Source organism: Notamacropus eugenii, chromosome 1 (assembly GCF_028372415.1).
Source record: "Notamacropus eugenii isolate mMacEug1 chromosome 1, mMacEug1.pri_v2, whole genome shotgun sequence".
Taxonomy (NCBI): Eukaryota; Metazoa; Chordata; class Mammalia; order Diprotodontia; family Macropodidae; genus Notamacropus; species Notamacropus eugenii.
The window spans coordinates 227,622,127-227,674,139 of NC_092872.1; the positions used below are offsets into that span (position 1 = coordinate 227,622,127).

At 38.2% G+C, this 52,013-nt stretch overlaps 1 protein-coding gene and 1 pseudogene across 1 annotated transcript; one reads left to right on the forward strand and one right to left on the reverse strand.

Moving 5' to 3' along the window:
• Window positions 1–10,945: 10,945 nt before the first annotated feature.
• Window positions 10,946–31,917, reverse strand: LOC140513368 (pulmonary surfactant-associated protein D-like). The gene is made up of 5 exons (XM_072623051.1): window positions 31,719–31,917; window positions 29,047–29,154; window positions 24,223–24,384; window positions 15,787–15,870; window positions 10,946–11,322 (listed from the first exon to the last, which is right to left on the reverse strand). Exons 1-5 carry the CDS (start codon window positions 31,915–31,917, stop codon window positions 10,946–10,948), a joined length of 930 nt encoding a protein of 309 aa, XP_072479152.1.
• LOC140517096 (ADP/ATP translocase 3-like) lies at window positions 24,698–43,239 on the forward strand (annotated as a pseudogene).
• Window positions 43,240–52,013: the final 8,774 nt, after the last annotated feature.

Sequence of the window (52,013 nt, forward strand, 5' to 3'; positions counted from 1 at the left end):
CATAAACTCTAGAAGGAAATGATTTCTTCCCTCCTGTTCCCATTATTTTCACCCCCTGGCAACCGATTACTCCATGTTGGTGAGAATCAAATCAAAAACATGATTTCTCCTTGTTGTCTCCTCTACCTTTAACAGTTTATGTTACCACTAAAGTAGGTAAAAAAAGTTATTAACTGCTCTGGTAGAGAGCAAGCTCAAAGCAGATATCTGGATAATTGAAGCCTCTAACTATTATTATGCCTCTATGTCTGACTTGTGATTTATTTCATAAACAACATTTTTTTGCCTTTTCATCCCTGTGATCTATATTCTACTCCAATGACAAAAATCATTTCTATTTTTTCTGTCCTTTGACTTTCATCCTGATATTCCCTATCATGTTTCCCTGCCATGGTAATTGGATTTCATTACATGAGTATACCTGCTTAACATACACTACAACCTATTTTACTCCCCCTGTTTATTCTGAATGCAGTGTGCAAACCCAGAGCCATAGTTCAGGCATGACTTTCTTCACATCTAGCTCTAGTCATATCTACAAGTTCAATTTTGCCCCTCTACCTTAAGATTTTTACTTCCTCTTATTGTGTATAGACACTTGAGGCCATGACTTTTACTACTGACTCCTCATGTCTTCAGTTTTTGTTTCCTGTGAATTTATGGATATTCAAGCTGCCTCAATTTGTTCATCTCTAAAATGGGGGGGAGATTGGATCAGTTGACTTTTAAAGGACCTTTCTGCCCTGTGATTCTAGGATTATTTGGGTCTCCTTGCTGTCATCTGTTAATGAGGTGCCACTTTCTGCCCCCTTACTTGATCAGGATATTAGGAACAGCTTAAATTGGGTGTTTGTGGCTCATGGCTTGGGGGTTGGGAGGAGTCAAACGGAAGTGGAAAACAGGTGAGCTAAAAATGAAACTGTGCTGCAGACAGCAGTCACTGAAGATTATATTTAATTCCACAGTATATTCTCATAGCTTGCTTACCCACAGGTGCCATATGGGAAATAAAAGCAATCCATTTTCATTCCTGCCATGTTCAAAAAGTTAATGTAATCAGCTTTCCAACTGAGGGCGGTTCCTCCAATATAGCACCTTCTCTCAGAAAGGAATTGTGGAAGTCTTGCATCAGAGAAAAATCAGAGTCCTTGGGACATTGTGAAATCTCCCCAAATCCTGGAAACAAATCCCAGAATCTTAGAGTAGGAAATCTTCTAAGCAGTTCTATTCAGCCTCACACACAGAACCATAGACAACAGAGATGGAGGGGACATTGGTACTCCTGAGGCAGTGTGGAGTGTGGAGAGTGTTGGACTGGATGTCAAGGGAAACTTGGATTTTAATTCTACCTTATATACTTACTACCTTTGTGACTAGGGAATCATCGGATCACGTATTTATAAATGGAAAAAAGGTTTAGAGGCCATCTAGCAACTCATTTACTTTACAGATGAGGGAGCTAAGCCTTCTAGAAGTTAAATGACTTGTCCTGAAAAAGGTAGGTATTGAAGGACTTGGTGGCAACAGGAGAGGATTACTCAAGATGATGATACAACTTCCAGGGGAAAGTTTTCACTTCCACTCGATGATGTGGGAGTTGCTAATTTTTGTGGGGTGAAAGTGGGGAGAAGTATGAGTTCTTTCTAGGTGTCTGAGCATTGTTTGCTGTTTCAAAAATAGGAAGGGAAAGCAGATGTATATTCAGAGGGTGTTTCTTCCCCCAAATACCAGCAACAGTTTTTTATTTATATTCTTGTTGCATAGCACAATGCCAGACACATAGAAGAAGCCTAATAAATACTTATCGCTTGACTAATTGATCCATAGGGCCAGTTTCAATGATCAGTAAAGCCCTCTTATGCTGATATTCCATAGTTCAATCATTTTTCAAAACAAGATTAATGAAAAAATCTACAAGTTTTTACTGATTACCAATAAAACTCTCCACGTGTCTCATACCAACATCAAAGTGACTGCTGGTTCTGGAAGGCTGTACCAGCTGAAAGAATGTTCTGGCTAGTCCTACCAAATGTGAGAGCCAGGGATGGACAATGGTGTCTGTCATCCAAGGACAACCTACCCTGGTTAGAAAGGGTCCCCATCTGAAGGTTGAACCTAGGTGATGAATTTTGTTTGGGCTAAAGCACCTTGCAAAGACACCTAAATCTATAGTGGAATAGAAAGATTGAGATTTTCATTTTCAGATGGAGTAAAGCAGGTATATACAGAATTCCACGGGAACTGCAAAAACTGGAGGTTGGAATAATAGGCAAAGAAGGGGTCCTACCAAATTCCTTTTCTGAAACAAATATGATTCTGATACCTAAACCAGGAAAAGCAAAAATAGAGAAAGAAAATCATAGACCAATTTCATTAATGAATATGGATGCAAAAATCCTAAATTAAACATTAGCTAAAAGATTACAACATATCACAAAGATTATATATTATGACCAAGAGGAATTCATACCAGGAAGGCAGGGATGGTTTAACCTTAGGAAAACTATTTACAATTAATAAAAGTAACAAAATTCATGTGATAACATCAGTAGATGGAGAAAAGAAGTACAACACTCACTTCTACTAAAAACTATTAAAAACAACAAAAAAGTACAGGCGTAAATGGACTTTTCCTTAAATAGATAAGAAACATTTACTTAAAACCATTAGCAAGTGTTATTTGTAATGGGGATAAGCTAGGAGTCTTCACAGTAAGGACCAGGTATGAAACAAGGATGCCCATTGTCACCCAATATTATTCAATATTGTATTGGAAATTCCAACAATAGCAATAAGAGAAGAAAAATGAATAGAAACAGAATAAGGAATGAGGTAATAAAACTATCTCTTTTGCAGATGATATGATGATGCACTTGGAAAATTTTAAAGACTCAACTAAAAAATTGCTTGAAACAGTATTTTCAGCAACGTAGCAGAATATAGAATAAACCCACATAAATCATCAGTTTTCCTATATATTACAAATAGGATCCTAGAGTTATGTAAAATAACTCTAGATCAGGGGTGGGGAACCTGTGGTCTTGAGGCCACATGTGACCCTCTAGGTGTGACCCTTTGACTGAATCCAAACTTCATGGAACGAATCCCCTGAATAAAATGATTTGTTCTGTAAAATATGGACTCAGTCAAAAGGCCACACCCAAGGATCTTCTTAGAAGGCCACATGTGGTCTCAAGGTCACAAGTTCCCCACTCCTGCTCTAGATAATATAAAATATCTGAGAATATGCCTACCAAAACAATTCCAGGACCTATTTGAGCAAAATCATAAAAAGCTTTGTACACAAATAACATTAGATTTAATTAAATGGAGAAGTGTTAATTGTTCATGGGTAGTCAGGGCCAATATAATAAAGTGACAATTTTACTAAAATCAACATATATACTCAATGCCATCCCAATTAAGTTACCAAGAATTATTCTATGGAGTTAGAAAGAATAATAACAAAGGTCAAGAATATCAAAGCAACTAATGGGCAAAAAATGTAAAGGAACGAGGTTTAGCAGTAGCAGATAAAGGTAGATCAGTAGACTAGAGTAGACATATGATCTACAATAGCAAATTAATATAGTTAGCTATCCAGTGGTTAATAAGTGGAAAGACCCAAATTTTGGGGATAAGAATTCATTATTTGGTAAAAAAATTGTTGGGGGAGTTGGAAAGCAGTCTGGCAGAAATCAGGCCAATATCTTACACCAAGATAAGGTCAAAATTGAAACATAACCTAGACATAAAGGGAGCTATCACAAGAAAACTTGAAGAACATGGAACATTACCTATCAGACTAATGGAAAGGCGAACAATTTATGAACAAACAAGAGACAGAGAATGTTGTGAGATACAAAATGGCTAATTTTGATTACATTAAGTTAAAAAGGACTTGTACAAATAAATTAGGATTAGGAAAAATGGAAAAGAACTTATGTGTTCTAAAATATTTATAGTAGCTGCCTTTGTGGTGGCAAAGAACTGGAAATTGCAAGGATGTTGATTAACTGGGGAATGGCTAAACAAATTGTGCTATGTGCTCATGATGGAATATTACTCTACCATGAGAAATGAGGAGCTCAATGATTTTAGGAAAGTGTGGAGAAACCTCCACAAAATAATTGAGAGCAAAATGAGCAAACCCAAGAGAACATCATATACAGTAACAGCAGTATTAAGAACAACTTTGAGAAAGCAAGTCATTCTGACTATTATAAAAAAGAAAATTAACGATCCTATAAAGGAACACTTTTTTTGAATTCCGAAAGGAATATTGATGTGATGTAGGAAATGATTTGATGTTTGATTTAGGAAAAAAACATGGAAGGATTTGGACTTTATGAAGGAAGATACTGTCCACCTCCAGAGAAACGGACAATAGGAGGAAATAAGCGTAGTAGTCTTACATATATATGGATGAGTGTATATGTGCATATATGTCTATGTTTATAGATATTTATGTATATGTATATATAACCACACTTAATTGTAGGCTTCTTTGAGGAAGGAGAAAGGGGAAAAAAGAAAAAAAGATCGCAGCAGGAAACAAAAGAAAACTTACAAGGAAGCAAAGAAAAGCCGGGCAGTTTTGAAAACAATGAATAGTATTTATTACATAGGATTTTTAGAAATGGAAATATTATATAGAATCCTCTTTTATGACCTGCTGTATGCATGGCAATCTCCCCTCCCCTTTCTCATTTTGTATTTATGTGTAAAATTAAAACAAATTACTAAAAAAAGAGAGAAACCTGAGTCACTGTTCCTCATGACCTCATTGAGGGCAAATTAATTACTAACAGGAAGATTTTAGTTAGACTTAAATAACTTGAGTATTCTCTTGAGGAGGCGATAGAATTAGGAGAGGCAGTAATGCAAATTCTAGAAGCTTTTAAAAATAGCTTCAGCTATCATCTTTCTAGACAATTTGAGTTACACTTGCCTAAAGATCAGGGATTATATAGTTAAAGACCTCTTGAGATTTTTTCTTGCTTGGGGGTCTTCAACATGATGGTTGTCTTTACGTATTTGAAGGGCAATCATATAGAAGGGCATTTAGATTTGGAATGTGAAATTAAGAGTAATGGGGATAAGTGGAAAAAAAGGACATTTTAGCTCAATATAAAGATAAACTATTTTAAAATAATATTTTATTTTCCCCCAATTACATGTAAAATATTTTTAACAGTTGTTTTTTTCTTGTAAAGTTTTAAGTTCCGAATTTTATCCTGTCCTCCTTCATCTCCCCCCTCCCTGAGATGGTTATATATAGGTTATATATGTGGAATTATGTAAAACATTTCCATATCAGTCATTTTGTGTAAGAAGACTTAAATTAAACCAAAATAATTCTGCTCACTTCACTCTTCATCAATTTATAGAGATCTCCCCAATTTTCTCTGAAACTTTCTATTTTGTCATTTTTTATGACATAGTAAGACATTTTTTCCCACATACCACAATTTGTTTAGCTATTCTCCAATAAGTGGGAAGCCCATGAATTTCCAGTTTGGGGATACTACATAAATAGCCCCAATAAATATTTTTGTAACATGGGTTCTTTTCATCTTTCTTTAATCCTTTTGTGATGTAGACCTAGTAGTGGCCTCATTGAGTCAAAGAATATTCACAGTTTATTAACATGTTAGGCATAGTCCTAAATTTTCCTGAATAGCAGGACCAATTTCATAGCTCCACCAACAGGGCATCAGCATTCCTGTTTTCTCACAGCCACTCCAATATTTTTGATTTTCCTATTTTGCCATCTTTGCCAACATGATGAGTGTGAGATGGAACCTCAGACCTACATTAATTTGAATTTCTCTACTGATGGTTTTTCTTCTTATGGGTCTTAATAGCTTGGATTCTTTCTTTGAAATCTGACTATCTATATCCTTTGACTACCTGTTGGGGAATGGCTAAGTCATAAATTTGAATCAGTTCCTCATGTATTTGTTTATGAGATCGTTATCAGAGAAACTTATTGTAGTGATTTTTCCCAGTTTCATTTCTTTCTAAATTTAGCTGTTAGACTTGTTTGAGCAGGAACTTCTCAGTTTTATATAATGAACTCTGTCCACTTTATTTTCTGTGATTTTCTTTATCCCTTGTTTCTTTGCTTGTCCATAGATCTAAAAAGTGATTTCTTCCCATTTTTATGATGTTATTTTTATGTCTAAATTATGTATTCATTTGGAATTTTATATTGGTTTGTAGTGTGAGCTATTGATCTATACCAATTTGTACCAAACTGCTTTCCAGTATTTTGTGAACTAATGAGTCCTAATCTCAGTGCCTGGAGTCTGGGAGTTCATCCAACATTATCTTGCTTTGGTTTCTTTGTATGGTTTACCTAATCTGTTCTATCAATCAATTTCTCTACTTTTCAACCAGTACTAAAGTGTTTTAATAAAATTATCAAACGTTTAAAGGCTAACACTTATCGTGTTTATTTCCCCATTGAAAAACTTGACATACTTTCTCATTGACTTCCCCCTCTCTTGCCTAGAACCCTTGAGCAACAGTCATCAATCAGCTAGCCCCTTCTCCTTTCTTTGCTTTCTCCCTTTGTCATTATCCTTGTCGACAGTCTTTGATCACTTAGAACAACTTACATTAAAAGGGTTCCATATTTTCTGTTGATTTCATTTTTCAGAAGCCCAAGCTCCCATTTTATACAGATAGCTTAAGAAATATGCTCTTTCTCTCCAGCCCCTGCAAAGGCAAATACTGTGGCAGAATCTTCCAGATTTCTGTCCTTCTATCTCCACCTACTGGTCCAGCCCTTAAAGTGTCAATCTTGCCTGTTCCTCTAGTTATATCAGATCTCATTCTGTCTCTCCCTTTAATGAATTTCCTATTCTGATCAATTCTCAATGAACTGACCATGGACACTAAAAATAATAACAAACATCTCCCTTTAATCTTACCAACATTGTCATCACTGTCCTGTTGACGATGATCCTTATTAAAGCAGGTTTAAGCTGTATGGATCAGGGGAATGATATATATGGGAAACTGTTGAAAGATAAGATACACTAGTAGGAACACCTGTACGTTGTGACTTCTGAGGCCCTCCTAGAAAGGTGGTTTTGGTCCTTTGTTGGTTTTTGCCTTGTTTGTCTTCTTTTACTCTGACAGGAGTTGATTTCCTACCCGTCTGCTGCCTGTCTTAGGAACTCAAAGAGTTCTCTACTGGGAAAAACACCAGGTGTCAACAGAAGCAGCTGAAATGTGGCTGGGCTGTCCCACCCTCACTGAGCAACCATAAGTCCCAGACCATTTTTAGAAAGGAAACTGGGTAATAAATTCAGGGTCACCAATAGATGCTGTGTTCTGGCTCTGATTGCCATCCCTGTAGATGAAATCTGGGGTATAATATGGGCCATCAGGGCTGCTGTGAATCAGGTTCTGTCTACTTTCTGTGGAGCAAGATAGGGCAGCCATGGCTACTTTTATGCCATTATCTGTAGCAACAACATCAGAATTTGTAGCAATTTCTCTGCTTTCAAGTGATGTTGTTAAATGGCTAAATGAAGAAGATGTGATTGAGTGTGAACCAGATATATGTAATCTGTGTAGGCAGTCTGCCCAATTTAGGACACCAGGTCTATTTTTTTCTTTCTTAAAATGGGGATTTAGAGATTAATTTATTGGATGAAGTATCTTCATTCCACTTCACAAAGTTCTTATACACATAGTTCATAGAAACTCTTCCTTTCTGTGAATTTATACCCAAACAATATCTACTCTTCATGCTGTACAAACCATGACTGGCCTTTTAAGGCTTGAGGGTTCCATGACAATAGTCATCATAGGATGATATGATCATACCTTTAATGATAGAAAGAGGTCATCCATTCTATTCCCTTCATTTTCAGTTGCTGGCACTGAAGCCCAAAGTACTCTATACCCTGTAAGGTCCTTTCTAGCTGTAAATCTGTGATCTTGCAATTCACAGCAACTGGGTCAGGATCTCACATCTTTTCCTCACTCCACACCTTTGCAGTAGTTGTACTCCATTCCTAGAATACTTTGCCCTCACTTCTACCTTGTAATTTCCACGGTTCCTTCAAAACTAAATTCAAATCCTATTTTCTACAGGAAATCTTTCTCAGTCTCTATCTTCCCCACTCCCATTTCCACTCCATTCCACTGTTAATGCCTTTCCCTCTCAGACTAGCTTTTATTTGCTCTGGTTATAACTAGTATGTACCATTTCCATATTGTCTTCCCCATTAGAATGGAAGTTTCTCAAAGGTGGGAACTTCCTTCCTTCCTTCCTTCCTTCCTTCCTTCCTTCCTTCCTTCCTTCCTTCCTTCCTTCCATCTTTCTTTCTCCCTTTTTTTTTTGCATCTCAAATGCTTAACTCAATGCCTGGTATATCACAAGTGGACTGATTCACACAGATAGTAACTGATAGAACCATCAAGCTCTTGATTCCAAATATGGGCCCCCGGGATTTCATTCTACTCTGCCAGGTAAAGTACCTTAAAGACCAACACAATCTCTTAATTTTATAGATGAGGAAACTGAGGCCTAGAAAAGTTATGTTACTTACTCAATGTCACATGAATAGTAAGTTAAGGAACCAGAACCTGAGTACAGGTCTGCTGGATCTAGGAACATGATCTTTTCCATAAAATCACACTTAATTTTGTTTGACCATTCTAAGACCTTGATACTTGGAGATGTGGCATTTTATCATTTTGCCATTTGATGGTAAACTTTTTGCCACATCGTAAAAAGTTTTAATTCACTCTTCCTTGCCATCAAGCAGAAATCAATCTATGTCACTTGACAACGATTTGAATGTCTCAACCTCATGGCCCAACTTTTCACTTTTTCCAAACTAAAATCTGGTTAAAATTCTTCCTCATTTTTTCCTGTACTTCTGTTAGTTTTCCTTTTGCACATTTCATTGAATCAACATGTTAAACTTGATAGGAGATCAAAGAAGTTCCATTCTCTTAGGGCTACATAATGTTGGGGAGGCCAGTGGTGCAGTAGGTAGAGAGTTGACCTAGGTGTCATAGGACTTCAGTTTAAATCTCAGCCTTCCATCTCTCTAATTGTATGACTTTGGACAATTACTTCTTCTCTTTGGCTTCAGTTTTCTCACCTATAAAATGAGGATATTGGACTAAATGTTTCCCCAACCATTCCAAGTAATTTGGGAGAGGGAAAAATATCAGTAACTCAGGGAGCAGTCAAGCCTTCTCAAAGTAATTCGGGAGAGGAAGAAAGCACAAATAACTCAGAGGAGTGAGCAAGGCTTTTCAGAGATGCTGGTGCTCAAAGAACTGAGTATTTTTACATGTATGACTTACAGTTAAGCACTTAATTGCATACCTACAGGGGAAAACGCTTTCATTTTTTTTTACTGCATATTGGAAAGAGTGCTGGGCCTGGAATCAGGAAGTTTCATCTTCCTGAATTCAAATCTGGCCTCAGACACTTAATAGCTGTGTGACCCGGGATGAGTCACTTAACCCTGTTAGCCTCAGTTTCCTCATGTGTACAATGAGCTGGAGAAGGAAATGGCAAAATATTCCAAAGTCTTTGCCAAGAAAACCCCAAATGGGGTTGTGAAGAGTTGGATATGGTTGAAATGATTAAACAAGTGCAAATTGTGTTCCTTTTATGAGACTGGGAACTTCCAGAGGTCAAAAATCTCATTGTCTTCTTTTGTGCACTGTACAGAATCAATCAGTTCCCAACCTTCCTACCAATGCAGTGACTCTTGGTTCATCCCCAAAGGAAAAGTTGAGGTTGGGCATGGGAGGGGTAGCGTTCAATCATGTGCTCTACCTCCATATCCTCTAGACCACAGTTACTTAACTTGGGGACTGTGAGCTTCTACTTTTAATATTTGGTTAACTATTTCAGTTTAATTGGTTTTCTTTATACTTCTATGTATTTTATTTAATGAATTGCAAAACATTTTAAGAAGTTCATAGACTTTACCAAATAACCAAAGGGGGACCATGACATAAAGCAGGTAATGAAGCCCTTGTTTTAGACACGCAGATCTTGTCGTATGACATATCAGTGAATCCTAAGGTTGATTTGGCCATCTGCACTACCGCTACCTCCTTAAGACCACCAGGATCTTCCACCCATCTTCTCACTGAATCCTGTGGAACACGTTTTGACTTCTTCCTTTAGAATGGGAGCTCAGTGAGAACAGAGGCTGTTTCTATTTTCTAAGCATATTATTAGTGATTGAGATGGTGCTTAGAAGATAGTAATCAACAAATGCCTTTTTATTGATTCCTTAAAGTAGACTTTCAAAGTAGGCACTTGTTGAATGAAAAGTTTAGCTGAGCGAATGAATGAATGAATGAATGAATCATAATGAATTTCTTAAATTCTATGTGCCAGGTAAGGTACTAAGTACTAGAGACATAAGATAGATAAAGAAGCTAGATAGATAAACAAGACGGTCCCTGTCCTCAAGTGACCCACTTTCTAATCTGGAGAGAAGACATCTCAGAAGGGCTGCATTTCATCAGTCCTCCACTGTAAGTGCTAGGAAGCTAAGAATTCATGATTTTCTTTTAAAAGAGTAGTAGGACCTGGCACAGTGATCTCCACATAGCATTTAATGAATGTCTATTAATCTGAAAGGGTAGGACTCAGCTTGAAGACTTTCAAGAAGGCAGATTTAGAGCCCCAAATTGAGTGGCAGCCATACCATCTCACCTTTCCCATATCAGGCCCTGGTGGATTTAACTGGAATAACATTTAGAGAAGCTGTAGTTAGCACAAAATATTAATATTTTTATTCATTAGCGAAGAGCAGTAAAATGACCCTCCACCTGATGATTTTTCAATGACCCCATGGTACTATCTGCTCCCCACCTGTAACCCACAGCAATACATCCTATCCTTAGTTCACATCACACAAACCACACCTCCTCCAACTGCCCAGGCTCAAAATTCACAAATGATGAGACGTGAGTCCGCACAGGATTTGTCATTCCACTTGCCATCAGCAAAGATCTCAATACAGTTCTCTGCACCACCGGTGTTATTGGGCTCTCCTGAATTCCAGTTGGAGTAGAGCAGTGGTTCTCCTGTTGAGTAGATGAATTTGCCCTCTGTCTTGATATCAGTCATGCCAAGAAAGGCCAGCTTGTTGTATCTTGAGACAATATTCTGTACAGCTTTATTCTCTGCCTCATTTCTGGGGGAGGCTACTATACCACCAGCTGTTTGGCATGATTTTGTTGCCTGGTCAAAGTTGCCTTCAAAGCCACTGGTCTTGAATATCTTATTCCCAACTGCTTCACCACTTGGGAAGAGTTCAACTAGGGGGAAAACATAAACAGAGGAGTTAGTTAATCTGGGGTTAGGATGACTAGAGAAGTTCGATTCTGACTACACCATTCCCTGGTTCAACAATCTCCACCTCTCCCTATTGCATGTAGAGCAGAAGTTCATAACCTTTTGTGCCTCATGGACCAACTTCAGCAAAATGGTGAACTCGAGGCATTTTCTCAAAATAATGTTTTTAAGTAATTGAAGGAAATACTAAATTTCTGTTACAGATCAGTGAAAATAAAGATGTATTTTTTCCCATCCAATTTCATAAACCCTCTAAAATCTATCCATGCATCTACTAGGGACCAATAGATGCCAAGTTAAAAGGTCTTGATACAAAATAAAATACAAGCTCCCAAGCCAGGGATTGAAGAGCTTCTTTCATATGGCTCCAATCTCTCAGACATTCTTCATATTACTATTTTTTTGTATTCTGTGTTCCAGCTAGACAGGTCTTCTTGCTTTTCCTGAACCCACCATTCCAGAGTTTGCCTCCATCCAGTTGTATGATTTATCCCCCATGTAAGAAATGTATTTTTTTCCCCTTAGGTCCTGATTCTCAGAAACCTCTGCACTTAGCCCAGTGTCTGATAGAGAGCAGGAACTTAATAAATGTTTGTTGATTGACTGATTGCTCTTTCTTCAAGGCAAAGCTCTGGTACCCCCTCCTTCAGGAAACCTTCTCAGATATCTACACTCTCTAGTAGGATGTAAATTCTCTGAGGGTAGAGGTGGCTGCTTTTTCCTTTTTTTTCTGTATTTTTGTCCTCAACGTTGATCATAGCATCAGGCACATAGTAAGAGTCTAATGAAGGTTTGTTGGATTGAATAGTATTCTTTTTGCCTCTTTTTAAAAATATTTTTCCCAATTATATGTAAAGACAATTTTTAGAATTCATTTTTACAAGATTTTCAGTTCCGAATTTTTCCTTCCCTTTCTCCCCTGCCCTTTTACTAGAATGGTAAGCAATTTTAAGTAGTTTATATATGCACAATCATGTAAAACATATTTCCAGATTAGTCGCAATTATGAAAAAAGAAACAGACCAAAAGGAGAAAAAAACCCAAAAAAAATAGCCAAGTGAAAATAGGATGCTTAGATCTTCATTCAGAGTCCATCAGTTCTTTATCTGTATGTGGGTAGCATTTTCCATCATTAGTCCTTTGTCTTGGATCATTGTATCATTGAGAAAAGCTAAGTCTTTCATGGTTGAGCATCACACAATGTTGCTGTTACTTGGTTTTCTTGGTTCTTCTCATTTCACTTTGCATTAGTTCCAGGTTTTTCTGAAATCTTCCTGCTCATCACTTATTATTTCACAATAGCATTCCATTACATACCACAACTTGTTTAGCCATTCCCCCAACTGATGAACATCCCCTCAATTTCCAATTTCCCCTTCCGCAGAAAGGGCTACTATAACAATTTTGCTCATGTACATCCTTTTCCCTTTTTTGATCTCTTTGGGATACAGACCTTGTAGTGGCATTGCTAGATTAAAGGGTGATTGGATATTATTCTAATTCTTCCACAGTTACTAGGCAATCTGTCTTTACATCTTTGCTGCTGATGTTTAAATCCTGTACTCTATGTCATAAATTTGTAGGGTCACTACTTTCACAACAAAACTCTCTGATAGAGCTTATTAATATAGGGGATTCAAGAGATGTTATAAAAAATGACTGCAAATTTACAACTAGATCATAGCTTGAGCTACCTCCTGGGATTCTAGAGCTGGAGGAGACTTTAAAGATGAGATGTTTCAAGCCCTTCATTTTCTAAATGAAGAAAGTGACAGCTGAGTGTGGAAGGGACTTTTCTAAAGTCCATATTCTGCCATTTAGTGTCAAAGACAGGATTAGCACTCAGTTCTCTCAGGTTTCATGAATGGCTCTTCTGCTTTCACCACACATATATGCTATGTACTAAATATTTGTTTGGAACTCTTGATGGGTTTTCCACTGGGATTCATGTTATGGTGACATTGAGATTTCCAGATAAACACATGAAAGCTCATTGGAACCTTAACTCTTAGACATAAGTTTTGGATCCAGTAGTTGAACCTCTGGGCTTCCAAATGCAAATTAAATGTTCTTTCTCCACTGTTGCATGACATTACCTCCATATTCATCTAAGATCATGAGATTTTGAGCTCAGAGGAAAACTGAGTGGCCCTCTAGTTCCACCTCCCTCCTTTTACAGATGAAGAAAGTAAGGCCCAGAGAAGTTAAGGAACTTGTTCAACATTAGATAGTGAATCAGTGGTAGAGCTGGGATTTGAACTCAGACCTTCAGAATCCTCATCCTTTACTCTTTCTACTACACTATGAATCTCTTGGATTTGCATTTGCTATGTGTGTTTCTGAAGGTGCCAAGTACAGGAGTCAATGGTGCCAATAACTCTGTTAGCATCATGACTTTAACAGTACTATTTAATACTCACTCCCCCACCCCCACCCCAAAACCCGCCATGATTATCTGATCTGATGTTTCTAGTCCTTTAGTTTAAGCTGGTCATGAGGTATTTTTGTTTCTAGAGAATAAACTCTAGGTTGTTGACCTTTAGATTTGGCAGCAATCTTAGAAGTAATTTAGTTCATTCACAAAAATCCCAAAGAGGTCAAATTAATTATCTTAGGTCACCTATGGGTAGTTATGTAATACACTGGATAGAGTAGTAGGTCTAGAGTCAGAAAGATCTGAGTTCAAAACCAGCCTCATTTACTAGCTGCGTGACCCTGAGTAAGTCATTTGACCCTGTTTGCCTCCATTTCCCCATTTGTAAAATGAGCTAGAGAAGGAAATGGCAAACCACTCCAGTATGTTTGCCAAGAAAACCCCAAATGGGATCATGAAGAGTTGGACATGACTGAAAATGACTCAACAACAAAAAAATCATCGAGTTAGTAAATAGCAGAGCTGAGACTCAAACCCAGGTCTCTGATTCTAAACCAGTATTTTTTCCAGTATATTCTGTTTTTCCTTAGTCACTCATAGCCATTTAGCAACCTTACACATTAAAATTCTTTTTTTTCACTCAACTAGCTCTTTCCTAATAATTAAGATAAAAAGAGGATTAGACAAAGATTGAGGGGAGACTTAGAGAACTTCTAGAATCATCTAAAAGTCTCTATAGAGTGGAGCATGGGAGGAGCTTTGACACGAGGCATGGTCAGAATGAACATCTCTTTGCTCTTTTTGCCTATTCTGAAGGCAGTAGAAGTAGTAGAAGAGAATCTCAAAGTAACAACAGAAGGATACAATGTACCATCATCACTATGGTTTCCAGGCAGCTTGGCCCCAAAGATAAAGTTCTCTCTTCATAATGCCCAGATGCCTCTCTGTAAGCCTTCCTGTTGGGGAATAGCCCATGAGAGAATGAGCATCCCAGACTATGGTGCTAAATTAAGCCTCCAGCACAGCCCCTCTTTCTAAGACCAAGCTGCTCCCATCTGTCCTGGATAGCTCACAAAGTCCATTTTGTGTCTAAGCCTGGATGTCTTGTGACTTAGGCATCCTAGGCCATTAACAGAATTCCACATTGAAGGACTCTTCCCTTTACCCTATTTAACCTCATTTGAGGCTATTTCTTTCCCTGGATCCATAAATTTGGGTTTCTAGGAGAAGATACAAGGTCTTATTGCCAACTCACATCTTTAAGAAAAATGAAGCCAGAAATGTTTGAGACTCTTGGTGTTAAGGCAAGACATAGTTGCAATGGAGACATAGTGCTCTAGGTGGAGGCAGAGGGCTGGGTTTGTGTCCTAGTGCTTCCCTGTCTGATCTTGGTCAAATCCCTTAAATTGTCTGAGTCTGGTTTTCTTTATCTTTAAAATAAAGGGGTGAAACTAGGTAAACTCCAACATCCCTTCTAGCTCCAAGTCTAGAATCCCGCACACTTTTCTCCTTCCCTTTCCTTAGCAGCATTTTCCATTCCCTTCAAACGCATTTATTAACATCCTCTTCTCATCACAGGCAGGAGAGGAGCCCAGGTACCAAGAATGACATTTGAAAAGCAAGAAACCAACTTGAAAAGAGTCAGTAAAAGTAGGATGCATTCAGAGAAGAAGGGAAGGTGTGTTGGTCCTACGTTGCCGAAGAAGACCATGCCATCAGAGAAATAATGACATGACTGGCACTTGACTTTGTTTTTGAGTGAGGGAGGGCTATGCAGGTCACCAGCCTCACTCCTCCTCCAGAGCCATCTGAATCCAGTGATATTCATCAGGATGACTGGAGATGACCCAGGATGAGGCAATTGGGGTTAAGTGACTTCTCCAAGGTCACACAACTAGTGAGTGCCAAGTGTCTGAGGTAAGATTTGAACTCAGGTCCTCATGACTCCTGTACTGGTGCTCTATCCACTGCAGCACCTAGCTGCCCCTAGAAAAAGGGAAGAGGCAGAGGCTAAAAGAAGACCTTGCCCCCACCTCAGTTCCAAGGGACTTACCTTTCTGTTGCTTGGAGAATTTCTTTTGGAGGTCGTCAATGTCTTTGTGCAATTTGGCCACTTCTTGCTTCAGTTCGTTGATTTCTGCATGATGGGAGAGAGGTTTTGAAAGATCCTCAGTCTAGTATAGGGTTTTTGTTAGATTAATACACAGAACTTTCAAGAATGAAAGAGGAAAGTCCTTGAAAACACTTGGAACCAGCAGGCAGTAAGAGGGGCCTGGGATAAAAGCTAATGCTGGGAAGAGGACCTCAGGCTTGGTAGTTGTTTCTCTGTCTAGCAGGCTTTCTGTCCCTCCTTCCCCATCCCGACTGAAAGACTCACCAGCTACAATGAGTAGGAGGATAGTGGAATTTTCTTTTTCTTTTTTGGGGGGGGAGGAGGGAGGTGTTGCGGGGAGAAACTTAGGTCTCCTGCCTCCAGGCCCTCCACTATGTCCACTGAGCCACCTAGATGCATTGTAGTACAATTTTCCATGAGAGGTTAAAGACTGAGAAGCCCTAGCCAGGGGTGGGGAACCTGTGACCTCAATGTCACTTGTGGCCCTGTAGGTCCTCAAGCGCAGCCCTTTGACTGAATTCAAGCTTCACAGAACAAATTCCCTTAATAAAAGGATTTGTTCTCTAATACTTAGATTCAGTCAAAATGCCACACTTGGGGATCTAGAAGGCCACACATGGCCTCAAGGCTACAAGTTCCTGACCCCTGCTAGCTTGTGACTGAATTTCTATCATTCCCCACTCAGCAGCCTGTTTGTCTGAAGAAATAAGAGTCCATTGACTTCTTCACACCATGGATTGAGATTAACTGTGAAGATACCTGGTTGGGTATTTGTCCAAAATTATTTGACCATAGAACATTTCAAAGCACTTTAATCACTATATAGTCAGGGATGGGTTGTGCTTACCATGACTTTTCTATCCAAAGTCATCCTTAGAGTAACTGCATAGAGCACTTAGACTTAGAATTAGAAAGTACTGTGTTTAAATTCTATCGCAGACACATAAACTATGTGAACTGAGTAACTCACCCTCTCTGTGCCTTAGTTTCCTGTTCTGTAAAATCAGGCAGTCAGCTACCTGATAGCTGCTAAGGTCTCTTCCTTCACTAAGTACCTTCTACCACTACAACTTCTCTTGTATCTGTCTCCTTCTCCCTACTACCACAACCAGAGTTCTGGGACTCATTACCTCTCTCTTGCACTATTGTAGTAATTTCCTGATTGATCTCCCTTTTTCTGGTCTTTTCTCATGCTAATCCAACCTTCATATATCTGCCAAAGTGATTTTCCTGAAGTACAGATCTAAGCAGTTTGCTTTCCTACTCAATAAACTCTAGTGGTTCCTTACGGAGTCTTTGATTAAATATTACCTTACTTCATCTTTTAATTTCTGTTTTTTAGAAGTTTCCAAAAAATTCATAATTATTAGTATCATAGTAGAGGTATCTAATTTATAAATAGGTAGATATATTTATTGGGAATATATGTGCAAAAATTCTTTTTACTGATGGGGTGCATCATCAAAAAGTTTGGAACTCTTCCCTGTAGCAAGATCTAACATTAAGGGCAAGTAGATGATCAACCTACTTTGAATATAAAGACTGTGGAAGTTAAGTTATTAGCTTTCTTACAGGGCAAGTAACTTTGGAACCATCTATACCAGAAAGCAAACTTGCTATGAGTACAATGAGGTCCCATGGAGGATTTTGCAAGGATTTAGGCATTCTTTCTTGGTCACCATTCAAATACCAACAACAGACACCTAAGTTTGGAGATCTCCTTAGCCTTTCAAACTCAACATATGTCAAATAATTCATTTTGGAAGAACACTAGATTTATAGTTAATGAGATCTGAGAACTCAAATCCTGTCTTCAACACTTAGTTATTATGAAGAAGTTGCTTTCCTTTTCTCAGCCTCAGTTTTCAGATCTTTTCATTGGGAATAATAATGCCTCTAGCAATACACAGAACTAGGAGTCAGGAGACCTGGCTAATAGACTCAGCTCTGTCCCAAATTAGCTGCAATCTTTTTAGCAAGTTATCTACCTTCTCTGGTTCTCAGTTTCCTCATCTTTAATTGGGGATTGGAGTTGGATTAGCTTATAGGATCATAGATGTAGAGTTCAAGAGGGCCTTAGGGTATTACCTTCTAAGTTCCCATTGAGCTCCATACTTCTGTCATTAAACATCATACTTTTCACCAAAAGCATCCTACTCATCTGTCCTGTCATGGCATAGATGTGACCCTTGGTTCTCCACATGAAGCAAAAACACTGGAAGGTTTTCCAAAATTGAAATGCTTGGATTACAAGGGCAATAGCCTTGTCTACTTTCAGAGGATCAGCCTGGCTAAATGCAGAGACCATCATCAGAATGGTGGCTATGAGGTGACGGATTCTTTGGTAATGGGCCACTGTACAAAGTGACCCTTTATGCTATAAGTGGTCCTGTAAATGTAAGTGAGCTTACATTTCCAAGCAACAGTTGTGTAGTAATGAGAAAGGGAATACTTTTGCTTTTAAGAGAAAGCAGAGGAATGCACAACTTTATACCTTCTAAGAACATTAATTTAACTATTGATACTCTTAATTTGAGATCTTTGTTAACCAACCAAAAAGTTACATAAAAAAATACCACATCAATGCTGTCATTCTGACTGTAAAGGGAATAAGGAGATATAAGAGGTTGACTCTTAGTAGAGGCATAGCTCATAGGTTCTTTTCAGAGGAAAATAAAGGGGTTGCCAGTTAGTTAAATATCTCTTCTTCCATAGAAGGCAAGCTCCTTTAGGGCTGGGACTCTCGTGTTTTTCTTCACATCCCTGATATCAAGCGCAATGCCTGGAAGCTAGAAGGGCTTAAAAATGCTTGTTGATTGATTGCTTGGTTTGATCATTTGCTTAAAGGCAACAAAAAACCTTTTTGTGGAATATTTGGTCACCCTGTCACAAAGTATTTATTTTGAGCGTAAAAAGACAAACCGTCATAAAGCTGAGAGTATGTGTTAGCATTTCTTGTAGATAATAAAGGAAAGGAGAACATCCATGAAGAACTTCACCAGATCCTCTATACTAGCTTATAGATACCTTGGTAATTGGTGACTTCAGGGCCAGTTGGGCTTAGGGTAAGGAGGGAGAGGTGGAATAGTGAAAAATGGGACAGAAAATATAGTTCAGGAACAAGAAATGAATATTGAGAAACCTGTTCCTCATTAATAAGACTGCCTTCTAGAAAGGAGGAAGAAGCTTCTAGGGTACCTGACAATAGGTACAGGGAAGGAACCTGAGTATATCTTGACAGGAAATGACAACATGGAGACCAAAAGTCAAAATCAGCACCAAAGTAGGAGAAATTATAAAATAAGATAATGAGGTCTAGTCATTATAGGAGCTTCTACTTCTTTCATTCAAATAAGCTTTTGACTCTGGGGGTAAAAATGAAAACTACATAAAAATGCAAACAAGTACTGCTATTTTAAAGAATATTTTAACTATAAATCCATATCTTTTCCAAAGAGGGGTCAAGAGATCCCAGAATTTGCCCCAAACAGCAAGCATTGAATCTCCTTGCCAAGGGGGAAAAGATGAAAACCAAGGGCAACACCTGTTTAGAATACTGTATAATTCATTTATAAATTTACTATATATTCATTTGCAAAAAAATATTTGGAGGAGGAGGATGGCAGATTACTGGCTGTATCACCTTACAGAACAGGACAGGACAGTGGAGGGGGAAAATGAGCCAGAGGAAGACATGCTGTCAGGCCCAGATAAGCCAGATTCCATAAGGCTTTAAATTCAACAAGCATTTGTAAAGTGTCTAATGTGTTCAAAGGGGATTGTTGTTGTTGGTGAGATGTTTTAGTCATGTCCAACTCTTTGTGACCCATTTGGGGTCTTCTTGGCAGAGAAACTGGAATGGTTTGCCATGTCCTTGTCCAGCTCATTTTACAGATGAGGAACTGAGGCAAACAGAGTTAAGTGACTCGCCCAGGTTCACACAGCTAGTAAGTGTCTGAAGCCAGATCTGAAGTCAGAAAGAAGAGTCTTTCCGACCCCAGGCCTGGCACTGTACCCACTGTGCCATCTAGCTCTCCTAAGGGGCAAAAATGTCCCTGACTTCAAGAAATTTGAATTCTACTGAGGGATTTAACTTGAAAAGGAGGAATAAATGGATTATAATTTGAAGAGAGAGAGGGTACTTGTAACTAGGAGAAGCAAGGATTTCTTAGGTCCTCTCACCTAAGAATGTTTCACATAAATGGGAAATAGCTTATTTAAGAGCATGGAGAAGATGGAGAAGAAATGATTTGAACAGAGAATAGTTAATAGGTCAGTTGGACTGGAATGCAGAATACATGAAAAGGGGTAATGTCAAAAGATTGGGAAGAGTAGACTGGAACCAGACCATACAGGTCCTACTAATCCTAGAGTTAATAGAGACTTTAGAAGTTTTTTTGAGCCTGGGATTGATATGGACAGACCTATACTTCAAAAGCATTTCTCAGTGAAGCTAAAAGGATGACAACAAACTATTTCAATCTGTCAACCAACATCCATTAAGCATATACAGTTTAATGAAACAGTCTCCACCTTCAAGGGTCTTGCTATCCTATTTCCCTTTCAAATGTTATCTCTGACTCTCTCTGGATTTTATCACCAGTTACCTTCTCACCCTATAATTTCCCTCATCACCTAGGTTAGGGGTGGGGAACCTGCAGCCTTAAGGCCACATGTGACCTTCTAAATCCTTACATGAAGTATAATTGGATTCAGTCCAAAGACTGCACGATTGAGAAGGCCACAAGTGGTCTTAAGGCCACAAGTTCCCCACCCCTGATCTAGGGCCTTCTCACCCTGAAACTACCATGCATTTCTGCTATTCTCCTTCTGCCCCTGGTGAGTTCTTTCTGGGGGCCTCCATTTAGTGGACATACCCAGGCTGCTCATGCTTTATTCCCCGGCTGGCTGTGCTCTCTAGATTTTACCTCCACGTCCCTAAGCCAGTAACTTCCTCTCCTCTCTTTTATGTGTTTTGGAACTGCCTCTCTTTTTGCTTCTATTTGTATCCTCATAGTCAGCATGGTGGGTGGACTTAATAAATGTTTGCTGGCTGACTGCCTGTCTATGGAGGGGAGACAACATATACATATTATCTAGATACAAAAAATATACAATGCAAACCAACTACAATTTGAGATAGAAACAAGAAGAGAGTACATTCCATACCTGCAAAGACACAGATATTGAAGATGAGATGTCATTTCTGAGGAGCTGACTTTTGGCCAGCTTCACATTCTATAGTTTGACTGTACTGTAGAACATATGGAGAAGAGTAATATGTAATACATTTAGAAAGATAAGTTGAAATCAGGCTGTGTAGGGCATTAAATGCCAAACTGAGAAGTTTAGATTTGATCCTAGAGACAATAGGGAATCATTAGTGTTTACTGAACAGGAGAGTTATATGGTAAGACCTGTACTTTAGGAAACTTATTTTAGCAGCAGTGGGAAGAATGACTCACTGAGGAGAGATGAGGCTGGGAGCCCAATCAGAAAGTTGCTACCATAGTCCAGGTAAGAGGTGATTGGGGCCAATGTGTGCTCCATGTAAACACAGAGAAAAAGATGGATGAAGGAGATGAGGTGTCCAAGGATTTGACAAGAGTTAGTACCTAACTGGAAATGAGGAGCAAGGGAGAATGAAACAGGTTTACTAGCATTTCTTTAGTGATCTGTTTTCAAACACCACATCTGGAGTCTAATAGCAACCTGAAGTTCTGTGTTATATGAGAAAATGGCAATGGCCCTTGAGGTTGAGGGGCAAAAGCATCTGAACCAGACCAAACACATCCAGAAGCAATTATGTGCTGGAGATAACAAGTCATTTAGAAGTTGCTTTCAAGATATCTTAAAAAAAGGATGATACCTAAAGAACAGAGGTTACAATTCAAAACAAATACACATTCACAAACTGAGAAGAAATCAGAAATTAACGAATGATATACACACATTTTTATTTCTAGAAAATAGTTATGAAATTAGTCTATATATATGCACATATTGAGGGTTTTCTTGATGAAAATATGAGAAGGTACTAGCTGTGTGATCCCGGACAAGTCACTTAACCCCAATTGCCTCCATAGAGAACAAGAAGATGACAAAGAAGTAGAAGAAGAAGAAGAAGAAGGAGAAGAAGAAGGAGAAGAAGGAGGAGGAGGAGGAGGAGGAGAAGAAGAAGAAGAAGAAGAAGAAGAAGAAGAAGAAGAAATGAGGAAAGGAAGAAAGAGAAAAAGAAAGAAAGCAGAGGTATGTGTCTATAGATGACTTTCAATAGCAGATCACATTTCATGATTATAAGACTGACTGTAAGGTACATAGTATACACGTATAGATTCTATATACATAATATAAAAGATCCTGCTGTGTTTATTGATTTTTTTAAATCTAAGACATGATTCAACAGGGCACAATGTAACCTTCAGGCCTCTCCTTTTCTAAAGTGTCTCATATATATACATGTTAGGATCATATAAGATTCCATGATAAATACCTCCACACAGATAAGTTTATTTTTTGTTTTGGTCACTTGTCTAACTCTTCATTACAATTTTTGGGGTTTTCTTAGCAAAGATATTAGAGCACTTTGCCATTTCCTTCTCCAGTTCTTTTTATAGATGAGGAAACTGAAGCAAATAGCATTAAGTGATTTGCCTAGGGACACACAGCTAGTAAGTGTCTGAGGTCAGATTTGAACTCAAGAAGATGTGTCTTCCTGACTCCAGACCTGGCACTCTATCCTCTGCACCACCTAGATGCCCTTCAGTTTTCTTTAATAATCCTCATCCTCAAGAATCATGAATCAAGGCACAAATAATGGATATGCTCTATGGAAGTACATGGCACAGTAAACTCCTAAGTCTAAGCACAGGGATTCCCTAGCAAAAGCACCTTCCTGTCTCCCAGGTTTGTAATCTCTAAATCATTCTCAGTTCCTCATTCTTTCTCACCTCCCATATTCAACTGTTTGCCAAATCTTGTTGATCCTACCACCACAGGATCTTTTGCTTCTGTGCCATTCCCTGTACTCTCATCACACCACCCTATTTTAGCCCCTCACCATCTGCTTACTAGCCTATTGCAACAGCATCCTACTTGGTCTTCATGTATCAAGTCTCTCTTCTCTCTAATCCAAAATGATTTTCCTAAGGCATCCATGTCTGGTCTCGTCACTTCCCTAATCAATAACATCCAGTATCTTCCTACTTAGCTCTAGGATCAAATGTAAATGTTTCTATCACTTAACACCTTTAACAACCTGGATCTAGTCTACCTTTAGAACCTTGTTATACATTAACCTTCCATACAAATTCTATAGTCCAACCAACAGTTGTTTTTGCTGTTTTCATGCCCATCCTAGCAGCATCTCCAGAAGAACAGGAATTAGCAGAAGTGTCTGTAATGGGAGTTGAGGACAAACTGTGGACACTGAGGAAAAGCAGTTTTAGGATGCTACAAAGGACACAAAAGAAAGCTCTTATTATCCAAGCTTCCATCATTTCTAAAATAAATGAACAGGGACTGCATTCTGGGAAGATGGTGGAGTAGCTCAGAAATTTCCAGGCTTTCTAGATTTCCTCAACAGACAGAAAATTGTGTTAGTAAAAAAAATGCAGTAAAATTCATAAGGTCTGGAAGAGAGACCATAACCCTAACCTCCTACTTCTTTAAAAACTATTCAGCATTCTTAGAGAATTTTTAAATCTTTATTCTCCTTCATTGAAGGCAGAGCAAAGAGAGAGATAGTGACAGACGTTCAACAGTCCTATGACGACGTGGATGACTTGGTCATTTGGCGGTGTTGGTTCCTAATTTTTAGTATTCATTATTTGCAGACTCACCCATCCTGTATCTTTGATATACTTGTGTTCTAAATATATTCCTGGTGGGGGGAAGAAAAAAATGTACATGATAATTTTGTTGTATGTTTGGAAAGAATAGCTGGTTGTGCATAGTACATTGGCAGTTTCATATGCAATCATCTTTTTTATTGTACTGTTATGAAAATACTTGTTTTATTCCCTAAATTAAAGTAAAATAAGTATTGTCTGAGGTCCTTTGAATGGACACTTGTCTGGCAACATGTTATTCTTTGTCATGACTCGCTTGTCAGGTGGAAGGTTAGCTTCATTGACCTAAATGTTAGGAAAGTTTGTTATGTCTGTTTTGATCACTTTGTACAGTTCCTCCATTACCTTCCAGATGGAAGGAGCTATGAATCTCGCACCTAGAGTGACCTTTGATGGTTCGGTTTTGATATCTCCTAGTATTGTTTTGCCCGTTCTCTAAAGTTCCAGAAAATAAGGAATGCACCGAGTTAGAAAACTGACACATGCCAGAAATAGACAACGGACCCCTGAGGTTTGGCTCACTTACCTTCCAGAGAACATTTTCCTTCCTTCCCAGGTGATCCAGTATCCCCTTTTGGTCCAGGGGGGCCCCTTGGTCCACTGATGCCTGGAGGACCAGGGTTTCCAGGGGACCCTAATGTTGAAGGACAAGAAATAGACCAAGAAAGAGTCAGTTCATAGGACCTGACTGTCAGCAGAATGTTCACTATCCTGTCTGCGCAATGGATACCTTGAGTCTTCCAACCTCCCTTGACCTTTCAGCATAAGAAGATGTGGGTCTGACTTAAATGTTACACAAAAGAGATTTCAGAGTTTGGGAAACCTAAAGACAGGTGGCTTTTGGAGAGTCCCAGGTCCCGCTCTAGGATTTTCAGGCGGTCCTTGTTCTCCTGATTCTCCTTCTCTCTCATAGGGCCTGGGGGGAAGGGGTGGGGTGGTTATTGAGTTTGGGGGACCTAGAGCACTTAGTGTTCCTGCTTCTCCATAGGGTGGAGCAAAAATCACTTAGGAAAGTTTTGGTCATTGCTTTCTCTTGTCTCTTCCTTTTTAATGGGTGGCAATGTACATGCAGAATGTGCTTTGAACATTTCCCTGGAAATGAAGTGTTAGTGAACAACAAGTTTACATTTTTATCTCTCTGTACCTCCTTTGTATGGAGGCAGGTAATTTCCAGCATGATGTTGCCAGAGGGGTCCTAACTCTGCTTAGCCCACAAATAGTTTTGGGTCAGATTCAATCAACCAGTCCACAAGTATTCATTGACTATACACCCAGTGCTTTACTCTACAGACACTGTGGAATATAGGAGAAAGAAAAGACAATTCATTCAATCCAGAGGTAGAAGGGACCTCAGAGACCATCAGTCTCACCCCTTCATTTTACAAATAGGGAAACTGAGGCTCAATAATATTGATTTACCCAAAGTAGAAAAGGTAGGAAATGTCAAAGGTAGGGCTTTAACCCAGATCCTCTGACTCTTTCTAGTGTACAATGCTGACATTGTTTTCTTTCTCAAGGAGCTTTTTGCCTTATAGGGAAGAAAAGATTGACAAAAAAGTATAATTAGAAATTTTTGCACTTGGGGTACAAGTGCCCCAATCCATGTCCTAGGCCAGTGACATGAAAGGCATCATCAATTTTGTGGGGAGGGATGGAAATAAGCTTGGCTGGGGAGAGGTAATCACTCCAGAGGAACCATGCGCTAACTTCTTATTTTTATGAAATAATTGGGTTCTAAGCTCTGTTATTTTTGTACTACTGAAGAACTACTATTGAACTACTAAAAAAAACCCACTTAGGAGGGCTGAATTACTATATCTGAACTACTCAAAAACTGCTAAATTCTGTGTCCTTAGAAAAGCCCTATGTACTCTACCTTTACTATACTGTTGGACATATTGAAAAAATAGAGAGAGCAACACAGGCCTACTGTCTAAAAACACATGTTGATTATGGGATTTATGGAATAGAGACTGCAGAGATCTGTATGGGTAGGATTTATTTGTTGGGTGGAGGAGGGAAGGACATTTTTGAGTATCAAGTGCATGGTAAACCAGATAGTGCTTTTAGAAAAAAAGACGTTAACAGCTATGAATTTTTTTGTACCAAACCAATGATTTCACTGTCATAAATAAATCCCAGCGAGGAAATTCCCTCTGTGAATGCAGACAAGCTCCTGCTCTCAAGCTTAACATCTTAAAGGCCACTAAGGGAGTCCTGAGAATGACAATGATTTGTCAAGGGTGGCAACCAGTTTTGGCAGAAGGAAGGCTTGAATTCTTGAACCCAGATTTTTCTGAATCCTGAGTCCATCTTTTTAATGACTATACCTACTATCTCTCATTGTAAGCCTGGTGCTAAATCTGCCCTTCAGTGGGATGCAGGAAAATGAGGGATAATAGGAGATATCCAATCATGATGATGGTCATGTGGAGGAGAAAGAGCTCAATCTTCTATCACAGAATCTGGAGTTGAATTTAAGCAGTTTTGCTTACCTCTGGTGTATGCTTCTACTCTCTGGGTCTCAATTTGCCCATCTGTACAATGGATGGGTGGGGCTGGAATGGGACTGTGAGATGTCTTCTAATACTAAAGCTATACGTCTTCTAGAAGCTTTCCCTTTTTAATCATTCTTTACATCAATTGCTTTCTATTCTCTGGCTAAAGTTCATATTTGAGTCTAATATATCCTTGAGTCCTACCATGTGTGTGTGTGTGTGTGTGTGTGTGTGTGTGTGTGTGTGTTGTTTTCCCAACCACACTTAATTTCCCCAATTGTAGGGACAGTGTCTAATATTTCTCTTGTATTCTGAAATATGATCACAAGATTTTGGATCCAGAGCTAAAAGTGACATGAGAAGACATTTATCTAGTCCAACCCCTTCATTTTTCAGATGATGGAGTTCATGGAGAATGGTGTGTCTTGCTCAGCATCACATACATAACAAAGTCAGAATGAAGGTTTGAACCCAGGTCCAAATCCAGCACTCTTTCCACTACATCTCGCTGGATTTATTATGGAACTCCCTGAAGGTCAGGGCATACAGTAGGCACTCCAAAATTGTTGCTGAAATGAATGAAGAAAGACTGGGGAGTGACAATTATGTCCTTCAGGTCATGAATGGACAATAAAAAGGATGATGGTAATTTTTGTTCCTATAGGGTAGAATTACTGAGGGAAAAAAGCATGCTCAGTTACCAGATCCTTAACAACAGAAAGACTCATGCGTTAGAATCATGGACCTGAAGAAGAGCTTTACAGGCCATCTGTTCTAATGCTCTCCTTTTCAGATTAGAAAACTGAGACTTCTAGGGGCCAATATGAAATGATGAACTAATTAAATGGCAGAGGTGGATTTTATTTCTAGGCCTGACCTCTTTTCACCACCAAAAACTTGAGATGACTTCTAAGCACTATTATTTCACCTACAGAGGAACATCATGGAATAAATGTCATTACTTCACCACCTACCTTTGGCTCCATTTTCTCCCTTGGGTCCCTAGAGCTATATTCAAGAAATGGTGTAGGGGAAGTTAGCAGCATTTCACATGAGTAAGTTTCACTGTTAGGCATTTCCACTTCCAATTCAATTGATCAATACTTACTCACTATTTGTAAGATATTGCTGGTATCTTAATAAGACAAAACCAAAGCAATCCTTACTCTCAAAAAGCTTACATTCCACTGGAGGAAATAAATCTATACATGAATAACTTTCTAGGATTACCTCTTATATCGAACTACTTCTTCCTTTTAAGTATGTGTGTGTATGTTTTTGTGTGTGTGTGGCTTTTGTTATGTTATTTCAATCATTTCCTATTCTTTGTGATCCCATGCTATTGGCAAAGAAACTGAGGTGGTTTGCCATTTCCTTCTCCAGCTCATTTTACAGATGGGGAAACTGAGCAACAGAGTTAAGTGACTTTCCCAGGGTCACAAACTAATAAGTGTTTGAGACCAGATTTGAACTCATGAAGATGAATCTTCCTCATTCCAAACCCAGTGCTCTATCCACTGCATCATCTAGCTACCCACAATGTGCCTACATATTCATAAATGTCTCAAGTGCTAAAATATTTTATTAATATCCAGTAGGGCTAGGATGCTAAGAGAATTATATACTCCATTAAATTCTCTCACCTATATGTACATATATGTGTATGTGTGTGTAAATATATTACATATATGCATATCTATATCTCCGTGTATAGTAGAGATTACTAATCTTCCTCCTTAGCATGTGGCCATCCAAATGAGGAGGATCTGGTGCTATGTTCCCTGCTGTGGCCTCCTACCGCCTTCATTATCTAGTTGTGCCAGAAAGCAGCCATAAGTAATTGGAATAACTGAGTTCAGATGCTCTAGTGGAAGAGGATAGAGACATAGGCAGAGAGAGAGTGAACCCATGAAGAAATGCTGATATTAGCTAGAGATAGTATCTACATGGTAGGGGAGAGAGGGAGAAAATGGTAATAAGTCACAATGAGACTACATGGGGCTGGCAACCGAGGCACTTTAAAAAAATATTATTTTATCCTCCCCCCCCCATTATATGTAAAAACAATGTTTAATATTCATATCTTTTAAAGCTTTGAGTTCTGAATTGTATCTCTTCCCTCTTCTTCCCCCCAATCCCTGAGATGGTAAGCAATCTGATATAGGTTTTACATGTGCCATCATGTAAAATATATTTCCATATTGGTCATTTTGTGGAAGAAAAATCAAAAAAGAAAGAAAAAGGAAGAAAGGAAGGAAGAAAGAAAAAAAGGAAGTGAAAAATGATGTGCTTCAGTCCCCATTCAGATATCATCAGTTCTTTCTGTGGATGCTGAAAGCATTTTTCATCAAGAGTCCTTTTGGATTGTCTGACCAAGATATGTTTTGGAAGTTCAAGAAAATGTCATTTCTTTAAGTCCCAGATGCATGATACTGTGGAGAAAGGGTGTAATATAGAACTTAAAAAAATGGAGGTATGTTTTTGAGCTGTGAATATACTTAGGGATCATTTCCATATCAGTCTGAGTTAGAGTGCTGGTCCCCTGCAAAATATTAAGTGTGATCTGCAGAATGACAGGGCTTCAGAGACAATGAGGAGGGGGAGCTGTTCCTAAGCAAAATAGAAATTTAGGAGGTAAGTCAGGGGAGGACAGACAGAGACCTTAATGTCATCTAATATAAACTTTTCCATTTATAGAGGAGGAAACAGGCTCAGAGCAGTAAAGGCAAAGTGACATGCTTTTGCTCACAGAGTTAATTAGTGTTAGAATTAAGAGTTGAACTCAGGTCTTGCAACTTCAAATACGTCATTTAAAAAATTACACCAAAGCTTCTTCCTTTACTGGCACTCACCTTTTTCTCCAGCATCTCCCTTTGGGCCTGGATCACCAGAGGGACCTTTGTCCCCTTTGGGTCCAATGGGACCGGTTTCTCCTGGTAGACCTCTAGGTCCTGGTAATCCTGTTTCCAAAACATAGAAAGAAAAGAAACAGATTTTTGATCAGAGCCAGTATAAAGACAGGAGAAACTCTTTTGTAAGATTCACTAAGAACCTGTCATGCCAGGTGAGCTTTTGCCTCCCTTTTCCTGGAGCAAACACACTTCTAATAGAAATAGCAGCTAAAAAAGTGCTGCCAAAACATGCCATTATTCAAAGCATTTTTCTTGATCACCAAGTGTATACAGAGCATTGCAATAATCATAGATATTTGATCATAGATATTGATGAAGTCATAATGCATGGCCTCAATTCCCCCAAGAACTTATAGGACCTTTGTGGATATTAGCAAATAAATATACCCAGGGAATGGGGGAAAGTGTTAGATTTGGGAATCAGAGGGCCTGGCCTCAAATTCCTTTCCTGCTGATCAATGACTGTGTGATCTTGGGCAAGCACCCTCTATTTGTTCATTTCTGAAAAAACAGAATTAGGATTAGGAGAGCTCTAAGGTTTCTTCCATGTATAACCCTGGAATTGTATGAGAACGTAGCTATGATCATAGGAAATGGAACTTACATATCATTTAGCCAAAATGTATCCTTTTTATGAATGAGGAAACTGAGGCCCAGAGAAGTTAGGTTTTCAGTTTCTCAGTCAATGCTCATTCCATAACACCTGACTCCCTCTTTAAGCAGAGGTACAAAGCTAAAGGTTTCACAAAAGCAGTCCTAAAGGAAAAGCACAGATAGTTAATGCTATTAATTCAGAGGGAGAGGCCCATCTGTAAGGGCCAGCTGGTCAAGGGAGGCAGGCAGGAGGTGAGGTCTAAAGGAGGGTGGGCACTCAGATTAGTGGGAAAAGGGAATTATGGTGTAATGGAAAGGGTCTTGAATCAGAATCCTTGATGTAAAATTCTGTTTCTATCACTTATTAGTCAGGTATATTTGAGCCAAGATTCCTTCAAGATGTTGTCCCTTAGGGCTCCATTAGTGTGGCTCTGAATTGGATTGGTTAATGAGGGGTAGGTCTGGGTTACTGGAGACAGCATGGAAAGCACCCTAAGAGACCTTCTTGGAGTCAGCAGCTTGTGTTCTGGGAGGCTGAGAGGCTTTCCACTCCACCTGGGAGAGGTTTGCATACATTTGCTCAGATAGAAGGTCAGACTTAGCCATAGGCAGAGGAAGTGGTCACATATGTCAGACCAGGAAGGCCACCTTAACCCAAACACTTCTTCTCCAGCTCAGTGATGTCTGAGACTGCTTTAACAATGAGAAGGCCAGGCATTCCATGATAGAATGAGAGCCTTAAAATGCAAATAACCTGGAGAGAGTGATTTTTTTTTCTGGACCTTTAATTTGATTGATGATTCCATCCATAGATGGAACTCCATTTGAAGTACACTGCAGATTAGAATCCTCTTTAAATTTTAAGAGAATTTTTTGGGTGCAGATGGATTAAATGACACATCTAGGGTTATACAGCTTCTAAATGTCAAGGGCAGTATTTGAACTCAGATTTGCCTAACCTAGGCAGATAGATGGTACAGTGGACAGAGTCCTAGGCCTGGAGTCATGAAAACTTGAGTTCAAATCTGGCCTCAGACAGTGACCCTGGACAGATTAACTTTGCTTCAGTTTCCTCAACTGAAAAACGGCTATGATAACAATAGCACCTGCTATTGTGAGGTGTTGTGAATCAAATGAGACGATATTTGGAAAGCAGTTAGCACAGTACCTATCATATATAATAATGATAATAATAATAATAATAATATCATCCAAGCACTATATAGGGGCTTACTTATTTTCTTCACTGTCTCTTCCTAACTCCTACATCAGTTCTCCTTCAACTGTACCATGTAGCCATACAGCTCACATTTCTTTAGAAAATGCCTTTCTCACAGCCCTACTGTGAACTCGTTAGTTCAAATATTATGATCATTCTTAGTTTATAGCTGAGGAAACAGGCTGACAGAATTTAAGTGAGTTGACTTTGATCATATAAGTTAAAAAAGGGAGTCGGGACTTCAACTATATCTTCTGATCTCCACCCATTGTGTATAAAATACAAATGACCAATGTCTGAGCCTTTCTTGAGAACAGACTTTATTAAGGGAGAAGAGAACAGAGCACAGGGTACTTGAGTGCCTGACAGGAATAGGGAAGGATACCGATGGTGGGGGACAGTGTATAAGGGGGACAATGGGCACTCTAAGAAATCTTTGCCTTCTTCATATTTAGTTTAATGATTAATCCTGCTCTTCTGGTTAATTCAGGGTTTTCTCTTCCACCATCTATGGAGATTTCAGACAGGACCTTCAAGACATTTCTCTCTATAGATGTGCAAACAACTTTATTCTACTAGGGAACTAATTTCTCAGGTGAGGCTGAGGCCAAAGGAACCTGAGTGACTGCTAAAAAATGAACTCTGGAACAGTGACAAGTGGAAAGCCTGATAGCTCTGAAATTATTTTTTTCCTTAATTTCGAAATCCAATTAAGATGCAGGACACAAAGAGAGAGAGAGAGAAATTATGCCAGCAGAATACGTCTCCTAGTGAATCAAACCCATAGATACTTCTTTACCTGGATCTCCCTTTTCTCCCTTGGAACCATCTTTCCCATCTCTTCCATCTCTCCCATGCAATCCATTTTCCACAGGGCCACATGTGATGAGGGCACAGGCACTGGAAACTTCATTGTAGGAGGTGAGTGTCAGTCCTTCAACTGATGCAGCCAGTGTGGGTTTGAAGAGGACCAGTGCAGAAAGGCAGAGAAGAAACATGGCCCTTGACTCTGAACTGCAGTGGGAGAAGGAGGATTAATTCAACTCGTTGTCTGTTCCAGGACGGGGAAAGGACCAATCGTAGTGGCAGCTTATGGCCAGAGAGTCTATTCTTCATTGTTTGCTTAGGCATGGCAACAGGAGGCATTTGAGAAGGTTATGTTGGGTTTCTCACTTCAGTCAAATGACACTGTCTACCTATCACACATCCCAACAAATCTATCCCCACTAGATATTATGTTCTCCCATATCTGCCTCTACTTTGGCCCTCCCTGATGTAGAACAACCACCCAAAACTCAAATGGACAATGAAATACTCATATTTCCTAGCCTGTCATGGGTCGGGGCAGAGCTTTAGAATGTGACTAAGAAGGACTGGCTTCAATTTCTGGCTCTGCTACTAGGTTGGTTTGTGACTTTGGTCAAGTCACCTCCTTGAACCTCAACTTCCTAATCAGGAAATAATAATATAGTTCTTATTTTAGGTGGTAAGATTCTCCAGTTATCTTTTTTTGTAAGCAACATTGTGATAATTTCACCAAGCGCCAGAGCAATCAAAATTCTGCTAAAGAAAATCCTGAAACACTCAGATAAGTTTAGCCTAATTCTCTATACAGGAAAAATCAAGTGGATAAAGATTACTTAATTGTCCAGAACAGTTTATGATAGTGGATACAGAGCCTAAAAACTTTTTTCGTATCCATTTTTCTATATATGTATCTATATAGACTGTTACTTATATAATGGTTGCCCATCCAACTGCATATCATATATGTGTGTATCTGTATTTATAAAAATATATAGACTGCAGATATAGATAACAATATAGACATAGTTACAGATATAGACATAGACACAGAGACATAGAGATAGAGGTATAAAACAAATACAGAAATAAATACAGATATAGACACAAACAGAAGTGACATAGTCATAGACATAGACAAAGATATCTTGTATATATACTGCAAAGGAACCTTGCATAGGATCCAGAAATAAACAATAAGTGAATGAGCTGGATTATCATTGGAAAATTCCAAAATTCTTTTAATGCCCGAAAGCTCTCTGAAGCAAAGATCCATCTTTTGTTAACATATTCTTCCACTAATCTGGTATGACTGTGAGTCAACTTATGGTTTCTAAAGTACTAATATTGAGGATTACCCAAAGGGTGATGAAGAACTTAAGACCAGAAAAAAAAAATATGCCAGATGCATATCCAGAGAGAAGGATAACTAAGCAATAGGTCACATACTCATTGGTTTACCATATGATATCAAGAGAACTTGAGGGAGGCACGTAGCATACAGAGTGAACCCCTGACCACTTTCTCCCACCCCTACTGCTCAATTTCTCCCCACCATATATATGACTCATACAGGACAGACAGAAGTAGCTGGATTGTAATCTGGGTCTCTGGAAAGAATATGAATATTGAATAGATCACAAATACAAATATGTTATATGATCCTCATAACTCATTTTGAGGAGTGCAGAAATGGTCTCAGAATTGAAGTGAATAAAAGTTTGCAAGTGGGATTTAAACCCAGATCTCAAGTCCAGTACTCTAACAGAGTAAACCCTATGATTCTATTATTTCCTATCTTTATTTTACTGAGTCCTTGGAATTTGACATTTGTGCTAATTCAAGACTGAATCTAACTTTAAAAAAGACATTTGAAGTTCTTTGTAGTAACAATAGTTTCCTTTCTGTCATTCATTATTCTGGGGCCAATGTCTCAGAACCTTAACTGTTTCCAACCAGTACTCAGGGCTTTCTGATATAATATCTGCTTGGCTTAAGGATACATTTTAATTAATGTGTTTAGTTTAACTCTATGGATTGTCTTGCCTGCTCCCCCGATGGAAAGTCATATGTGAAAGGGGGCCCCATGACATAGTTCTTGTCCTGTAGATTAACTTGAGAAATACCAGGAAGCTGAGGCAGAAAGGGGGTTGAGAGCAGAGTTGGTTCCAAGGGTAAAAGACAACTGACTGGTACATTGGGCAGTGGATCACAGCCTGGACATATCAGTACAAATCTGATACACATCTTGCACAAATGTATATGATCCTTCTGAGTCTCAAATCAAATTCCACCCAACTCAGAAAGCAATGTATAATGTGTGACCTACAAAGGGGATTGGAGGCAACAGGTAGTACACACTCACACATGCTTCCTGAAACACATTAAAGAACCAAATCAAGTATGGAGCCATGAGTACTTACCTCCACTAGCTACTCAATGTCTATGAAATCCAAGGGTCAGCCTGGGTGAGCCAGGCAGTAGAGTGGCCAATAAGAGAGCTTGAAGGAAGAATGGAGAATGGGGCACAAGGGTATTCAATACCTCCACTTCCCCAGGAATGCTCACAGTACAGTTTTTTAGGGAGGCTGAGTTCTGCTTTATATACTGTCTTTCCATCTAGGATCTCATTGCTCAGTGTCTGCTTCAAGGAAGTTTGAGGGTTTGCTTTTTCAGTTGATAATCCTATTTTAATATTTTTTCAGTTGATAATCCTATTTTAATATTTCAATATAACAAATGCTTCTTGTGTACTTGAGCAAACAAAACTTTAGGGAAGTTGTTACACCCTAGTCTCCAGCTGTTTTTGAGATGGCAAATAGAGGATATAGAGGGGGCATGACCACTGGTCTGAAAGCCAGGACCCGGATTTAGTATCTGCCTCTGACAACATGCTGGGTGTGCAACCCTTGACAAATAATTAACCTCTCATTGTTCTAGGCAACTCTAAGAGCATAAGTTACAGAAAAGCTGTTGTTGAGGACTGGTTGAACAATTTCCCTTCTCTAGGAGTTTCTTGTACTTATGAATTCCCAAGTCCAAGTTCTATCTCAAGAAAAGGAAAGAGAATAACATCCCAACTCACCTGGTAAGCCATCAATCTCCCTCCCTGACAGAATTGTCCAAACTCGTAATCACTTAAAGGAATTACATTCTCAGGCAGTCCTCTCATACTTTTCTCCCCATTCAAGTTACTTAGCTAAGTGTGATATAAGAGTGAGGGAGAGAGATATAAACAGATTATATGGTTTTAGAAAGAAAGCTTATATCCAGTTCATTTGCAATCTGAAATAAGTCTCTTTCTATTCAATCCAATTCAATGAACTATTGTTAAGTACTTGTTCTTAGAGAACTGGGAAAATAAACAGTTTTGTTAAGACTGCAGTCATCCTACTACTCATGGAATGCCAAGGTTTCCAAAGAATTAAAATGAACTGTCCTGTAGAAGGCAATGGAGAACTTCATGGTATGAGGGGGTAACCTTTAAGACACTGCAAACAAAGAATTAGATGGGAGAAATAAAAGATGGTATAAGATAAATGCGTGATCAAAAATGGGGTTGGTATGAAATGGTTAGCTCATGTGCAATGCTGATATATTTCTGACATAAAAAGATCCAAAAGTAGTCCCCCATCAGTTTGAATGGATTCCCTGTGGAAGTTGTATAAGTGAATAAGGAAAAAAGAGTCACACAAGGTAGACAAGTGTAGATGGGTAGTTTTCTGCATCATTTACCTGTATCAATGAGATCACAGATTCTTTGGAATGTCAAAGAAGAGAGCATGTCTGCCCTCACAAAACTTCCAATCTAGTAAAGGAATGTGATGCACATACAAATAAGTGCAATGCAAAACCAGAATAGTAGAATCACAGCATCTCAGAATTGGAAGGGGCCTCAGAAGTTACCTAGTATAACTGAAATGTGAAAAGAAATCTCTAGCTAGCTAGCATTTAGATAGCATTTTATGGCTTACAAAGCACTTTCCAAATATCTTTGATCCTCACAATATAACTGTGAGGTAGGGTTCTATGATTTTCCTTGCTTTCTAGATGATGAGACTGAGGATGAGAGAGGTTGAGTTACTTTCCCAGACTCACCTAGTTAGTTAGTGTCTGAGGTTAGATTGGAACTCAAGTTTTCCTGATTTCAGGATTAATACACTACTCTCCCAACAAAAGCTTATCTAACTTTTGATTAGGAAAGGGAAACCATCACTTCCACAGAGTGTCCATTGCTCTGTTATGCAAATTTAATCATTAAGAAGTTTGTTTACCACGTTTTTCCTCAGTATAACATAGACAGAAGGCCCACAATTCATAAATGATGGTACACAAGAACAGATCCAAACATTGTATGACCTCAGATATCTATACACAACAAGTGGATGAAAAATCATGTGAATTATATCTTCATATATGGGGACAAATTTGACTTCATAGGTATTACTATGTCTTTGTGGGATGATACTCATTAATAGAATATGGCTCAAGAACTGAGGTCCTTAACATAAGGATTGAACTTATTTATATTTTGACAGCTGTATTTGAATAAACTTTAGTTCCTTTACAATTTTATGTATTTTATGCATTTAAAAATGTTATTCTGAGAAGGGGTCCTTACTCTTCCTTATTCTGCTAAAAGGGCTCATGATACAAAACACAGTAGGGTTAAGGATTTCTGCTCTAGAAGTACATCTCATTCAAAAAAGAAAAAAGAATAGATAAAATGTGTGTTGAAGTAGCAATGTATATCAAGGAAGCAGACTGATTGAGATATCTAATATTCTAAGAGAAAAGTTTGTTAGAAGGAATTTGGGTGATGATCAATGAACAGAAAGGCAATAAGATTGTGCAAGCATACTACAGACCACATGTGCAGAGGATGAATTAGACTGTCAAGTTTCTGACAAGATCACAAATGTGGAGGCATGATATAATAGTGAAGAAGACTTCAACTTTAAGCACATTTCCTGGAGCATTCTACTCCAAAAGTAGAGTACCTAATATAATGACTCTTACCTGATACATTCATGCATTATCCCGATGAACTGGAAAAAATTGTTATTATGGACGTACTATTCATTTCTGGTACCACTAGGCTGCCTTCCATCACATTTTTTCCATTGATTACCTAAATAGTCTTGACTTTTGTTCTTCCAGATAAATTGCTATTTTTTAGTAGCACTATGAAGTCATTCTTTGGTAGTTTGATTAGTATGGCAATGAATAAATAAAATAATTTAGGTAGAATTGACATTTTTATTATATTGGCTTAGCCTACTCATAAGCAAGTAATATTTCTCCAACTGTTTAGATCTGTCTTCATATGAATGAAAAGTGTTTTATAATAGTATTCATCTAGTTCCTGTGTTTGTCTTGGTAGGTAGATTTCAAAATTTACTGTCTACAGTTATTTTAAACGGAATTTCTCTTTAAAAAATCTCTTCCTGCTGGGCTTTGTTGGTAATATATGGAAATGCTGGTGATTTATATCTTGCAACTTCAATAAAGTTGCCAATCGTTTCAATTAGTTTTTAAATTGATTCTCTAGGGTTTTTAAGTATATCATCATATCACCTGCAGAAAATGACAGTTTTGTTTTCTCATTGCCTAACTCTTCAGTAAGACAAGAGTCTTATTTCTATAACTGGCATTTTCAGTATGCAATAGAACAATAGTAGTGACAATAAACATCTTTGCTTCTCCCCTGATTTTATTGAGAAGATTTCAAGTTTATCCCTCTTACAAATAATGCATGCTTTTGGTTTTAGAAAGATACTACTCATCATTTAAGAAAGGTCCAGTGAGGTTGTAAACTGATCCAACCATTCTGGAGAACAATTTGCAACTATGCAAATATATCTAAAGAGCTATAAAACTATGCATGCCCTTTCATCCAGCAATAACACTAAGTCTGTATCTCAAAGAGCTAATAACAAAGGGAAAAGGGCCCATTTATACTAAAATATTTCTACTAGTTCTTTTTGTGGTGGCAAAGAATTGGAAATTGAGAATGACTGAACGAGTTGTGTTATATGAATGTAATGGGATACAATTGTTCCATGAGAAATGGTGAGCAGGCAGACTTCCAAAAACCTTGAAAGACTTGCATGAATTAATGCTGAGAGAAGTGAGCAGAAGCAGGAGAACACTGTATACAGTAATAGCAACATTGTGCAATGACTGATTTTGTTAGACTTAGCTCTTCTGAGCAATGCAATGATCTAAGACAATTCCAAAAGACTCATGATGGAAAATGCTAACAACATTCAGAGAAAGAACTGTGGAGTCTGAAGGCAGATCAAAGCATACTTTTTTCTCTTTTGGGGGGCGGGGGGTTGTTTTTTCCTTCTCATGGTTTTTCCCTTTTGTTCTAATTCTTCTTTTACAACATGACTAATGTGAAAATATTTAATATGATCACACATGTATATACCTTATATCAGATTGCATGACCTCTTGGGAAAGGGAGAGTGGAGGAAGGGGAAAATTTTAGAACTTCAAATCTTATAAAAAACAAATGTTGAAAGCTAAATCTAGCTAACTAAATCAAAATAAAAACATAAACTTCACTGAATCCTATACCTTCTAATACTCTTAATAGAAATGGGTGCTATATTTTGGTAAAAATTTTTTCTACATCTATTGCTATAATCACATGATTTTTGTTGTTTTTGTGAGTTATGGTCAATTATGTTAATAGTTTCTCTAATATTGAAACAGCCCTGCATTACTGATATAAATCCCACCTGGTCACAGTGCATGATCTTTGTGATATATTGCCATTGTCTTCTTCATAGTATTTTATTTAAATTTTTTGCAACAATATTAATTAAGGAAATTGGTCTATAATTTTCCTTTTTTTGGTTCTCTCCAGTTTAGGAATCGAAACCATATTTGTGTCATAGAAAGAAGTTGTAAAGACTCCTTCTTTGCCTGTTTTTCAATACAGTAATAGAATTAATTGTTCTTTAAGTACTTGGTAGAATTCACTTGCAAGTCCATCTTGTCCTGGAGATTTTTTTCTTAGGGAACTCATTTGTGATGTTCAATTTTTTCATCTAGGATGAGATTATTTAAGTGTTATATTTTCTCTTCTGTTAATCTGGACAATTTATATTTTTGTAACTATTCATCAGTTTTGGATTGTCAGTTTTCTTGACATATAATTGGGCAAAGTAGCTCTGAAAAATTATTTTAATTTTATTTTGATTGGTGGTACATTCGCCCTCTCTGTTTTTGATACCGGTAACTTGGTTTTCTTCTTCCTTTTTTCAAAAATCAAGTTAGGGGGCAGAGCCAAGATGGCAGAATAGAAAGACAGGTCTGTTCTAGCTCTTCCCCTCCATAGCCCATAAAATACTAGTAAAAAATGCCTCTAAACAAATTACAGAGCAGCAGAAGCCACAAAAAAAACCAGAGTGAAAGACATTTCCAGTCCAAGTTAGCCTGGAAGGCCAACAGGAAAGGTTTATTGCACTGGGCTAAGAGTGGAGCACAATTCAGCCTGGGCCACATGGCAAGGACAGGACTGTAACAGACTTCAGGGCATTGAATCATGAGTAGCAGCTGCAGTTCCCAGATTTCTCAACCCACAAAAGCCAAAGACAATTTCAAAGGTCAGTGAGAAAGCTCTTTCACCTGGGTGAGAGGGGTGTGTGGTCTGACCCCAGTCCCAGGGGTGGCAGCAGTGTTCATTTTTGGAGCCCTCAGCCTAAAGACCCTGAGAGAATTGAGCAGCCAATCTAGATCTCAGTCCTGAGTGGCTGTCATGGGGTGAGTAGGAGCACTGGCATGGTGAAGCTGGTGGAGTCTCTGGAGAGGTAATCTTATTCGGAGATCCTGAGTAAAAAGGAGTCCTTGTGGTTGCTCCCAGACCAAAGTGCAGACCAGGAGAGGAGTAAACTCCTCTTTCTTGATTGCGCCACCTTGGAGGAACTGAGAACTTACAGGTCCCTAGAGTATATTCTCTCCACTCGACAAAGGACTCAAAAGTCAAGTAACTGACTAAGAAAATGCACAAAAAAGGGGAAAAAATAAGATGATAGAAGGTTACTTTCTTGGTGAAAAGGTCTTTTCTTCCATCCTTTTGGATAGGGAAGAATAAAGCATACCATCAGAGGAAGACATCAAAGTAAAGGCTACTATATCCAAAACCCCCTGAAAAATATGCAATGGTCTCAGGTCATGGAAGAACTCAAAACGAATTTTGAAAATCAAGTAAGAGAAGTGGAGGAAAAATTGGGAAGAGAAATGAGAACAATACAAGAAAATCATGAAAAGTGAGTCAGAAGCTTGCTAAAGGAGACTCCAAAAAATGCTGAAGAAAATAACACCTTTAAAAATAGACTAACCCAACTGGCAAAAGAGGTCCAAAAAGCCAATGAGGAGAAGAATACTTTAAAAAGCAGAATTAGCCAAATGGAAAAGGAGGTTCAAAAGCTCACTGAAGAAAACAGTTCTTTAAAAATTAGAACGGAGCAGATGGAAGCTAATGACTTTATGAGAAATCAAGAAATTACAAAACAAAACCAGAAGAATGAAAAAATAGAAGACAATGTGAAATATCTCATTGGAAAAACAACTGACCTGGAAAATAGATCCAGGAGAGATAATTTAAAAATTATTGGCCTACCTGAAAGGCAATGATCAAAAAAGAAGCCTAGGCATCATCTTCCAAGAAATTGTCAAAGAAAACTTCCCTGCTATTCTTGAATCAGAGGGTAAAATAGAAATGTAATGAATTCACTGATCACCTCCTGAAAGAGATCCCAAAAGGAAAACTAGGAATATTGAAGTCAAATTCCAGAGTTCCCAGATTGAGAAAATATTACAAGCAGCCACAAAGAAACAATTCAAGTATTGTGGAAACACAATCAGGATAACACAGGATTTAGCAGCTTCTACACTAAGGGATTGAAGGACTTGGAATATGATATTCCAGAGGTTAAAGGAGATAGGATTAAAATCAAGAATCACTTTCCCAACAAAACTGACTAAAATACTTCAGTGGAAAAATGGCATTTCAATGAAATATGAAGCAATATTCAAGCATTCTTGTTGAAAAGATCAGAGCTGAATATAAAATTTGACTTTCAAAAACAAGAATCAAGAGAAGCATGAAAAGGTAAACAGGAAAGAGAAGCCTTAAGGACTTCATTGAAGTTGAACTGTTTATATTATTAAATGGAAAGATGTTATTTGTAACTCATGAGACCTTTTTCAGTATTAGGGTAGTTAGAGAGAATACACACACACACACACACACACATATATATGTAGGTGTGTATGGGTATGTATGTGTGTATATTATATACGTGTAGTTACATATACGTACGTGTGTATGTATGTATGTGTGTATATATTCACACACACACATAGACAGAGGGCACAGGGTGAGCTGAATATGAAGGGAGAATACTTAAAAAAAAATAGAATTTACTATTGAATGGAATGTACTAGGATTAAGAGAAAGAGAGAGGTAGAATGTAGCAAATCATATCACATACGATGGAGAAGAAGAGGGGGGAGATGAAAGGAAATAATTGAGTCTTACTCTCATGGGATTTGGCTTAAGGAGGGAATAACACACACTCAATTGGATGTGGAAATTTATTTTACCTTTCAGGAAGGCAAGGGAGAAGGAGATAGGAGAGGGAAGATAATAGAAGGGACAGCAAATTGGGGAAAGGGATAATCAGAAGCAAACACTATTGTGTTAGGACAAGTCATGGGAGAGAACGGAATAAATGAAGGGCAGGATAAGACAGAGGGAAAGGTGGTTAGTCTTTTACAACATAAATGTTATGGAAGTGCTTTGCATTGTTACACATGTGTGACCTATATTGAATTGCTAGTTTTCTCAATGACAGTGGGTGGAGAAAGAGGGAGAGGATATGGAACTCAAAGCTTTAAGAATGAATGTTAAAAATTGTTTTAGCATGCAACTGGAAATTAAGCTATACAGTCAATGGAGTATAAAAATCCATTTTGCCCTACAGGAAAATACAGGGGAAGGGGGATGGAAGAAGGATGAGTAATAGAAGAGAGGACACTTTTGTTCTGAGCTGTAGCAAGGGGGCTGTGTGCAGGCAGCAGCAAGTTCCCCAGCTTTCGGCCCTCTCTCCAACTCCAACACCTTTCCCCTCAGTAACCATGATGAAACAAGCCATCTCCTTCACCAAGGACTTTCTGGCTGGTGGCATTGCCACTGCTATCTCCAAGACAGCGCTGCCCCCATCGAGAGAGTTAAGCTTCTTCTGCAGGTGCAGCCTGCAATAAACAACTTGCTACAGATAAGCAGTACAAAGGCATAATTCATTGTATAGTCCAAATTCCCAAGAAACTAGGGGTGCTTTCCTTCTGGCTGTGTAACTTAGCAAATGTCATCAGATATTCCCTACCCAGGCCCTTAACTTTGCCTTTACGGATAAGCATAAGCAGGTGTTTTTGGAGGAGTGGACAAGCACACACAGTTTTGGAGGTATTTTGCTGGCAATCTTGCCTCTGGTGGTGCAGCTGGAGCCACTTCTCTCTGCTTTGTCTACCCTGTGGATTTTGTAAGAACTTGCTTGGCAGCTGATATTGGAAAATCTGGCACTAAAAGAGAATTCAAAGGCCTGGGAGACTACCTTGTGAAAATCACCAAGTCTGATGGAATCCGTGGCTTGTATCAAGGTTTCAATGTCTCAGTGCAGCTTATCTATAGAGCAGCTTACTTTGGCATCTATGATACAGCAAAAGATACGCTCCCAGATCCAAAGCATACTCATATTGTGATAAGCTGAATGATTGCACAATCAGTGACGGCTGTAGCAGGTGTGGCCTTTTCTCCCTGTGATACAGTAAGGCAGTAAATGATGATGCAATCTGGGTGCAAAGGAGCTGATATCATGTACACTGGGACAATTGACTGCTGGAAGAAGATTGCTTAAGATGAGGGTGGCAAAGCTTTCTTCAAGGGTGCCTGGTCCAATGTTCTTAGAGGCATGGGTAGAGCTTTTGTGCTTGTCTTGTATGATAAATTGAAGAAAATAATCTAAGTACATCCTAACCAAGGAACCAGTGAATATAGATCATGTAGAATACTTAACCATACTTAGCATTTTGGACCATTGACCTTCAAGAAATTCCTGTTGTCTTTATCCAAGCAAGATCGTGTTTGTAGGGGAGCCAGAAAAAATTCTTAGAAAAAGGGACTCATTTATTGTGATCCATTATTCACACTGTGGAACTGATGATGATTCAGTATATTTATTGTTGGTTTTTGGGAAAATAACAGTTTCTGTGGGTCCAAGATCAACTTAGACTATCTAGTTTAGATGCTCTTTTGTAGGACCATAAATTTGTGTTTAAGTATTGATTTTAAAAAAACCATGTCTCTCATTTGTACTTAAGCACTATATATACTATTTTCACAGATGACTGCTTGACAGTTATGATTATCTGTGCTGGACATTCTGCTGTTAAACAATAAATACGCAGAAGACTCTAAAAAAAATAGAAGAGAAGACAAACTGGAGGAAGGGGTGGATGGGGTTCATGCTGTCCTGGGGTGGGAGTGGGGAGAGATGGAGAGAAAATTTTGAATTCAAAATCTTGTAGAAGTGAATGTTAAGAACTGAAAATAAATAAATTATATATTTAAAAAGAATTTAAAAAATCAAGTTAACCAATTTTACCTATTTTATTGATTTTTTTAAAATAATAGAAACTCCTAATTCAATGACTTTTTTCCCTTCCAATTTTATTAATCCCTCCTTTGATTTTCAGGACTTCTATTTTGGTGTTTAATTAGGGATTTTTACTTTAAACATTTTCTAGGTTTTTCTTAGTTGCATGTTCATTTTATTGACCTGCTATTATTCTCTCTCTCTCTCTTTTTTTTTTTGATGTGAGCATTTAGAGATATAAATTTACCTGTAAGTACAGCTTTGCATCTCACAAATATAACTACATTGTCTCATTGTTGTCATTATCTTTAGGGAAATTATTGATTATTTTATGACCTATTTTCTTTGTAGTTCCTTGACCCACTCATTCTTTAGGATTAGACTATTTAGTTTTCAATTAACTTTTTTATCTATGCTTCCAAAGTCCTTTATGAATATAATTGTTGATTGTGTTCTGGTCAGAAAAGGGTGCATTTAATATTTCTGCTTTTCTTCATTTATATGTGAGTTTATTTTGCCCTAACATACGGTAAATTTTGTGAATGTGCCATATACATCTGAGAAAAAGGTAGAGTCCTTTCTATTCCCATTCAATTTTTTTCCAGAGATCTATCATAACTAACTTTCCATCTCCTTAATTTCTCACTTATTTTATGATTAGATTAATCTAGTTCTGAGGGGGGTAAATTGATGCCTCGCTCTAGTACAGTTTTGCTATTTTCTTCTGCACCTCATTCAACTTTACTTTTAAGAATTTGGATACATATTTGGGACATATATGTTTAGTACTAATATTACTTTATTATCCATGGTACCTTTTAGCAAAATGTAGATTCACTGATTATCTCCTTTAACCAGGTCTATTTTTGCTTTTGCTTTGTCTGAGATCCCGATTGCTACCCCTACTCTTTCTAATCTTCAGTTGAAGCATAATAAAGTTTTCTCCAGCCCCTTATTTTCCTTCTGTGTGTTTTTCTATTTCAAATGCTTCCTACAAACAATGTATTGTTGGATTCTGGCTTCTAATCCATTTTATTGTCTGCATCCATTTTATGGATGAGTTTGTATCATTCAAATTCAGTTATGATTACTATTTGTAAATTTCCATCCATTCTATTTTCTTCTGTTTATACCTCTCTCTCTTTTATGCTCTGTCCCTCTAGAGTCTGCTTTGCTCTGAGCACTGTCTCCCTTAAATCTTCCCTCCCTCCTTTCACCCCTCCTTTCTTTTATCCCCTTCCCCTCCTACTTCCATGTTGGATAAGATAGATTTCTAACCTCAAATGAGTGTGTAAAACTATTCTTCCCTCTTTGATCCCCAGTTCAGATGAAAGTAAAGTTCAAGCACTGCTTGGGCCCCTCCCATTTCCTCCTCTACTATCAATGCTCTTCCTTATGTTCCTCTTTGATGTGAGATGACCTCCCCCATTCTTCTTCTCCCTTGTCCCAATACGTACCTCTTTCTCACTCTTCTATTTTTTGAGCTCATTGCAACATAATCAAACCACATCCATACCCTATGCAGACTTTTTCTAACTGCCCTAATAATGATAAAGTTCTTAGGAGTTACATATATCCTTTTTCCACATAGAAATGTAAATAGTTTAATTTTATACTCCCCAAGATTTCTCTTTCATATTTACCTTTTCATGTTTCTTGAGTCTCATTTGAATGCAAAATTTTCCTTTTGGTTCTTCTGTTCCCATTAAAAATATATGAAAGTCCTATATTTCCTTGTCTTTCCCTGTCTCTCCCCCCACCCCACTTCCCCTGTAGAATTATACTAAGTTTTATTGGGCAGGTTAGTCTAGGTTATAATCCTAGTTCCTTTGCATTCCAGAATATCAACCGCTTTTTTATTGGAGTAGCTTCTAAATTTTGCATGATCCTGACTGTGACTCTACTCTATCAGAACAGTTTTTTTCTGACTGTCTTCAATATTTTCTCTTTGATCTGGGGGTTCTGAAATTTGGCTACAATATTCCTGGGAGTTTTGATTTTGTGATCTCTTTGAGGAGGTGATCTTTCAATTTCTATCTTGCTTTCTGGTTCTAAGCTATCAGGGTAGTTTTCCTTGATAATTGCTTGAAGGATGATGCGTAGGCTTTTTTTTCATGACTTTCAGGTAATTCAATAATTCTTAAATTATCTTTCCTCAATTAGTTCTCCAGGTAAGTTATTTTTCTGATTAGAGATTTCACATTTTCCTCTATTTTTTCATGCTTTGAATTTTGTTTTATTGTTTCTTAATGTCAGATGTAGTCATTAGCTTCCATTTCCCTAATTCTAATTTTTAAGGAATTATTTTATTCATTGAGCTTTTATACATTCTTCTCTGTTTGGCCAATTTTGCTTTTTAAGGAGTTATTTTCATCAGTGAAGTTTTGTATCTCTTTTACCATGACCAGTTCTGCTTTTTAAGTAGTTCTTTTCTTCAGTGAAGTTTTGTTGTTCTTATACTATTTGACCAATTTTGTTTTTTAAGGTGTTATTTTCTTTAGTATTTTTTGGTCTTCTTTTACCAAGTTGTTAATTCTCTTTTCATAGTTTTTTTTTTGTTCTCCTTTCTTTTCTCTAGTTTTCCTCTACCACTCATTTGATTTTAAAATCATTTTTTGTTCTTTTTATATATTCCTTTAGCTCTTCTAGGAATTCTTGTTGAATTTGAGTCCAATCTCCCTTTTTCTTTGAGGATTTGCTTATACCTCTGTTCATGTCAATGTCTTGTTTTGATTTTTCCTGTCACTATAGTAGCTTTTTATAATCAGGTTTTTGTTGTTTGCTTAATTTTTCAACCTGTTTCTTGACATTAAACTTTATGAAAAATTGAGCTCTGCCCACCTGGGGATGATCATGGTGGTATTGAACCAAGCTTTGGGCTTTTTTGCATGGCTATTTTCATAGCTAGTTCTCAGGGTCTGAGGTGCTTCCAAAGTGCTGTGGCCCAGGGAGAGGTGTGGTTACTACTCTTCTGATCCATCCTCTGGTCCTTACCCAAGAAGGTCCCTTACTCCTTTGCAGCCACAACCACTAGCCATCCTTTCCACGTTGGAACTGCCACTAGGGCCCTATTCCCTTGTTACCACAAACGCCCTTCTTCATCTTAGAACTGCAACTCAGAACTGGTTAATGTGGAATTGCCTAACAGCATTGGGTCCTTTCTCAGTACTAGCAGAGAAGTCCCCTGTAATCTCTTTTTGACCCATTGTTCAGTCCCCATACTGTCTGGAGGCTGAGATTTCTCAAAGCTGCTGCTGCTACTACTGCTGATATCATAGCCATCTCCAAGGCCCACAACTGGTGTTACTATTGCATGTGTTCTGGGCCACACTCAGTGTCACAAATCACCTAACTTGTCTCATACTAGAAACATGACTAATCCTGACCTTTTGTTGGCTATGACACTCCAGAATTTGATTGGAGTGTTATTTTAAAGTTGTTTAGAGAGGAATATTGGGAGAATTTGTCTGGAATGCTCCCTCTACTATCTTAGCTCCACAAACTAAAGATTTCATTAGTTTGTTTTACCTATAGTGTTACACTACTGAATCAACTTGAGTCAGCAAAACTCCAAATTCTTTTGTAAAAAATGTCATTTAGTTGAGCACATTTGGTTTGGAAAGTTGAGAACGAAAGTATTTCTTTTTTGTTAATTATATCCTGCTTTACACAAATTTCTGATGTTCCATGGAAGTATTTTTTTTTTGGTGGTTAATGCAAGGAGTTGTACATATATCATAATCTGCTTTGTCTTTTCTATATCTGAATTCACCTTGGTCCATTAGACAGAGCTCCTGCCCAATATTTAAATGTTAATAGCTCCCAGTTGTACTGCAGGCAATGTGTCCAAGATGCTATGATCAGTAACTTCTGGAATTAGATGATATCTCCATTTGAAAAACAACTTACATAAGAAATATTTACAGGCAGAAAAATCATGCTAATGGTTAACAAAGGACTTGAGTACCTAGGACAATTTCTCTATTGGCTCTTCATTCTATACCCATTTGGTATGATAGACCAATCTGGGATCTTCAAACTTCCAAACATCCAACATAGGAGGAATTTTAGGGCAAAATAGAAAGATTGAGTTTCACTTTCAAGAATTCTTTAGCCTTCCTTTGGCTTTGGAATAGATACAACATAATTTTTAAATATATATATTTTATTGATACCTTTTAATTTTGATATCAAGGTTATTTCCTGGTATCTCTTTGTCTCATTGAATTTCCCTACCACTGATCTCCTTAATTTACCTGTGCCTCCCCAAATCCCCACCTTTCTTCAAAGCTAAGTTCGAGAGGTATCTCCGAAATTAGATCATTTCTGATCTCCCCAATTGCTAGTGACCATTCCCTACAAATTACTTAGGATATGTTACATCCCTCTAATAGAATGTAAATTCCCTGAGATAATAGACCGTTTATTTTTCCCTTTGTAGCTCTAGCACATAGCACAATGCCTGGCATTGGTGACATGTGAGACCCCAACCTACTGCAGTTTGATTTCACAAGCCTCATAAACAGCAAAAATTGTATATGAGGTATATGTCTCCTGAAACAGCAGGGACATTACCGTGAGGTCAAGCGTGCCTCCTTGGGAACACAACTGGGCAGAATATCCCCTAAGTAAATTGTATAGAATTCTATATCATAAAGACAGGACAATGGGTCATAAAAGTTAAATATTGTAAGTGTTTTACAGTTATACATTGTATATCTGTGTGCTCTCCCAGGAAATGTGTTTGTGTCTCCTTATTTTGGGATGTAACCATGACATCAATTTCTAAGTAAAAAGTTGACTCCTGAAGCAACTAGGGACAGTTGCTTGTTCCCGAGCCTGTCCAGGCTATGCCTGGAAGAGTTTGGTGTGTGTATTTTCTTCTATTCCCGCATGCACTCTTGCCTGCTTACAGGTGACCCCTGTTCAAGCTCTGCTGCACAGGACACAGAAGTGACACATTTATTCAATGACAGCTTTTATTCTACTGATCCTTCATACTTCCTTATTTGGAATGTATTGCTGCCTGCTCACATCCACCATGGGTCTTCATTTCCCTTCTTTGGAGACTGCTGTTCCATGACCCATGGTGATAAACCAGTGCAATATCGGTGAGACTTTGCACGTACCTAGGTCACCCAAGCATTCTGCTTCCAAGAGAAAACATCCTGCATTTCACTATCATATAGATAGAAATGATTTTCCCAAGGATTGTATGACCAAAACTGTCTTGAAATACTGCCACACTGAGAGATTTTCTTTTTTCCAGTTGCATCAAAAAAGAGTGAATGTAAACGCTCACCCACAGAAGGACACCATGAGCCTGTGGGGTCACCTTCCCCTCTGCTCCGCCTTTGCCCTGTGGACTCAAGAAATGGTCTGGAGTTAAAGCTTTGTGCTAGCCAGGTCTGACTCATTTGTCATAGATGCAGGAGCTGGAATCTCCACTAGACATAGGCACTTGAGCCATGGCAACATTGGAACTTTGATTCTAGACTGGAATCACCCAGCAGAAATGCCCTGAGAAGCCAGGGTACCTAAGACTTGAGCCCAAGTGGCTCTTTGGACTTGGAACTTGGTGGGAATGTGCTATATAGGAATAAACTAAGCTAGAAACCCCTCAGAGCTTCTTCCCATCCAGATGGTTCTGGGGAGGCTTATGTCACCAGATGTCAGGGGAATGTTAGTGTACTTGCTCTCCCTAAACTTTTGAAGTAAAGATTGCCTTGTAAAAGCTAATCTGATTGTTAAGAAGTTAAATACAAATGGGGTACAGGGTATCCTCCTACAACTGAGGAAATTACATTGATGGGGGCTAGAGCCAATGGCGGAACCTTGACATTCCAAGCCCTCAACAGTGCCAAAGAACCCTAGGGGAGGGTGAAATATAACATATCTGTCCTTTAGGCAGTAGGGACCTGGGTAGTCACTGTTTTGTGAGTGCTAGGAGATATTAATATTTTAGGCATACTGAAAAGCAAATATTAAAAAGAAAAAGAAGGTTAATTAAATTTCTATGCCCTTTGAACCATAGATCCCACTGCTAGGCATATGTGCCCTAAGGAGGCTACAGAAAGAAATGTCCCATATGCATCAAAATATTATTAGCATCATTGTTGTGTAGAAAAGAATTGGAAACAAAGATGATGCCTATTGATTGAGAATTAGTTTTAAAAAATTGTGGTACATGAACATAATGAAATGTTACTGCATTGTAAGACAGGAAAAAAGTGAAGTATTCAAAAATCATGGCTAGATTTATATGAACCAGCAGAAAGAAGTAAGTAGAAGTACAGAAATTATGTACAACAACGTAGGTAGAAAGAATAACAACCCAAAATTACTGGATATCATGATAACAGTTGGCATTTATATAACTCCTTAAGGTTTGCAAACATCTTTACATATATGTCAACTCATTTGATGCTCACAATAGCCCTGTGAGGCAGGTGCTGTTATTATCCTTGTTTAATAGATGAGGAAAGGATTAAACAGTGGTAAGAGTTTGAGGCAGGATTGGAACTCAGGGCTTCCTAACTCTAGGCCCGGTTTTCTATCTTCTACCTGCCAGCAGTGGTATACCATGTAATTAGAACAATTAAGTTTGGCCCTGGGGAGGAGTTGAGAAATTGCACCACTCTCTCTTCTTTACAGAGGTGTAGAACTGTAGATGCAGATTATTGTACATAGTGTCAAACATGATTAATTTGTTTGGCTTTGCTGAATTGATTTTTTCCTCTTTCTTTTTAAAACTTATATTACAAAGCATCCCTTATCATCATAGGGGAAAGGAAAGGTATAACTGGAAGTGAAGGCAATATAGAAACAAAGGATAAATTTAAGGAAGGAAAAAATATATTGGTGTTAAAAGGATAGAATTTTGTTTGAGCTCATAAAAAGAACTTCAAAATTTCTCATAGGAGATCTGGTCAAACATCTTCCTCCTATATTCAATTCTAGGACCAGTTTGCTGTCCATGTGTATCTGTCCAAGACATATATACTGAGAGGAGGCTCATTGGATAACCTACCCAAATTCATATAATACGTATAATAAGCATTCTTCATCCATGTGGTTTTTCCTTTGAGAATAGTTGAACCAACATCTTTTGAGTGACTATGGATCTTCTTTAAGAGACTCTGGCTTGGCACAATTGCTATAAATTGGCACAAATGACATCTACAATTGCTTAGGGCTTGGCACAATTGCTATAAATTGGCACAAAGACATCTACAATGGAAACATCTGCAATGAATCCCTTTTCCACTTGGACTGTGTTCTGGTGAACTGCTTCAAGAGAGATGTCATCTTGTCTTTTAAATGATCTTTGTTATCTCTCAAGAAATCTTGCATAAATGACATAAGAGATACCTTGTTGGATGAGAGATTTTAAAGTGGTGTTTTGCTGTACCAAATTAAAAAAACACAAACACTTTAAAAAAGTAACTCAACAGATGGTAAAAATTAGGTAAAAAGAGTAGGCATCAGGGCAGCATGTTTCTACTTGGACTGGCTTCAGTGTAACTCAGTCTAGAGGCAGAGGGATGGCTTAGATGATGTTTTGAGTTTCTCTTTTAGAGGAAATAGTCTATTAAATGGATTCTCAGAACCATGTTTCTAATATTCTACACACACACACACACACACACACACACACACACACACACACACACACACACACACACACACACCTCCTCTTCCCTTCTATAGTAAGCTGATTAAGTAAGGAGTCATAATTTTACAGAAAAGTGATTTCTAATGTTGAGCTACTATGGGAAAACTCTATGTGTTCCACTTTAAGAAAAATGGTCTTCAGTTACTATTTCAAGGGGACGGATTTTTCTTGAAGGGCTCTAGAGAACAGGGGCACAGAGTAAGTGAGTGTGAACTAGAATAGATGAAAGAGAAAGGAGACATTTTGGAGACTCTTTCAGGAGGATAGTCTCTCTTCACCAAGGGGAAAGCCAGGCCAATACCAAAACCAGATGAAAATTAAAATCCCTTTCAGGAAGATGAATATAACTATCTTTATTATCTGCTGCTACCACTTCAATATCATCCCTCTCCAAGGCACACACTTCATGGTGCTGAATAAGGGGCTTTAGGCATCTACATAATGGCTGTTTCGGAGAAACCAGATATTTTCCCCCCAGATTCTAAGTATTTGTGACCTGGGGAGTCACTGACTCTGAACATGGGATGACATCATTTTGTAATAGCCCCATGAGCTGTGGTCTTTCTTTAACATGAACAGCACAGATAGATATATTATCCTTTCTGAGGAATCTTTGCTAATGGCACAACATTCAGTTTTCTTTCTCTTGTTGTCGGACTGACCGTCTCTGTCTGTGCTTAACTACCTCTTCTTGTTCATTTTATCAGTTCCCTTCAAACCTCTGTTTTCTTCTTTGGGTATTTCTATTTATCTCTTACTACCTATGTGACTTTCTTTTCTCTGTCTCTGTTTTTTTTTGTCTCCCTATTTTTGTCTCTCTATCTCTCTCTGTATGTCTATCTCTCCTTCTTGTTCTCTTTTCTTCCCCTTTCTCCTCCTCTCTTTCTCTCCCTCTCTCCTCTCTGTCTTTGCCTCTCTCCCCCTCCACTTTTCTCCCCTCCTT

Coding starts and splice junctions, on each gene's coding strand:
- LOC140513368 (XM_072623051.1), bottom strand. CDS start 31,917: ATGTTTCTTCTCTGCCTTTCTGCACTGGTCCTCTTCAAACCCACACTG. Junction 24,385..29,046: donor GGGAGATGCTGGAGAAAAAG/GTGAGTGCCAGT, acceptor TTCTGCTGACAG/TCAGGTCCTATGAACTGACT. Junction 11,323..15,786: donor ATTCTCCAAGCAACAGAAAG/GTAAGTCCCTTG, acceptor TTTTCCCCCTAG/TTGAACTCTTCCCAAGTGGT.